Source organism: Brachionichthys hirsutus, chromosome 24, assembly GCF_040956055.1.
Source record: "Brachionichthys hirsutus isolate HB-005 chromosome 24, CSIRO-AGI_Bhir_v1, whole genome shotgun sequence".
Classification (NCBI taxonomy): domain Eukaryota; kingdom Metazoa; phylum Chordata; class Actinopteri; order Lophiiformes; family Brachionichthyidae; genus Brachionichthys; species Brachionichthys hirsutus.
This window is the reverse complement of record NC_090920.1, coordinates 2,572,088-2,633,035: the sequence shown is the minus strand read 5'-3', so window position 1 is coordinate 2,633,035 and position 60,948 is coordinate 2,572,088. Positions and strand designations below refer to the sequence as shown.

The 60,948-nt window shown below is 53.7% G+C and overlaps 10 protein-coding genes across 12 annotated transcripts; 4 read left to right on the top strand and 6 right to left on the bottom strand.

The window, feature by feature from the left end:
• Positions 1-914: 914 nt before the first annotated feature.
• Positions 915-6,376, bottom strand: rpgrb (retinitis pigmentosa GTPase regulator b). The gene is made up of 14 exons (XM_068756628.1): positions 6,346-6,376; positions 5,725-5,850; positions 5,517-5,609; positions 5,358-5,420; positions 5,131-5,289; positions 4,837-4,986; positions 4,605-4,763; positions 4,370-4,525; positions 4,168-4,292; positions 3,230-3,418; positions 3,024-3,144; positions 2,848-2,942; positions 2,706-2,765; positions 915-2,435 (listed from the first exon to the last, which is right to left on the bottom strand). The coding sequence occupies exons 1-14, from the start codon at positions 6,374-6,376 to the stop codon at positions 993-995; spliced, it is 2,970 nt and encodes a 989-aa protein (XP_068612729.1). The 3' UTR covers positions 915-992.
• A 331-nt stretch (positions 6,377-6,707) lies between these two features.
• nhej1 (nonhomologous end-joining factor 1) lies at positions 6,708-10,931 on the top strand. The gene is made up of 7 exons (XM_068756486.1): positions 6,708-7,181; positions 7,249-7,470; positions 7,547-7,685; positions 7,785-7,843; positions 10,418-10,523; positions 10,606-10,703; positions 10,773-10,931. The coding sequence occupies exons 1-7, from the start codon at positions 6,999-7,001 to the stop codon at positions 10,848-10,850; spliced, it is 885 nt and encodes a 294-aa protein (XP_068612587.1). The 5' UTR covers positions 6,708-6,998; the 3' UTR covers positions 10,851-10,931.
• A 514-nt stretch (positions 10,932-11,445) lies between these two features.
• LOC137911987 (indian hedgehog B protein-like) lies at positions 11,446-15,092 on the top strand. The gene is made up of 3 exons (XM_068756334.1): positions 11,446-11,745; positions 13,142-13,403; positions 14,398-15,092. Exons 1-3 carry the CDS (start codon positions 11,446-11,448, stop codon positions 15,090-15,092), a joined length of 1,257 nt encoding a protein of 418 aa, XP_068612435.1.
• Positions 15,093-15,706: 614 nt separating this feature from the next.
• bin1b (bridging integrator 1b) lies at positions 15,707-24,829 on the top strand. The gene is made up of 16 exons (XM_068756253.1): positions 15,707-16,006; positions 18,148-18,228; positions 18,943-18,997; positions 19,162-19,256; positions 19,804-19,899; positions 20,587-20,694; positions 21,381-21,466; positions 21,583-21,658; positions 21,740-21,795; positions 21,878-21,913; positions 22,916-22,958; positions 23,243-23,332; positions 23,508-23,528; positions 24,125-24,178; positions 24,256-24,357; positions 24,477-24,829. Exons 1-16 carry the CDS (start codon positions 15,926-15,928, stop codon positions 24,576-24,578), a joined length of 1,182 nt encoding a protein of 393 aa, XP_068612354.1. The 5' UTR covers positions 15,707-15,925; the 3' UTR covers positions 24,579-24,829.
• Positions 24,830-25,770: 941 nt separating this feature from the next.
• On the bottom strand, positions 25,771-35,655 carry ptprnb (protein tyrosine phosphatase receptor type Nb). The gene is made up of 22 exons (XM_068756364.1): positions 35,577-35,655; positions 34,424-34,474; positions 32,453-32,563; positions 32,254-32,359; positions 32,028-32,175; positions 31,532-31,946; positions 31,314-31,418; positions 31,059-31,090; positions 30,833-30,987; positions 30,147-30,226; positions 29,891-29,955; positions 29,578-29,799; positions 29,229-29,468; positions 29,010-29,157; positions 28,849-28,922; positions 28,664-28,741; positions 26,981-27,100; positions 26,737-26,903; positions 26,251-26,304; positions 26,117-26,181; positions 25,927-26,000; positions 25,771-25,842 (listed from the first exon to the last, which is right to left on the bottom strand). Exons 1-22 carry the CDS (start codon positions 35,653-35,655, stop codon positions 25,771-25,773), a joined length of 2,661 nt encoding a protein of 886 aa, XP_068612465.1.
• A 324-nt stretch (positions 35,656-35,979) lies between these two features.
• Positions 35,980-40,429, bottom strand: dnpep (aspartyl aminopeptidase). Of its 3 annotated transcripts, none has more exons than XM_068756312.1 (15): positions 40,356-40,429; positions 38,847-38,941; positions 38,381-38,469; positions 38,203-38,316; positions 37,986-38,111; positions 37,785-37,909; positions 37,606-37,690; positions 37,414-37,521; positions 37,227-37,304; positions 37,072-37,152; positions 36,830-36,990; positions 36,703-36,742; positions 36,515-36,616; positions 36,269-36,436; positions 35,980-36,180 (listed from the first exon to the last, which is right to left on the bottom strand). In XM_068756312.1, exons 2-15 carry the CDS (start codon positions 38,926-38,928, stop codon positions 36,130-36,132), a joined length of 1,410 nt encoding a protein of 469 aa, XP_068612413.1. In that variant the 5' UTR covers positions 38,929-38,941; positions 40,356-40,429; the 3' UTR covers positions 35,980-36,129. The 3 variants fall into 3 exon arrangements, with proteins under 3 accessions (XP_068612413.1, XP_068612415.1, XP_068612414.1); XM_068756314.1 differs by lacking the exon at positions 40,356-40,429 and adding an exon at positions 40,244-40,264; XM_068756313.1 differs by lacking the exon at positions 40,356-40,429 and adding an exon at positions 40,229-40,249.
• A 1,802-nt stretch (positions 40,430-42,231) lies between these two features.
• LOC137912278 (transmembrane protein 198-B-like) lies at positions 42,232-43,543 on the bottom strand. Its single transcript, XM_068756626.1, has 4 exons — positions 43,414-43,543; positions 42,745-43,326; positions 42,471-42,664; positions 42,232-42,384 (listed from the first exon to the last, which is right to left on the bottom strand). Exons 1-4 carry the CDS (start codon positions 43,541-43,543, stop codon positions 42,232-42,234), a joined length of 1,059 nt encoding a protein of 352 aa, XP_068612727.1.
• A 2,892-nt stretch (positions 43,544-46,435) lies between these two features.
• cyp27a2 (cytochrome P450 family 27 subfamily A member 2) lies at positions 46,436-50,664 on the bottom strand. The gene is made up of 9 exons (XM_068756347.1): positions 50,410-50,664; positions 49,393-49,583; positions 49,082-49,281; positions 48,801-48,998; positions 48,557-48,720; positions 47,959-48,125; positions 47,807-47,888; positions 47,517-47,732; positions 46,436-47,368 (listed from the first exon to the last, which is right to left on the bottom strand). The coding sequence occupies exons 1-9, from the start codon at positions 50,662-50,664 to the stop codon at positions 47,252-47,254; spliced, it is 1,590 nt and encodes a 529-aa protein (XP_068612448.1). The 3' UTR covers positions 46,436-47,251.
• A 2,344-nt stretch (positions 50,665-53,008) lies between these two features.
• map3k2 (mitogen-activated protein kinase kinase kinase 2) lies at positions 53,009-56,334 on the bottom strand. Its single transcript, XM_068756354.1, is given in 17 exon segments — positions 53,009-53,228; positions 53,318-53,495; positions 53,572-53,701; positions 53,787-53,918; positions 53,993-54,141; positions 54,231-54,470; positions 54,563-54,655; positions 54,734-54,798; positions 54,908-54,987; positions 55,073-55,203; positions 55,281-55,377; positions 55,596-55,709; positions 55,790-55,889; positions 55,964-56,004; positions 56,092-56,210; positions 56,288-56,316; positions 56,318-56,334. Coding segments are annotated over 17 exon segments (1,935 nt in total).
• A 2,232-nt stretch (positions 56,335-58,566) lies between these two features.
• On the top strand, positions 58,567-60,940 carry sumo1 (small ubiquitin like modifier 1). Its single transcript, XM_068756374.1, has 5 exons — positions 58,567-58,700; positions 59,035-59,109; positions 59,456-59,533; positions 59,732-59,803; positions 60,051-60,940. The coding sequence occupies exons 1-5, from the start codon at positions 58,689-58,691 to the stop codon at positions 60,117-60,119; spliced, it is 306 nt and encodes a 101-aa protein (XP_068612475.1). The 5' UTR covers positions 58,567-58,688; the 3' UTR covers positions 60,120-60,940.
• Positions 60,941-60,948: the final 8 nt, after the last annotated feature.

The window sequence follows — 60,948 nt, the reverse complement described above, 5'->3', positions numbered from 1 at the left end:
GTCGTCCCATTGGTCGGTTTGTCTTCACCTGCAGGGTCGAGCTGCTCCGTGATCTCAGCTGCGATTGATTAAAAACAGATTTATTCACAACGAGCTCATCGGCCTCATCCAACGTGAGGAAAGTGAGTTCCGGCGCCGCCGCCCTCTGACCTTCATCAGGTTCAGGCTCTTCTTCCTGCTCTGCAGGCTTCTGGAAAGATCAGACGTCAGCAGCAGGAGACAAAAATGATCAACCAATTCATCAGAAAGGAGCCGACAGGACTCACAGCATCCGCTGAGGACGGTCCCTCCTCCTCCTCCTCCTCCTCCTCCTCCTCTTCGTCCACGCTCTCCTCATCTCTGTCGGCTGCGTCTTTTTCCCACGTCGGATCAAATCGATTTGATAAATCCTGATTAAGACACGGAGACTCGGTCTGACATGTTTGACGTTCAACTTCCTGCTTTTGGATGTTAAGGATAAGAGAGGAGGAGGAGGAGGAGAGGAAGAAGGAGACATGGCGACAGGAAAGGGCTAGGGAGAGGACATGAGGCGAGGACATGAGGCGAGGAGGGACGAGCAGGGACAGATGGGAGGAAGGACACAGAGCCCACCTGATCCTGACGGCGGCCAATCAAACGCTCAAACCGGCTGGATGAGAGAAGAAGGAAACCACCTTGGTGGAACAGGTGCGTTGTCATGACAACGTTTAGATGTTATTATCCGAGATGTTCAGACAGGACATTTTGTGATTTTATACATTTGCTAAGAACTACTGGCTAAAACGTTGTTAGTTGAGCATTGATCCTTTAATTGATCGACAGCAATGAGGGGTCGGACACGCCCACAGGGCACGAAGACCATATTTGGCTTTGAAAGCCGTGATTGGAGGACAGGAAAGAGACAGAGTTGATCAGAAGAAAACTTTATTCTCATATTTCTTCGTCTTCATGTTTCCTGTTAGTTTCACTCGCTCAGCAGGATCAATCGATCGGGATCAATCAGCCGACGGGGGTCACTTCAGGTTCAGGTACTGCGGCAGCACGTCGTCCCAGAACTCCTCCGACTCGGCTGCTGCCTGACCTTTGACCCCGGACCCGGCTTTACTGGATTTAGCACTGTGCTTCTTCACATCAGGAGTTTTAACAACCTCCTCCTCCTCTTCTTCTTCTTCTTCTTCCTCCTCCTCTTCTTCTTCCTCCTCCCCCTCTTCTTCAGCCTCCGCCCCATCCTCGAATGAATCTTCCTCTTCCTCCTGTTCTTCATTTTCACTCTCCTCCTCTTCACATTCATCATCCTCTTCACTTTCCTCTTCTGTTTTACTATTCTCTTCTTCCTCCTCTGCAGTAGTCGTCTCTTCCTCTTCTCCATTCTCACTTTCACTGTCCTCTTCCTCTTCCTCAGCCTCCTCCTCCTCCTCCTCCTCAGATTCTGTGTCATGGCCTGACCCTTCCTCACTTCCTTCCTCTTCTACATCGCTCTCTTCACTCCCCTTCTCCTCTTCACTGTCATCCTTTCCCTCTCCGTCTGTTGTCCCACTTTCCTCTTCCTCCTCTTCCTCAGCATCACTCTCATCTTCCTCCGACTCACCTTCTGGTTGAAGCGTGTCGCTCTCTTTCTCTTCTTCTGTCACTTTCTCACTACTGGAACTGGCGTCCTCCTCTTCTTCCTCTTGGCTGCCTTCTCCACTCGTCCTTTGCCTTTCCTCCTCCTCCTCCTCCTCCTCCTCCTCCTCCTCCTCCTCCGTCTCAGAGTCTGTCTCTGTCTCACTGTCCTCCCGACTCTCTGGCGCGGCGATGACGTTGATGCTAACTGCAGACTTGTGGCTAATATCGGCGGCTGATTCCGATTGGTCGCTGTGTGACCTCCTCGTGCCGTGTTCCGGGTCCCTCTCGGAGGAGGAGGCGGAGCTCCTGGACATCACCTCCTGCATGCATAGCGACCCCGCTGCTAGCGACGCGGCTCCAGCCAGCAGGCTGAGACTCGGCTTCTCTTTCTGCGCTTCTTTTTCGGACTTTTCTTTGTTCGCCTCGTCCTTTTTAGATTTTCTCGTCCACTCCGTGTTTCCTGTAGACCTCGGTGTTGGTTCCGCCCCAGACTCCAGGGGGGGTCTCTTCCTGCTCCCTGCAGTCACAGCGTCCCTCAGATGTGAGTCTGTGGGACGGCCTGGTCCTACCGGCCTGTTTTTAGCTTCGGCTGCAGCAGATGCTCCTGAAACTGGTTTCCTCCTGCCAGCCTCTGACCGCTGGCTCCTCCTCTGACCTGTCCCGAGGCGCTGATTGGACGGCTCCTTCCTGATGTCCCTCCTCTGCAGCTCCTCCTCCTGATTGGTTGTTTTCTGTCTCCGATGGCTCGGCGAGACGCTGCCATGAGACGAAGAGGAGAAGCTGCCCTGTCGCGACGGCGTTTTGTGACTCCCTTTCTGACCGCTCCTCGTCTCACCGTTCTTACCCTTCCTCTGTCCCGGCAGCAGAAAGCAGGAAGTGGATGAAAGAAAGGCTCGAGTTAAAGCAGGAGAGAGACGTGCAGCCAAAAGAGAAAATCAGAGACAGAGAAATGGAAAATGAGCCTCCTCCTTCTCCATCACTGCGACACCTCCCTGCTGGAACAACCTGAACCCGGCGGAGGAGGCGCTGGAGGAGGAGCAGCGCTCTGTGTGAACGCTAGCGGTAGCGTGTCCTCCCTCAGACAGGAGACGAGGCAGAGGTGCGGTCTGGGTGCGAGGTACCTTCTGAACTGGAGACAGGGTGAGTGTTTCGTCCTGCGGGTCCATCGTCATCGCGTGTGTCTGAGAGCACGAGGAGGAGACGCGAGTCCACACGGGTCCAGAATGGGACGTCCTCGTCAACGAGGAGCCGCGGATCTCTTACCATGTTGAGGAGGTCTGTGGTTTCCCCGAGGCTCGTCACGCTGTCGGCATCGGGGAGCCTTCCCACGGCGGCGTCCGCCTTGTCCCCGGTCTGCTCTGTGGGAAGAAGACAGGACTTTGTCCGGCAGAGTCTTCTGAGAAAAACACGGAACGATGAAGATGAGGTGAGGTCGGTACCCTGGTGGATGGACCCTGTGCTCCTGTGTCGATGGACGCCATTTGAGTGGGACAGCTTGGGGACAGGCACCAGTGGCTGGAGGTGGCTGGACACGGAGCTGGACGGCTCCAGAGATCTCTCCTGTTGGGATGGGTCAGGGGGGGGGGGGGGGTGTCTGCATCAGGACTGATCCAGAGGAGGAAAGGGGCTTGGGAGCCACGCCCACCTTGTCCCTCCGGCGAACCCGAGCAGAGACGCTCCTCAGGGTGGGTGGGTCGGGCGTGTCCCCCAGCAGCTCCACGTACGGCTTCTCCAGGAAGTCCTCCGTCACGTCGTCGTCCTCCAGAGTCACCGGTACACAGCTCTGCTGCCTGGGCCGGGCCAGAACCACCATGTGGCAGCCGCCGCTCGACACCTGGGCAACCCGGAGTAGTACACACGTTCACGTAGTACTAGTGTCTGTACTACCGAGGAATACTGGGCAACCCAGAGTAGTACACATGTTCATGTAGTATTGGTGTCTGTAATACAGAGGAATACTGGGCAACCCAGAGTAGTACACACGCTCATGTAGTATTGGTGTCTGTAATACAGAGGAATACTGGGCAACCCGGAGTAGTACACACGTTCACGTAGTATTAGTGTCTGTAATACTGAGGAATACTGGGCAACCCGGAGTAGTACACACGTTCACGTAGTATTAGTGTCTGTAATACCGACGAATACTAGGCAACCCGGAGTAGTACACATGTTCATGTAGTATTGGTGTCTGTAATACAGAGGAATACTGGGCAACCCAGAGTAGTACACACGCTCATGTAGTATTGGTGTCTGTAATACAGAGGAATACTGGGCAACCCGGAGTAGTACACACGTTCACGTAGTATTAGTGTCTGTAATACTGAGGAATACTGGGCAACCCGGAGTAGTACACACGTTCACGTAGTATTAGTGTCTGTAATACCGACGAATACTAGGCAACCCGGAGTAGTACACACGTTCACGTAGTATTAGTGTCTGTAATACCGACGAATACTGGGCAACCCGGAGTAGTACACACGTTCATGTAGTATTAGCGTCTGTACTACCGAGGAATACTGGGTAACCCGGAGTAGTACACACGTTCATGTAGTATTAGCGTCTGTACTACCGAGGAATACCCACCCCCTGGACGCGGTACTGCAGGAAGCGTGGGCACAGGGTGGGCTTGAACCGGTTGGTGAAGTTCTCTTCTCCCAGGCCCAGTTTTCCGTGCCTGCCGTCTCCAAACGTGTAGAGCGCCCCCCCGTCTGGAACGCCAACAGGCCGGTCAAGCAGCTCCGACGGAACCCCCGGCAGCAGATCGACCGCGGGACGCAGCGCTCACCTGTGACGACGGCAGTGTGGTTTTCTCCACAGGCCACCTGACACGCCCGACCCTTTCTGAAGTGCTCCACGGGGCGGGGCAGCCGCGACTCAAAGATGAAGGTCCCCTGACCGAGCTGCCCGAACTGCCCGAGTCCAAAGGTGAACACGGCGCGCTCTGGAAGGGAGGACCGGCCTTAATGGCGGCGAGAAACGCCAGACGCATGGCGAGCGCCTCGGATCGGGGCAGCTCCTACCTGTGAGGGCCACGGTGTGGCCCCCCCCGCAGGCCACCTGCACCACCGGCTCCTTGATGCTCGTCACCAGCTGAGGGACTCGATGTCGAGGCAGCTGGTTGGTGTCGAGACCCAGTTTCCCGCTGTCACACTCGCCAAAGGTGTAGAGAGCGCCGTCCTCTGGGGCAGGAAGACACTGTTCACACCCCTTCCAGTGGGGGGGGGGGGGGGGCACATTCACCTCAATGCTCACCTGTCACGAAGGCAGAGTGGTAGTACCCACAGGACACCCATCTGATTGGTCGGCCCACGCCCACTTCCTGTGGCGAGGAGGCGTGGCTCTCCTTCCCCAAACCCAGCTGCCCCTCTGCGTTGTCGCCCCACATGAATAGTTTACCCCCCTCTGCGACGGCGGGAAACAAACGTCACTTAAAATGTATTTGAATTCATAAAGTTCGGAATCGTTTGTGGCGATAAAACCTTAAAACAGATCAAATCGATGAAACGTCCAAAATGAAAGGCGTTGACAAAAAACCAGCGTCTGAACCTGTGAGAAGGGCGGATGTGTTTGAGCCAGCGGCCAGCATTCTGATTGGTCCACGCAAATCCGAGCAGTGGATCCTGTGGAACGCCGTCCTCTCCTCGCAGTCCCCCAGCCCCAGCTGGCCCTCGCCGTTCCCCCCCGCAGCCAACACGCTTCCCCGAGCTGCACAGAGAAACGCTCCTGAGCCTCCGTCGCAGCTGAAGCCGTCAGCGGTGAGCAAAAAAACTGACCCGTGCAGACGAGCGTGTGGCTCCTCCCACAGGCCACGAGACAAACCTTCTCGGATTTCAGAGCTGAAATTGTGCAAAAGAAAGACGATCACTTAATATTCGGTCATCCTCCTGTGACATCACGCATCAGCATCCCAGCCCCTCCCTTCTGGGACCCACCTTTGACGCAGGTCGGCTTGCTCACTGTCACCTTTGACCCCAGACCCAGCTGGCCCCAGTTGTTGCTTCCGAACATGAAGAGTTTCCCATTTTCTATCGAGACAAAAGCACTCGTTCATTTCTGGGGCCGATGGAAAAAGCATTCGCCTTTAACTCGCTCAAAATACATCAAACGGTGAAACCAACACGGCACCTTTCTTCCTCTCACCTGTTATTAAGGCGGTATGCTCATCTCCACAGGCTATTTTTAGAGGGACGTCATTCTTAAGCCAGAATTTACTCGGGATATTGTCCGAAAATTTGCTCTTTCCAAAGGTGAAAACGGCTCCCGATTCTGACCGGCAAAGGAACGAGAGGGAACAGCGTATGAAGGGAAGGGAATCCACGAAAAAGGGGTTTTAAATCAAGAAAGGAAACACGTTCTACAAGAGTCTTCTGATATCTGGAGAAGAAAGAGTGTAGAAAACTGAAGTAAAAGCAGGAATATCTTCATTTGGTTAACTAATAAGAAAATGCAGATTTATTCCATAGACAAGTAAAGGCATCGAGTACTTCAGTACTCACGTACCTCATCGATGTATTTGACTTATATAATGTCAGTTCTGAAATAACTAGCGTCTCACAGGAGGGTTAATAAGATAAAAGAAAACAACCTTTTTCACAGTCAACAGAACACAAAACATTAAATTAACAAATTAAGTTAAACATGAGCACAACAAACGAAGATCAAACGAAGATCAAACGAAGTCCCGAGCTAACATTTTACATTTAAATGGTCGCTTTCAAACCGCTAGACGCGAACAAAGACGGAATACTGATGGTTATTCACCCGGCACGTCGTCCTCCGCCTCCCCGGCCATCTCCCGAAAGCCGCTTTGCCTGCTTGTCCGACAACCCGGAAGTAAACAAAGCTTCTCCTTGGCTACGACACTGACCACGTGACCGTTAAAGGGCCAGGACGCTTGCTTTGGAGAAATACACACATACTGACAGTTAATGATACGGAAAAATATTTACATAATGACAGCAATAGTAATAACAACAACAATAACAACAACAATAATAATAATAATAATTAATAATAATAATAATAATAATAATAATAAAGGTAAAGCGGAACCTTTGTAACGCGCCCTTGTTTGGCGTCGGTCTTGGACTCATCAGCTGTTTACAGGAAGCGGTGGAGGGAAAGACTCGTCGCTGAGGTTGGTCGTTTTAAAGTACTAATGATCCCGCTTATATAGTTTGTAACACCTCTGGGGGTGTTAATAATACTATTATTAATATCTGAGCGACATAAAATTATATTACAAACGAACTTCTGACTAAAGAGCAGCTCGTTCCAGACCAGCGGAGAGGAGAGGGACGGAAGCCCGCAAGGAGGCGGTGATTATGCGCTCTGCAGCCCGCCCTTAACGCGGTTTTACTGGAGAGGCTAATCACGTGGTTTTGGGTCGGGGTACCCAGAGACACTTCCTGTCCATGGAGCCCCCTGGTGGATCCGATCCGCTCCTCCAGCGCCCCTGGCTTCCGGTCAACATCGCCGGCTGCCAGCTGCTCGCCAAGAGCTGGTTCGGGGAGACGGCGTACCGCATCCTGCTGACGGACACGCACGGTGTTTGGGAGGAGCGCATGGAGGCCGCCGCCATCCAGGAGAGGGCGCAGGTGTGCGGCGACGAGGACCGATGAGGTGAGAGCACGAAGAGAGGAGTAACGTTCGCTGCCCCTCCAGGAGCTGAACCGACGTTTGCGAGCCCCCGTCCAGGCGTTCTTCTCCCACCTGCGTGACGTGGCGCAGCCGCGCCTGCTCGGGAGCGCCGGGAGCGCCGACGACGAGGCCCGGATCTCTCTGACGCGGCGGGAGGACGGCGGCGTCCGCCTGAAGCTGAAGAGCGAGCTGGCAGGGCTGCCGTTCTACTGGGAGTTTCGCTGCAGCCCCGCCCCCGTCGCCGCGGTAGGGCCCCCCCCCCCGGGCGGAGTCTTCGTCGCCGACGCCTCGTCGTCCATTGACGTCTCCCTCGTGTCCCCAGGTGTGCGTTCATCTGGTGCGTCCTCTGCTGACCATGAGTCGCCTCCTGCAGCGGCAGGTGCAGCAGCTGGGAGGCCTGCTGGCGAGGAAGGACGCAGAGATCCAGGACTACAGGGAGAACGGAGCCACGCCCAGCCGAGGTACACGCCCTCCCGTTGCTTAGCAACGCCGCCGAGTCCATCACCGTGCGAAGAGTCGCGTCGTCCTCTAAGGACGCCGCTGAATGTGTTTGACTCCAGAGCGGCTGCAGACGGACGTCTTCCAGGAGACGACCTACAGAGAGGACTTCACAGCGAAGGTGAGCGTCTCTCACACACACACACGCACACGCACACACACACACACACACGCACACACACACACACGAACCGGCGTGCCACGGTTTCAGCCAATCAGAGCGGGAGGAGGGGCTGACTCGGTTTACTGGACAGGTGTGGAACTTCTCATCTTGTCGACCTCTGACTCATCTTCGTTTGTATTCACACTTCCAGATGGCGTGTGAGTTTTAGTGGTTCCGTGTGGACGTGGTTCTTGCGGTTCCGTGTGGACGTGGTTCTTGTGGTTCCGTGTGGTTCCGGGTGGACGTGGTTCTTGTGGTTCCGCGTGTGGACGTGGTTCTTGCGGTTCCGTGCGGACGTGGTTCTTGCGGTTCCGTGCGGACGTGGTTCTTGCGGTTCCGTGCGGACGTGGTTCTTGCGGTTCCGTGCGGACGTGGTTCTTGCAGTTCCGGGTGGACGTGGTTCTTGCGGTTCCGCGTGGACGTGGTTCTTGCGGTTCCGCGTGGTTCCGGGTGGACGTGGTTCTACACGTTACCTGTGTAGAGTTCACCTGGTCCGAGTTGTCCTCGCTGCCGTCCTCGAGGAACCCGGTCCTTCTGTTCCTGAGGACAACCAGGACAGCGTTTGTCTTTGTGGAGCGGCGAACACAGAGAAGAAGAGCAGCGCGGCAGCGGATCAAAGACATCTCCGTCCTCGTGGTAAATTCCACCGGGGTGGGACGAGGCCCCCCCCAGACGGGCTGGGACGAGGCCCCCCCCCAGACAGGCTGGGACGAGGCCCCCCCCCCCAGACCAAAGTCCAAACTGAAATCAAACCGGAATGTCCCCGGGACGCGTTGAAGGGGGAACCGCTGTGTGTGTGTGTGTGAGAAGGCGTTAGCATGTGTGTGTTGTATTTATCCGTCAGGGTGGGGCCGTCCCGTGTCTGCACTGTCTGTGTTGATTTGTATCCCTGTCTGTGTCCATGGCAACAGTTGCTATGCAAGCCTTCAGGCCATCTCTGATTATTTATCCATCTTGATCATCGATCCGTCGACGGCGTCTCGTCGGACGCTGACGGGACGCTTCCTGCGATTCTGGTCTTTCTACGAAGCTAACGGAATAAATCCGACACCGATGTGGGAGGGGTCAATCAATCAATCAACCAATCAGGAAGCTGCTTTGATCAGCTCTGAGCAGCTTTAGCTCGCTCGTTGCTCCTTGAACTCTCAGGACAATGAGAAACGATCTCCGAGGAGAAACTCGAGGAGAATGAGCTCATTCCGCATCGCGGGTAGAAGTCAGCCGGGAGGACGAGAGGTGTCCTCGTCTCGGTCCGGGATCTTCATCACCCTCCTGAGGAATTCAGCGTCCGGCTGGGGAAGAAGGCGAGGCCGGAAGACGGAGCAAGCACAGGGACGGTGATCCGAGAGGGACGCCGGGAAAAGGACGTGACGCGCTCTGGACGGACTGGTTTCCAGACCGGAGCGTCCAACATGTCCCTCCTCCTCCTGAGCCCTCCTGCCAGTTGCACACAGTTTCCACGGGGTTGTCCCCGATCCGGGTCTGTAATCAGTCCTCTGCGGCGTCCCGTAAGGACACTCATGAGCAAGATGGGAGCTGAAACCTGAGGTCAGAGGTCAAACCCACAGCTCAATCGAGCCGAGCTGCTGCTCCAGAGAGACTCCGTCTCGCGTCCCTCCCCTTTGGTCCTCCAGTTCTTTTCCGAGGACATCGCCTCAATTCCTCGGGGGTGACCGCCGAGGTCACGCCGAGAGACGAGGAGGCGGGGAGGAGCGAGGAGCAACCTGAAAAACAATCAAGCGATGTGATTGGCTGTTGGGTCTAATCATCAAAGAGACTGGCCTAACGATTTAAATAGCCTGAGGTTTGGCAGCCGGCGGAGGGAGGGGGCAGAGACGGGGGGGTGGGGGGGCTTTCTGCTTCCTCCTGCCCCCCCGCCCCGCCCCCCCCCCACACACACACACATTGGTTCCTCTGTTCCCAAAGCGGAACCAAACCTCACAAGAACATTTATTTTTACGATATCTAAACAAACGACTAAAATAAATCAATGCAAGCCCCCCCCCCCCCCCCAAGCTGACCAGAGTGTGTCCAGGAGCGCCGGCGGCGAGCAGCGGACCACCGATTCATCCTGGTCAATATTTGAGCAGCCCCCCCCCCCCTCCATGGTGGGGGGGGGGGGGCGTTTAGTGAGCAGTGGGTGTTTTCCTGCGCGTCGGCCGTGCGTTTGCATAATGTCGCCGCCGTTTACACGCCCTCTTATCTGTCAGGCCTGTGTGTGTGTGTGTGTGTGTGTGTGCGTGTGTGTGCGTGTGCGTGTGTGTGTGTGTGTGTGCGTGTGTGTGCGTGTGTGTGCGTCACTGCTCCACCGGTGCCGATAACGCAGCTTTGATTAACTGTTTATCAGACACGCGACTGACGGGAGATCCGTAAAACAAACCGAGCCGAAGCGTCTCTGGGGGAGGAGCTTGTGAGAAGCCCCTCCCAGAAGAGGAGCCTAACGAGGCCGGCGGCGTTCTACTGATGACCAGGGCTCGTAGGGTTAAATGAAGGGAACCAGAGACTGACGTTCTCGGCTTCTCCTCGCCACAGACCCTTCCTCTGCTGCGCTCGGAACAGCACCACTCTCTGACCTTTGACCCCGACCTCCAGCACCTGTACGCTGCCGTCGTCGCCCACGGAAGCGTGTCGCCTGTCGGTTCGTGTGTCTCCATTGATTTAGTATCTTTTGTGCTTTTAAGCATGCTCTTATTTTGATAGGGTGTCACTTCCTCCTCCAGGTGAGTCTGTCAGCAGGGAAGCGGCCGAGGACAGAGAGCAGGACAAGCAGGCGAATCCACCTGGACCCAAGATGGCCGACAGGCCGGCGGTTCGGCAGGTAGGACACCCGAGAGACATTTCAACCAGCAGCAGAGACGACCTGTCCAACAGCCTCTGTCCTCTGCAGCGTCTTCCTGTCCCCTCCGACGCCGCTGAGCGACCCTCCAAACCAAAGAAGAAGAAAGTGGTGGGGCTGTTCCGATGAGCCCCCCCCCGCAGCGGGGCGCTCTTATTTTGGAGACTTTATGCTTTTAAAGATGTTTTTATTATTAAAGCGATTTGTAGAAATGGCCGTTTTCTTTTGGCGTCATTGACGTGTCAGAGGTGCGTGACGCGCGCACCTGCTCCCCCCCCCCCCCCCCCCCCCCCCCACCACCGATGGGAGGAGAGGAGCGCAGAGGGCAGGTCCAAGGCGCGGTCTTCTTCTCCCGCGGCACCTCATCCGTGCCGGAGTGGGATCGGTTCCATTCCAGCATCCCGCCGCGGGGACACCCTTTGACCGCCGTGCGCACCGCGCGCCTCCGCGCCTCCCGGCATCCTCTTCCTCGCCGCTTCCACACCGAGACGCAGCTTTGAACTTGTCTGCCAAGACAAACTCGCGTCTCCTTTTTAAGCCCTGCCTCGGGACGGGACAGTGTCTCAGAGGACGGGTCCGTCCAGCGGCGCACCGGCGACTTTTACGCGCCGGGAATGAGTAACGGCGCACCGTGACCGCCACTCGAGATTTATAAAAAGGGATCCCACGTTTTAAAAAAAAAAAAAGCCCGCCGGGGGGGGTTCCAAGCCGGCCCCGGGGCGGGATGCTGCTCCAGACGCTGGTGCCGTGCCTCGCCGGGTGCGCCTTCCTCCTGTCGCCGCTCAGCGAGGGCTGCGGGCCGGGCAGAGGCCACGGCAAGCGGCGGCCGCCGCGGAAGCTCCCGCCGCTCGGCTACAAGCAGTTCAGCCCCAACGTGGCCGAGAAGACGCTGGGAGCCAGCGGGAGGTACGAAGGGAAGATCAGCCGCCAGGCGGCGCGCTTCCGGGAGCTCAGCCCCAACTACAACCCCGACATCATCTTCAAGGATGAGGAGAACACAGGTGCAGACCGCGTCATGACTCAGGTGACTCCCGGCTTCCGTAGTGCCCTTGAGCTGCACTTTGCTCCGGTCTCTCCGCGCCGTTATCGTTTCCTTATTTCGTGTTGACTCGAGGCGCGTCGTGGGTTCAAAGTACGCAGGAAGAAAAAGTTACATTACTGATTACTCTGAACAGGGAGTGGAAGCTGGACCTGCCCGGGATGGCGGTTCCGTCCCCGGCTCCGGGCGGGCAACCACCCCATCCAAAGACGGATGAGCGGTCGCTGCTATTTACAACACTTCTGCCTTCTGTCGGATTTGATTGGCTGTCGGGTCACGCGTCCGGCCAGTCGCCGTTTGGACCCTCAAAGCGTTTTACGAGCCGCGCGTCATGGATGTGGCCCCTGGTGGAATTTATTTGACTCCCAGTTTCCCCGGGAATAAAGTATTTATATCTGGCTCGTTCAGACCGCGGGCTTCCTCTCCGAGCTTGCGGCTCTTATGTCCACAGACCCACGTGCGTGCGTGCGCGGGGAATGAATGCGCGCACTCCCGTCTGGAGCTGTCACCTCGCCGCGCGCACCGCGACAACCATCAGCAGCCTTTAAAGGCAAAATTAGCGAGCAGGAGGAATTAGAGTTCCTGCGTTATCGGATGAATTCAAGCCTGTGTTTCTGGACCCCCCCCCCCAAAAAAAAACACGCCTGATTCAAACCTCAATGCCGTTTCCTGCAGCGCGCACCCCGAGCCGCTGCGCGTCGCCGGCGCTGACCTGCGCGCAATTTATGGTCGCCAAGCCGCAGCAGAAAGACAGCCTCACGTTTGTCCTTTACTATTCCGCGTTTGTTTTCACAGCGCATGCGCACAAATAGCCGCCTCACTTGCGTGCGCTTCTTGATTCTGGCTATTTGTCCACGCAGCATTTATTCCGGTTCGGATCGATCGATCCAAACAGCAACTTCCTTCAGTTCGGTCATCAATCATTTCGTTGGATGCGGTGCGTAAAGACGCACAAACAATGGTCTTTGATCATGCATCATTGTAGAGTGGAGCCCTCCCGACTCCCAGACGCCACGTGACCCCACGCACCGAGGTGTGCCGGCGGGCCCAATGTTTGTGCAGCCAGCGGTTTAGTGCAGACCCCCCCCCCCCCCCCCCCCGTCGATCCGGATCCCCTGAAAGTAAAACCAACAGAACCCCTCGCCTGATTTATGAAGTCCAGCTCGTTGCTGCGACCGCGGAGAGAAAACACGCGAGTTCACGTCCACAGTGGACGCTGTGTGGAGGCGTCTGTGGCCAGCGGGCATCGAGCTATTCTTATCGCAGCCAACGTGGAAGGAGACGTTTATAGCGCGTAATCCCACTTTTCACCCGAGCTCCGCGTGGACGTGGTGAATGACGTTTCCACGCAGCCAATCAGCTGTCTCCGTCTGGGCTGCAGCGCTGCAAAGACAAGCTGAACTCTCTGGCCATCTCGGTGATGAACCTGTGGCCCGGGGTCCGCCTGCGGGTCACGGAGGGCTGGGACGAGGACGGCCACCACTCGGAGGAGTCGCTGCACTACGAGGGCCGGGCGGTGGACATCACCACGTCGGACCGGGACCGGAACAAGTACGCCATGCTGGCCCGGCTGGCGGTGGAGGCCGGCTTCGACTGGGTCTACTACGAGTCCAAGGCCCACGTCCACTGCAGCGTCAAGTCAGGTGGGCGGAGACTCACTCAAAGCTTTCTGATCGATCAGGGTCAATCGACATTCACCTCACCTTCTCGAATCAGGTAGCGGCAGGGTCACGTGCACACCTGGGGCCGTGCACCTTTCTTCCCTCATAACGTGATGGATCCGCTCCTCCATCCCCGATCATGCGCGAGCTTCCTGGTTTCCTCCTCTGTTTCCTGCTTCCCCTTCCTCTTCGCTCTTCCTCGTCTGCAGGCAGGTCCATCAGTTCTTTCTGAACGTGTCGCGGTCCCAGAACCACGGAGACCAGAACCCGGCGCGCTTCCGTTTGAATCAGCGACGTCACCGGTAGTTTGCATTTTGATTGGCTGCAGGGTCATTAGCATAAAGTTCAGAGGTCAGGAAAGGAAAGCCTCCGACCAGCATCGAGACAAAGGCTTATTTAAACGTAAAAACCTCACATGCCCATATAAGGAGCCCCTGTTCAGAGAGCATGACACAGGCGCGATGAAAGTCACACAGGCGCGTAGAAATGAGTCGACACCCCTCCGACACATTTCACACTGAGTGGTAACGTTTCCCTTTTCTCCCTCTGTCCCCTCCTCCTCTCTCCTTCCCTCCCAGATCGGGTTGCGAGGGCCCAGTCCTTGACTTGATCAGAAAGGCAACCAATCAATCAATCAATCAATCAAGTTGGTATTTTTCCTCCGTTTTTTTCTCCTCTTTCCCAGAAAACAGAAAAGAAACGCTCTTAATAATAACAAATGAAGGAACGAGCTGGAGTCAGAGGAGGTGCCCGCTAGGGGGCAGCAGAGCTCATAAATATGAGAGTAGGAGATTCAAACCCTTCAGGTGACATCACCTGGCCTGAACTTGCCGTCCCTCCCCAGATAGATTGGACGTGTCGTCTCGGCAGAGTCTTTGTTCCGGGAGGCCGACGGGACATTTTTGTCCTTTTGTCCCGCAGACAGAATAAAGACATGCCGTGTGACCGGCTGTCTCCTCCTCCTCTTCTTCAACAGACCACTCGGTGGCAGCTAAATCCGGAGGGTGTTTCCCCGGGGAGGCCCTGGTCACGTTGGAGGGCGGCAGCCAGAAGGCCGTCGGTGACCTTCGCCCCGGTGAGCGAGTCCTGGCCTCGGCGGCCAGCGATGGCAGCGGGGAACTGGTTTACAGCCAAGTCCTGACCTTCCTGGACCGGGACCCAGAGACCCGGAAGCTCTTCTACGCCCTGCAGACGGAAGCAGGAGCCCGCCTCTCGCTCACCGCCGCCCACCTGCTGTTTGTGACGGACGGGAACTGCTCAGAAGGGGCGGCGCCGGCCCCTGGCGCCCTCAGGGCTCTCTACGCCAGTGAGGCCCGGCTGGGACAATGTGTGCTGGTGTCATCTGGGTCAGGACGGAGACGCGGCGAGGGACGTCTGTCCAGAATCACCGGGATCAGAGTGAGGAGCAGCAGGGGGGCGTTTGCGCCGCTGACCCAGGAGGGGACGCTGGTGGTGGACGGGGTGGTGACGTCCTGCTACGCGGCGGTCCCGCATCACTCCATGGCCCACTGGGCCTTCTCCCCACTGCGGCTGATCCACAGGTGGACTGGGTCCACCGGGAGCCCCCGTGACGGGATCCACTGGTACGCACAGCTCTTACACTGGCTGGGGAGGACGCTGCTGGACCCGGGACGCTTCCACCCACTGGGCGTGGCTCAGGGCGACAGGTGAGGAAGGGGGACACAGGTGGAGCCCAGAGGTTCTGGTTCCTGCTGAGACCGGCCCGGATAGAAACGAACGGGCCCGACCCGTGAAACAGTCTAAAGCCCCGGATCAAAGGCATTCCGTTATTGATTACCCTTTAAAATATTGTCTGGGGACATCTTTAAAGGTGCACAGTCCCGGTCCAGACCAGTCCAGGTAATCCATTACTCTCTTAGTTACTTTAAGAGTATTCGTGGCATTCCCAGGGGAGTATTTATGGGATGTAGGTGAGTAGTCCGGAGACGTGACGTCACGTTCCTGTTTAATCAAAAATAGAAAGTATTTAAGCGTCATGAAATAAATCCAACAACGTTTATGGATTTAAGAGATATTATTAAAGATTTATTTTTGGAATTAAATTGTATAAATAAGCTGTGTGTCGTCTCGTTATTGTGTTACACGTGAACGCACCACCAGCCGGGCGGCGTGGTTAAGGGGGGGGGGGTCCCGGTGGAGCAGGAATAGATGTGTCCGTGCGTAAAGACGCATGGACGCAACAGATGTCGGCTAATAATAACAAGCTGCTGCGCCTTTAAGAGGATGACCGAGGAGGACACCTAATATGTCCCACATCGAGCTCAAGTCTTCATCAATTAACGGAGCGGCGCGCGCAGGGACGGACCGGACTTGGTGTCACCGTGCCCGGATCCAAGAAGCCGGCGGGACGCGCGGGCGACGCGCAACGAGCTCACACCAAGACAGCTCTGCTTCAGCGCGTTTCTCCTCCTCCTCCTCCTCCTCCTCCTCCTCGCCGGTCCTGTCTCAGCGTCTCCGCCGGGGACACCTCCACGCCGCGCGACATGGCCGAGACCGGGAAAGGGGTCACCGCAGGGAAGCTGGCCATTAACGTCCAGAAGAGGCTGACCAGGGCGCAGGAGAAGGTACAGGCTGGCGCGTCACCGGCACGCTTTCCTTTAAACGCCGCTCATTTACGCACCGGCGATGACGTCACAAGGCCTTGACGCTTTATGATCAGTGGGGTGTTGCATTTAAGTACCTACAGTAAACAGTTCAGCTCTGGGTTATTCCTGATCGCTCCTGTTGTTAAGCCTCTATTCACCTCCTCCTGCTCCTCCTCCTCTTCCTCCTCCTCCTCCTGTCAGTCAGCTTTCATTCTGGGTTCATTCCTCCCAGGTGGTCTTTCTGCTTTGAACCTAAAACAGACTGCAGGCTGCTGAAACCCTTAATTTAAAATGAACCTGCAGAGAGGGACAGGACGGCCTCCCACAGACAGGAGGCGATGTTTCAAACTGCTGCCCCTCCGGATGTTCTTCTGCAATCATAAACGATTAATATATATTTACCCCGTCAATATCAGGAAGTAGAGAACACAGATTAAGAGTTTAAATGTCTGGAGGAAATTATCCTGCGGCAGGTAGAGCGGCGAATCCAACTGTCGGACGGTCCTTGAAGGCAGCATTGAAGTCAGTGAACGTCTCACCGAGCCTCTGAGTGAAGAGGAAGGTCAGAGTATCATCTTCCTCCGGAGGTGGAGGAGGGGCGCGCCGGCTTCAGCTGTCCGATGTGCTGGCACGCCGCCCCCCCCCCCCATCCAACGCCACGTTCACTTCCTGTTGTTACTCCGGCATCTGTCCCGTCCAATCAGGACGCAGGAAGAGGTTCGGAATAATGACTCAATGTTCGTGTTTTGTCAAATCCAAACTTTACGTGATTGTTTTAATTGACGCAGTAATGATGTCATGATGTGGGAGATGATGATGATGATGATGAAGATGATGATGATGATGATGATGATGGAGGACATAAAGCGCTTTTATACTCAGGAGTGACTCACACTGTTGAACCGTGATATCAGATCAGCTGACAGAATGAACCTGAGCTTCTACTGGTGCCGCTGTTGTTGTCATGGTGACGTGATGTCACCCACTCAAAGCATGGCGGAGGAGGGGGGGCGGGGTGGCGATCAGGAGTGGAGCTGGGAGTCAAACAGGTGACATCAGCAGCACCTGAACCCCCCAAGAACAAACCAGGTTCAAATCCAGTCAGGAATGGTCGTAACATTATTATTACCTTATTATTACCAGTATAATCCGTCACATTCCACCGCTTCCAAAGTTACCAAAAGTCCTGTTCTGCACACCTGTCCGTCCTTCCCAGGACTCCCAGCATGCTTCACTGCTGTGGGCGGAGCTTTGTGTGTTGGCTGGGGGGGGGAGGGTTGTTCTATCTATAGCCCCACTCCTCATCGCCCTTAATACCCTCGACCGTGTGTGTGTGTCTGCTTACCATCGGTGTTTCATTTCAAACTGCAAAAATACACACACACACACACACACACACACACACACACACAGGTGACATTCTGGTGAGATCTTTCCAGACGTTTTGGGAATCACCTGAATGCACCGTGAGACATTTGAGCGCCACACGAGTTGGGACTGGAACGGATACAACAGTTGTGTAGTTCTAAATATACGCTGTCTCTGAATGGGTCTGATGAACGGAGTTGGGGTGTCCTACTGTACCTGAACTCAGCGTGAAATAAAATACATTTCACGGCCTGTCAGAGGAATGCTGCGACAGGGGGGGGGGTCATACCCTAACTGTGTATAAAGTACTAGCAGCATATATTGTGTTTATTAGTGTGTGTGTGTGTGTAGGGGAAGTCCCTCGTCGCCATGGTGATGAGGTTTGTGTGTCCGTCACAGGATTAAAGCAGCAGGTGTTGCTGCCCCAGGCCTGACCCCGCCCCCGTCAGACCAGATTAGACGATGACCTTGTCAGACGGACTACAACGACCACGTCTGGTAGTTGTAGTAGCGCCGTCCCCTCACAGCAAGAAGGTTCTGGGTTCGGTTTCGTTCAGTGTCTGGGTCATCAGCGTTTGACCTTTGACCTCACACCTGGCGGGCAGCAGAGATGCGTTCAGGCGTCTCATTTCTACAGAAAGAGTTTGAGCCTGGTTTCTGGAAACACTCGTCCGGTCTGAATCACTCGCAGATCAGATCAATAGATTGGCGGGTGGGTTTCTGATCGGGTGTGATTGGTGTCTCCTCTGCAGGTCCTGCAGAAGCTGGGTAAAGCAGACGAGACCCGGGACGCCGCCTTTGACGAGATGGGGGTTAACTTCAACAAGCAGATGGTCCGTGGAAGTTTCTCCTGTGTCTCTGGTTCTACCGTGTTCTATTGTGTCTCTGGTTCTACTGTGTCTCTGGTTCTACCACGGTCTATTGTGTCTATTGGTTCTACCACGGTCTATTGTGTCTCCTGGTTCTACCACGGTCTAGTGTGTCTCCTGGTTCTACCACGGTCTAGTGTGTCTACTGGTTCTACCACGGTCTATTGTGTCTCTGGTTCTACTGTGTCTGGTTCTACTGTGTCTCTGGTTCTACCACGTTCCATTGTGTCTACTGGTTCTACCACGGTCTAGTGCAGGCATAGGCAAACCCAGGCCCGGGGGCCATATGCGGCCCGTTGGTCTTTTTAATCCGGCCCGCCAAACTTGTCCAAATTATATAATTAAATAAAATTGTATTATGATTAAGCCTCATTAATTTGACCTTTTCCCTGTAATGCTACCTGTAAAAGGCCAAATCCTTTAATGCAATAGCTTTCATTTGTCATTTATATTCGCTCACACAAATACTCCATCCATCTGTTTCTGGCCCGGCCCATCTGTCAAATTTTAGAACCTATTGTGGCCCGCAAGTCAAAAAGTTTGCCCACCCCTGGTCTAGTGTGTCTACTGGTTCTACCACGGTCTATTGTGTCTCTGGTTCTACTGTGTCTATTGGTTCTACTGTGTCTCTGGTTCTACTTGTCTTTAATCCGTCCTCACACTCGTCTCTTGTCTCAGGCTGAAGGCGCCAAACTGCACAAAGACCTGAAGGCCTACCTGGCAGCGGTGAAAAGTGAGCGTCCACCTTTCATGTTCCCCTGAGGATCACCCACATTTAGGAAGCGCCAAATATTCAGCTAGAAAACAAAGAGACTGATTTTAGTGTATGTGTCGTGACTTCCTGTATGTGATGCCGTGACTTCCTGTATGTGATGTGTGACTTCCTGTGTCTCCCAGCGATGCATGACGCATCCCGGCGGCTGCAGGACTGTCTTGCTGACATGTATGAACTGGACTGGTTTGGTAAGGAGGACATGGACACGCTGGCGGAGGTGAGTCCAACAGGAAGTCACCGCTAACAATTTCCTTTCTGTCAAGGCAGTCTGTTGTTTTCTATTCTGTCTTAGTTGGTTTGTTCTGGTTCCTCCTCCTTGATCCTCCTCCTTTGACCCTTCTCCTTGTTCCTTCTTCTTGACCCTCCTCCTTGCTCCTCCTCCTTGTTCCTCCTCCTTCTAACACTCTCTCTCTTTCTTGACCACATGCATCTGTCCTCCTCCCTGAAGGAGATGATAGAAAAGGAGTTGGACAATATCCTGGAGGTAAAGCAGCGACTGGTGTCTCCCAATGGAGGTTCTTGAATATCAATCTGCCTCACAGTATAGGAGCGTATTGATCCCTGATTGACTTATTGATCGACTGGCTGCTTCAGAGAACAGACAGGGAGAGCAGGAAGTAATTCTGCTGGTTGGAGTCCAGGCTCTGATCAGTCTGACTCATGCATACGTGCAGGTGAAGGCAGGTGAAGGCAGGTGAACTCCTAACGGCTCAGTCGACCTCGTTAGCGTGGTTTGGACCGGATCTTGTCTTTGTGTGTTCCAGGACACGGACACGCTGTGGTTGGACTACCACCAGAACATGACGGATAAATCTCTGAGCACGGTGGAGGCGTACCTGGTTCAGTTCCCCGACATCAAGGTGTGTATGACGCTGTGCCTGAACACGCCTCCTATTCTTCCGTAGTTGAATTTGCTGATATTCAGAATGTATAAAGATGATTGTTTGAGTATTATGGGATGGAGCGTTGCCAGCAGGGCGACATCAAAGCGTCATACGTGTCAGCAGGGCGACATCAAAGTGTCATACGTGTCAGCAGGGCGACATCAAAGTGTCATACGTGTCAGCTGGGTGACATCAAAGCGTCATACGTGTTAGCAGGGTGACATCAAAGCGTCATACGTGTCAGCAGGGCGACATCAAAGCGTCATACGTGTCAGCAGGGCGACATCAAAGTGTCATACGTGTCAGCAGGGCGACATCAAAGCGTCATACGTGTCAGCAGGGTGACATCAAAGCGTCATACGTGTCAGCAGGGCGACATCAAAGTGTCATACGTGTCAGCAGGGCGACATCAAAGTGTCATACGTGTCAGCTGGGTGACATCAAAGCGTCATACGTGTTAGCAGGGTGACATCAAAGCGTCATACGTGTCAGCAGGGCGACATCAAAGCGTCATACGTGTCAGCAGGGCGACATCAAAGTGTCATACGTGTCAGCAGGGCGACATCAAAGCGTCATACGTGTCAGCAGGGTGACATCAAAGCGTCATACGTGTCAGCAGGGTGACATCAAAGCGTCATACGTGTCCTCGTTGACCTGCTGCAGGCCCGTATCGCCAAGCGGGACAGGAAGATGGTGGACTTCGACAGCGCCAGGCATCACTTCACCTCCTTACAGAAAGGGAAGAAGAAGGACGAGGCCAAGATCGCCAAGGTAATGACCAGCGTGTGTGTGTGAGTGTGTGTGAGTGTGTGTGAGTGTGTGTGTGTGTGTGAGTGTGTGTGAGTGTGTGTGAGTGTGTGTGAGTGTGTGTGAGTGTGTGCGTTTACTGAAGCTGCTCGTTACACTAACACGGATTATTAATTGATTAACAAATGAGTTTGCCATGAACTGTTTGCTTTGGTTCTCTTCTCTTTTCTTCCTCTCCTCCCTCTCCCTGTATCCTCTCTCTCGCCCTTCCTCTCTCTCCTGCATGGTGTGAGTGGTCAGCCAGCGGCCCTGTTGGAGATGGCGACGCCCAGCTGGGCTCAGGGTTTGATCTCAGCCCACCAGGTGGCTCAGACTCACCTGTCCTACAACCAGGTGACACTCTGGCCCATCACTGACCCCCCCCCCTTCTTCCTCCCCTTGGACCCCCCTCAGGCATTAGCATTAGCAGCATTAGCAGCAGCATTCAAACACATGGTCTGTCATGACGTCCCACAGCTGGTTGTAGTTTGAACTGGTTCTGATCACGAGTACAGAACCTGAGGAGCGTCCGGTCCCGCTCCAAAGTCCTGTCTGCTTCGTCTAACGTCACAGCTGTGTCCTGCCAATGTTCTCAGTGATCAGTGTTATTGAACAGATATATTAATAATGTGTGTGTGTGTGTGTGTGTGTGTGTGTGTGTGCGTGCGCAGGCAGAGGAGGACCTGGGTCGAGCTCAGAAGATCTACGAGGAGCTGAACGTGGAGCTCCAGGACGAGCTTCCAGTCCTGTGGGACAGGTGAGACATTTGGTCTCTTTTAGTCTGGGAGAAAGCAGTTTACCTGTTTAACCTGTGTGTGTGTGTGTGTGTGCGTGCGTGCGTGCGTGCGTGTGTGTGTGTGTGCACGCGAGCAGTCGTGTTGGCGTCTATGTTAACACATTCCAGAGTCTGGCAGGTCATCAGGAGAAGTTCCACAGAGAGATGAACAAGGTGAGTCCAGCTGATCCTGTGATTGGTCGAACCCACTGGACTGATCAGCTGATTGATTGATTGCTTGATGCATCTCTTCAGCTCAGCCAGAACATGAACGACATCATGACCAAGCTGGAGGAGCAGCGGGAGCTGAAGTAAGCACAATGCTAGCTTTAAGATTCTTCTCACTTAGTGAGGACAAATGGGAATGATGCCCCTTACTGCCCCCCACTGCAGAAAAGGTGCAACAGCAAAGAGAGGAGGAGCCAGCAGGTAAAGGTGCTGGTTTAAAGCATGATGCTCATTGGCTAACAGCTGCAGGCTAACCGCTAACCCTGACTGTAATCATCTAAGAAAGGGGTGTCAAACTCATTTCACACCGCGGGCCGCATACGGACGATGTCAGGGGGGCCGGACCATTAAAATTGTAGCATAAATAAATAGCAAAAATGTCTTTCCTTTGTTTTAGTATAAAGAAGTACAAAAACATGAGGAAAAACTTGATATTTAATGAACTATTCTTTGACAAAACATTTCATGAATTACCTCGGATTCCTTTAGAGAAACGTGCAATTTACTTTTATCATTCACATCAATGCATTGCAACTGATCCCATTGATTGTACGAAGGCACAAAACTTTATTGAAAAATATAGTAATGCACTTTAAGATTAAATGAGACTTATAAAGAAAGGGCTTTTTAAACCATTTACACATGTGCATATCAAATCTAAATGGAATCCCTGCCTACAGCTTACAACTAAAGAGAGTGCCCTTCAGATCCGCGTCACATTGCAAATCAATTATTTCTAGCGGGATGTCGACACATCAGAAGCTTTAACTGTGAAAACAGAAAGTTCTGTTTCAGGTTCACCAAATACCTGAACGCGTCTCTCAAACTTGTCTTTGTACCGTTTCACGTGCGCATTCGGTCTCGTCACACGCACGTCTCCCAGACAGGGGAAACGAGCAGGAGCGCCGCTTGCCCGTATGCTGTTTGGTCTGTCTCAGCGATGCAGCGTGTCTTCGACTCTGACCAACACAGTGCGCCCCCTAGCGGATTATTCTTGAAAAGCATTTAATAGAAAAAAAAAAAACGTTTTTGTTTTTTCAAAATGCATCCTGCGGGCCTGACAGAACCTCCTTGCATGTTTGACACCCATGATCTAAGCGTTCAGTCGCCCTCCTGTGGCCGCAGCTGAGAACTGCACGTGGGATGAGTTTGCTTTTTTCCTCCCTTCCTTCTCTTCATTTTCTCCTCCTCCTCTTTTCTCAGTGATGAAGCCGACCACAGCGAATCGGCCGGCTCTCCACCGCAGGTAACGGAAGCACAGCTGCTGCTGTTGTTGTTGTTGTTGTTGTTATCCAACGACGGCCGTCAATGACCCCAAACAATATTGATTGATTGATTGATTGATTTTCTACCTGATGGGTTCAGTGAAGATGAGCTGGCTCTTATAAAAGTGTGAAAAAGGAGGCCAGAATGAGAGAAAGAGGACGGATGAAGGACGGAAGGCCTCTGAAACGTCCCCCCCCGCTAACATTTCTCCCTCGCTGCGTTTGCATGTGTGTGGTTCTTGGTTTGACCCGCGTCCCGTCCCAGAGGCCCGGTCCTCCTCCCAGCCGGCCTCCGGCCCAGCTGGCTTCGTCTCTGGACCGGGGACAGCAGGACGAGGACCCTGGACCAGAGCAGGTCAGACCGATGCACCGATGGTGTGAAATGTAGAACCTGCTTTTAATAAAGCAAACTCAGGCGTGCACCGACGCTGTCGCCATGACAACCCGATCGATCAAAGAAGGAGCAGAACTTTCCCTTTTACGTCTTCCTCACTTTCATTTCACTCGTTCTGTCTCTTCCTCCACGGAAGGCGCCGTCCTGGGACTCGTGGGTAAGCATGGCTTCCCGTCTTCTCATTGGACAGCTGGACTTCCTGTCTCTTATTTTCCTGAGTGGGTTGAATATTTACGAACTGTTCCGTCATCCAAACGCCCCCCCCCCCCCCACGCCCATCCTCACTGCTCCTCTTCCTCCTGCCCGACCTCAACCCCACACGACGCTCCCCCCCGCCCGGAACCCTTTGCAGCGAGAGACAGACCAGCAGTCTGAAGACCAGTACCGGGAGGACGCCCCAGGGGGCGGGGAGTACGACGAGAGCACCACCCACTCCGGGTGGGAGGATGCCGGACCAGTCGGGGGTCAGGAGGGCTGGACGGAAGGCGGAGACCACGGCGCTCGTTCGTACCCCGAACCCAGCTGGGAGGACGATGGCGTCCCAGTGGGACAGGGTGGCTGGGGGGACGGTGGACAGGCCCAGGTAGTCGGATAGGGGGCGGGAGCAGCGTCGGCGAGACGCCGTCAAACATGTTGAACCAGGACAGGAACCTTTTTAGCTCCTTTCCTCCGACTCGTCTGACCAATGGCTTTAACCCTTTGTTGGACTGCACCAAATGAAACACCAGGACTTCCTGTCTGTCTCTGATGCAGGCTGCGGCGACCAGCGGCGCCGAGGGGGACGTCCCGCCAGGGTTCCTCTACAAGGTCAGACATCTGAGGCATCATCCTCCGTCCCGTTCGGCGTTCCTGTCCAATGAAACGCTCCCGTTTGTCTCCCGCAGGTCAAAGCCGTTCACGATTACGCCGCCACTGACAGCGACGAGTTGGAGCTGAAGACAGGAGACATGGTTCTGGCTCTGGCCTTCGACAGCCCAGACGAGCAGGTGGGTCTGCCCTACATGTGACTGGCCTCTGTAACATGCACCCATGTCGGGGTTTCGTGCACCTGAAGACCCGGGCTCTGCCCCCCCCCCCCCCCCCGGCTGGGTTTGTGTGTCTGCAGGACGATGGCTGGCTGCTCGGGGTCAAGGAGTCTCACTGGCTGCAGAACAAAGATATTTCAGCTAAAGGCGTTTTCCCTGAGAACTTTACCCAGAAGCTTTGAGCTCGCTGCCTCTGAGAGTTGCTGCCTTGCTACGGTGGCCTGGAAGCGCCTCGCCTGGAGAAGACGCCGTTAGAGGCCGATCGGGACGCGATTGGAATGTGTGCAGAAATAAAACCAAATGAAACGGCCGAGTTCAGATCGAATCCGGCTGTGCTTTCATCCCTGAATGTTTAGATTTGTGCTGAGAAATGACGGGTTGGATTCAAGAGGGACAAATAAATACCAATAAATAAACAATGAGGCGGAGTAAACATGTTCGATGCTTCCTTCTTGCACCGAGCGTTTGTCTGTGCGGCGCCAGGAACCCGACCCGACCTCAAGGTGTTTCACGTACATAAAATAGTTCTCTACCTTTGGACATCCCGCGTAGATCTGGAGAAGAGTTAATAAATAATCAATATGTTAGCGTTCGTCGAAAAACCACCTGACAAGGAAAGTTCCTGAAATAAATCCAAGATTATATGGATAATTAAACGTTATTAAGAACTTTGAAGGAAGGTGAAACTGAATACAGACCTGATTCTTACCATTCCTTCCAGCAGCTGAGGGTCAGCTCTCCCTCTTCATCATCCTCATCTTCATACATGAGAACAATCAGAAAGGCTTCCATTTATCTTGCAGATCTTTAAAACGCCGCCGTCTCCTGGTGCTGGTGGCTAACTACGCTAGCATTAGCTAGCACCACCTTCCGCTCTGGAGGGAAACCGACCTGAACTGTTTTACCGTCGAGACGTCGAGTCACAAAGTCCCAAACTCACGAGCAATTGCAGCACTTCAAGACGAAACTATTTATTGACGCTCTCACAGATACAAAATAGAGTTTTTCCTTTCAATAGAATAGCATTTAATGTTGTTTTTTTAACTTTTTTATTCATTTTCTGATTTGCGTGGGGTACGGGTTAGCAGCACATCCAGCGATTTAAATGACATGAAGGCACATCTTCAGGTCATCTTCATTTACATTTAGACATTACATTTCACTTTTGAAGGTCCCTGAACGCATCCCACCAGAATCGCTATACTTCCTGTCCTTAAAGCAAAAGAAGATATTTTTGACATCATCATAATGTCTCTCAGAACACAACAGGCACGTGTCTTTCTTCATCATAATCATCATCATCATTGCAGCGAGAAAAAGCCAAGGTATGATTGGAGGGTGAGGAGCTGGAGGCCGGCCTGGGTCCCACTGGTTTCACTGGGGGAGCGCTTTGAGGATGGCGTTGACCTCCTCAGCAACGGCCGTCAGGGCAAACTCAAACTGGTCCTGGAAGGAAGGAGAGGCTCCCATGAGTCCACAACCCGATTCGGTACCCGGACGCATTGTCTGGTTGCCGTGACGACCACTGACCTTGGTGCGAACCATCCCAGGCCTCTGGTCTCGAACGTGCTCCAGCGAGGCGGCGATGTCGATCTCCTTCACGCCTGTAGGGGGACACACATCCTGCCTCCTGAATATGTGGTTCGGATCTTTGTTTACCGGACCAGAACCACATTCTTTTGATGTGGATGATTTTCATGTACCTAGATATAAACCTCACCTTTAGCCATACGATTGAGAACCATGTCAATCAGGATGTAGGTCCCGGTGCGGCCTGTTCCGTCGCTATGGAAACAACACAAAGCGATTTTAGCCAATGCAGTCTGATTAAAGACTATGATCCGTTTGCTTCACCTGCAGTGGACGATGATGGGGCAGGATCGTCCGCGGTAACACTTATTCACCTTCCTGTGGAGACAACAGACAAAACGATGAAGACAGGCTCTGATGATGATGAAGATAAACGAGCAAAGCTTTTACTCATGATGAATTAAAGCATCAGCTGATAGACAAAGACAGAGAGAGAGGGAGGCAGTGGACAGACGGGCAGACAGACAGGCAGACAGACCTCCCGCTGCAGCCACATCAGTCCATGATCATTTTTGTGACTATGCAACTGGACCAGACTACTAGCTGCAAACCACAAGAACGACACAGACAGACATGTTGACAACAAACCTGCTGTCCTCCGTCGCAGGACGGGAGGACAGGAAGACAGGGGGACAGACTGACGTTTAATTTCGTCTCAAATATCTTTTCTGTTGCTTTATATAAGATCGAGTCACGGGATCCAGTTTTATCTTTTGTGCGTCTGCATGGGGAGGAGGGGTTCTACAGTACCTGCGGAAGTCCAGTAGGGGGCGCGTGGAGGTGGGGATGCCCTGAGCCGGCCAGCTGAGGAAGTGGAACTGAGTGAGGGTCCGGGTCTCCTGCGTTTGCACGTTCTTCAGGTAGAAGCTGCGCACCAGGAAGTCATTACACCAGATGTGCTCCGACACCAGGTTCACCTGGACGGAATGAAGTACACCTGTTGGAGGGTTCTGAGTGGTCAGTGAGCGCCCTCAGACGTCCAGCGTGTCCTCACCTCGTAGATGTGGTAGAGGGACGAGCCCTCATCGGGCCAGTAGCGGTCGCACTGCTTTTCTCCGTCCTCCACCAGAGCCGTCATCATCACTATCACCGTGCAGCCATTCTCCCACACCGTCTAAACCAGAGCAAGCGTTCACCGTCTAATCCAGAGCAAACGTTCACCGTCTAATCCAGAGCAAACGTTCACCGTCTAAACCAGAGCAAACGTTCACCGTCTAATCCAGAGCAAACGTTCACCGTCTAAACCAGAGCAAACGTTCACCGTCTAATCCAGAGCAAGCGTTCACCGTCTAAACCAGAGCAAGCGTTCACCGTCTAAACCAGAGCAAGCGTTCACCGTCTAATCAAGAGCAAACGTTCACCGTCTAATCCAGAGCAAACGTTCACCGTCTAATCCAGAGCAAACGTTCACCGTCTCATCCAGAGCAAACGTTCACCGTCTAAACCAGAGCAAGCGTTCACCGTCTAAACCAGAGCAAACGTTCACCGTCTAAACCAGAGCAAACGTTCACCGTCTAATCCAGAGCAAACGTTCGCCGTCTAAACCAGAGCAAACGTTCGCCGTCTAATCCAGAGCAAACGTTCGCCGTCTAAACCAGAGCAAACGTTCGCCGTCTAATCCAGAGCAAACGTTCGCCGTCTAATCCAGAGCAAACGTTCGCCGTCTAATCCAGAGCAAACGTTCACCGTCTAATCCAGAGCAAACGTTCACCGTCTAATCCAGAGCAAACGTTCACCATCTAATCCAGAGCAAACGTTCACCGTCTAATCCAGAGCAAACGTTCGCCGTCTAAAGCAGAGCAAACGTTCGCCGTCTAAAGCAGAGCAAACGTTCACCGTCTAATCCACAGCAAACGTTCGCCGTCTAATCCAGAGCAAACGTTCACCGTCTAATCCACAGCAAACGTTCCCCGTCTAAACCAGAGCAAACGTTCACCGTCTAATCCAGAGCAAACGTTCCCCGTCTAATCCAGAGCAAACGTTCACCGTCTAATCCAGAGCAAACGTTCACCGTCTAATCCAGAGCAAACGTTCGCCGTCTAAAGCAGAGCAAACGTTCACCGTCTAATCCACAGCAAACGTTCGCCGTCTAATCCAGAGCAAACGTTCACCATCTAATCCAGAGCAAACCTTCACCGTCTAATCCAGAGCAAACGTTCACCGTCTAATCCAGAGCAAACGTTCACCGTCTAATCCAGAGCAAACGTTCACCGTCTAATCCAGAGCAAACGTTCACCGTCTAAACCAGAGCAAGCGTTCACCGTCTAATCCAGAGCAAACGTTCACCGTCTAAACCAGAGCAAGCATTCACCGTCTAAACCAGAGCAAACGTTCACCGTCTAATCCAGAGCAAACGTTCCCCGTCTAATCCAGAGCAAACGTTCACCGTCTAAACCAGAGCAAGCGTTCACCGTCTAAACCAGAGCAAACGTTCACCGTCTAATCCAGAGCAAACGTTCACCGTCTAATCCAGAGCAAACGTTCGCCGTCTAAAGCAGAGCAAACGTTCACCGTCTAATCCACAGCAAACGTTCACCGTCTAATCCAGAGCAAACGTTCACCGTCTAATCCAGAGCAAACGTTCACCGTCTAATCCACAGCAAACGTTCACCGTCTAATCCAGAGCAAACGTTCACCGTCTAATATTTGCTTTAGTATATCTTTCTGTCTCGCCAACCTGCCAGAACTCAGCGATGGTGTGTGACAGCGGGCCCTGGGTGGCGATGTAGGCCGGCATCCGGGGGTCATGCTCGATCTGAAGGGGGGGCGGGACAAAAGGACAAAGGTCATCCAAGGAAGTCTGTCTCCCGGTCGAACCACCGTCCCACGGATCCATTTGAGTCAAACAGGAATGACGCTCACGATGGTGCTGGCGTTGACGTAGTCGGAGCGTGACGGGTTATTCTCCACCTTCAGCTTCACCCGGGCGTGGTCGTCTGAAAAAGAACCGCATCACCGCGACCCTTGAGCAGGGCGTCGTTTTGTCTGCTGGTTCACCCTGACGGAACACCGCTGGGACTCACAGGGCACGGCGTCGGGGCAGCGGTTCTTCTTGACGTTGGCGTCGCTCTGCGCCACGGAAACGGCGCTGGGTTCGGCCTGGTAGGAGCACAGCGCCTCCCACTCCTTCATCAGACGGTCCTTGTTCCTCAGGTGGTCCTCCATGTAGGCCTGAGGCGTGAAACGGGGCAATTAGGACGGAGGTTCCCCCGCTTCATCCCGACCGCAGAACCGGGACTCACCAGGATCATGTGACCCGTGGAGATGTCCATGTTGGCCTGGGCCGGCTCCTCGCACCATGACGGCGTGCTGCTGTGGGAACCGGGACTGGGCTGAGCTCCTTCGCTGAACTGGGAGGACACGCTGCTCACCCTGGAGTCGGCCCCGCCCCCTCCCGCCGCTCCTCCTCGGCTCGCACCGAGGGCGGCGGCCTCCAGGCGTCCGAAGGCGCCTCTGGAGGCCATGTGCTGGCGACACAGGTCCTGATGAGTTTCCCCACACTGCTGTATTAGTCTTTGAGGCCTGAAACGCTTTGATCTGATTGGTCCACAGAGACCATTTAAACGTGATGTCACTGATCATGCTGTTCACCTGGTACTCCTGCTGGCTGGACCCGCCCCCCTCCGGGCCCAGGCCCAGCTTTTGAGCCGCCAGCCGGTGGGCGTGGTGACGCAGGCAGGCGACGGTCATGGCCGTCACCAGGACGCTGCCGATGGACGCCATGGCCACCAGCGTGGCGAACACCCAGCGGGAGCCGGGCTGCACGCGGGGCTGCACGCGGGCCAGCAGGGGCGCCGCCCTCCCATCATTCCTCTGTGGAGGAGGGGGGGGGGGCAGATTGGTTGACTAGCATCTTCGTTTTTATCCACCTGCTGCGCGCCTTCTTCTCTGAGGCTCCACCCACCTCTCCGACTCCGCCCTGCAGCACCGTCAGGCCGGTCTCTGAGTCCATCAGGTGCTTGTCTGCTGCTGCAGGGATGAAAGGAAGGGTGAGAACATCCCTGAAGAAGAACGGCGCAACATGCCCCGCTGCCCCGCCGCCCCATTACCCCACTGCCCCACTACCCCGCTGCGCCGCTGCCCCACTACCCCGCTGCCCCATTACCCCGCTGCCCCATTACCCCGCTGCCCCGCTGCCCCGCTACCCCGCTGCTCTTTACCGGCTTTTTCTGCCACGTCTCCGGCCGTCAGGTTGTCGGCGTTCGGTCGGATCCGGAAGGTGATCGCAGGTCCGACCACACTGCAGAGGAAGAACACAAGAACACGCCCACCGGGACTTAGAATATAACGGAGTACATTTACTCTGTATTTGGGACAGTAACCGAGTACATTTACTCTGTACTTGGGACACTAACCGAGTACATTTACTCTGTACTTGGGACAGTAACCAAGTACATTTACTCTGTATTTGGGACAGTAACCGAGTACATTTACTCTGTGCTTGGGACAGTAACCGAGTACTCATTTACTCTGTACTTGGGATACTAACCGAGTACATTTACTCTGTACTTGGGACACTAACCGAGTACATTTACTCTGTACTTGGGACAGTAACCAAGTACATTTACTCTGTGCTTGGGACAGTAACCGAGTACATTTACTCTGTGCAGCTCGGAGGCCGGCTGCTTCAGCGTATTTTGTGTACATGTATATATCTTGTGTATTTGGATTTAACTTTCATGACGTCCGTGTTGGAGCCGATCCAGAGGTCAAGGACCTGACCCTGCCCTACGTGACGTTGGAGACGGAGGAGGCTGCAGGCCGCGCGCACACACACGCACGCACTTCTTCCATTCATTCATTCCTGTGAAGTGATTCCGATTGGTTGACAGAGGTGACACGCCACCTCTGATTGGTGACGATGAATCCGTACTCCTCCGTCTGCGGCGCCGCTTCGTTCTTCATCTTTTCTTTCGGCTTAGCCGCTCCTGAAACTTTCTGGACTTCTGGTTGGACGGTCTTGGAGGTGGTGGGCGGAGCTACGGGGGCTGCCATCCAACCCTAAAGGTGTTTCGATAGCCTCGTTAGCGGTGCGTAATCCAGAGCGATGGCGTTTATGGCCGTAAACTCACCTTCTTTCCCGCTGCAGCGTTTCCATATTTATCTGAACAGCAAGAAGAACACAATCATCAATAACGCAAGACAGAAGTCGTCCATTTGTATCTGGACATAAACGGCAGCCGATCGGGTCAACATTATTTAAGAAGAAGAGTTAGACACCGGATGAGGAGGACATCCTCTTTATATAACGTGAGACAGGCGTGCAGCAAGGACTCGATCACACTCTGGGGGGGACAGACGGTGCGCTGGGACAGCCTTAAACCGACCTTTGACCCGTCTGTGGGTGACGGAGTCGTCCAGCTGGGCGTCGTCGTCCTTCAAGTCGACGCTGTAGTGATCGAGCAGCAGGGCCAGCCGCTGCAGGGAGCGCTCTGAAAGCAGAGAGACGTCTTCTAATGTCTTTCTTTCAAAATAAAAGCATCCTCCAAACTACTTCCCCCTGCCTCAGTGGACCGATCGAACATGTCTTTCTGTCGTCTCTCACCGTCCAGCCCTGACAGAGCATCGAACTTGTCCTGCGCTTTCTTCCCCAGCTTGTCCTGCTGCTGCTGCTGCTTGCTGAGCTGGGCCACCTGGGAAATGTAGTCCTCATCGAAGTCCACTGGGAAGTCCAGCTCCGGGAAGAAGGAGGAGGACGAGGAAGGGGGCAAAGAGGGAAATCCTGCAGCTGCTGCTGCATGGCGGGAGAGGGACTGCACAGGGGAGGAGGAGGAGGAGGAGGAGGAGGAAGGGGAGGTGAGGTAGAAGGACACCAGATCCTGGAGGAGCTGCCGGTCTCTGTCCAGAGGGCTTCCTCTGGATCTGGATCGAGAGGCGGAGCTGAGGAGTGGGAAGGCCGGATTATCATCCAGAGAGTTGAGGGAGCGCTCGTCTTCATCACGGTAGCCGAACCGCTGCTGCTGCAACACAGAAGCAGCGCACCTCAGTGGACAGCGGGACATAAAGGACACGCCCGTCCGGTACCCGTCTACCAGACCCACCTGGCGGTAGGTGTACGGGTCCAGCAGGGGGGTCTGCATGTGGATGGAGGACCTGGACGGGTCCAGGACCACGAGGTCCATGTACTGCCGTATCACGTCGCCGTCGTCCGGCTCCTCCTGAACCCGCCGTGGACCGCGGTCTGGCAGTCTGGGAAAGACGTCCTTGAATTTCCTCGTCCCGTATTCTGTCCATCTTGCACCAAGACAGTCGAGGGAACATTCTTACTGTTCGAACCGCCTTTCGTGGAGTTTGGAGGAGGAGCCAACGGTGGGGACACGACTCAACTCCTGGCTGATGATGTCCTGGGTGAGGTCGTCCCTCCAGGTCAGACCTGCAGGACCACAGAGAGACGCACGCGTCTTTCACGCGTCCCGACTTCAGGGGGCTTGAAAGCTTTTTGAGTTCATCTGTACTAGAGACCCACCTTGCACCATCAGGTCCTTGAGGACTTCCTGGAGCTTGTGCAGGACCGGGACAGACACCTGGTACTGGACGGGCTTCCGGTGAGGAGACTGGCATTGTCCAAACAGACCGTCTGCAAAAAGAAAAAGCAGCAGGACACAGGACAGGAGCTTCATGCTGGGACGTCCACCCACAGCCAGCCCTCCTTCAGTGGGTTCTGTTACCGTGCCGACAGTTGGTCCACCGAAGAGACAAATGAAATCAATAGAATCCCGGAGGACGGTTTGATGGATAAAATTAAATCGCGACGAAGTATGTTTACTTCAAGGAAATATTTGGATGAAGTATAACGACCATAATAAACCTTAAACACGCACAAGACATTTATAGGGACATGATGCGTGTGTGTGTGTGCGTGTGCGTGTGTGTGTGGGTGCGTGTGTGCGCGTGTGTGTGTGTGTGTGTGTGTGTGCGTGTGTGTGTGTGTGTGAGGGCAGTGGTGAGTCATCACCTCCCCCCATGTTCCATTAAAATACAAACACACACGAGGGAGATACGGTCGTCAGGCAACGGATGTGACCGTTGCCATAGAGACGGCCAGGAGGAGCGCTGATTGGCAGAGCGGCTGAAGGAGGGAGCGCTTATTTATGTCAGACTCTTTCTGAATCTCATAATGAAACCAATCATTTCTCTCTCTCTCTCTCTCTCTCTCACACACACACGCACACACACACACACAGACACACACGCACACACACACACACACAAACACACACACACAGACACACACACACACACACACACACACACAGACACACACAGACACACACGCACACACACACACACACAAACACACACACACACACACACACACACGCACAGACACACACGCACACACACACACACGCACACACACAGACACACACAGACACACACGCACACACACACACACACACACAAACACACACGCACACACACAGACACACACGCACAGTGATGACTCACACACACAAACAGACACACACACCTACACACAGACACAGACACACACACACACACACACACACACAGACACACACACACACACACAGACATACACACACACAGACACACACACACACAGTGATGACTCACACACACACACACACAGACATACACACACACAGACACACACACACACAGTGATGACTCACACACACACACACACCGACATCCGCTAAAGTGAAATGAAAATTAGTTTATTCATTGAAGTCTGGAGACATTTTCAACATTGAATCACTGGACCTGGGATGGAACCGGCTACAGGGGGTTCTGTCAGGATGGAACCGGCTACAGGGGGTTCTGTGAGGAGGGAACCGGCTACAGGGGGTTCTGTGAGGACGGAACCGGCTACAGGAGAGTTACATTCTAAGAACATTCTGCGTGCAGTGTCGGGCGGCCCGACCCGCCTCAGTGACCTTTGCCCCTTTGACCAGGAGTCATGTGACTGATTCTCCTCCTCCTCCTCCCATGCAAATGTTGATCCCTTGACATGATCTCGTCTCCGCAGAGACAGACCACCTTCAATAACCCTGCTACACGTGCACGCTGGCTCACGTGCACGCTCCTGTAACGACGCGCTAACGATGTTTGCGCCGGCAGGAAGAGAACAGAAACCCACTGAGGGATGACGGACCGACAACGCGTCGCAGCTTCCTGAACATCGGCCCGGCGGGACCCTCGGCTCTGGTTCTGGTCCCGCTGCGTTCAGGTACCGTAAATATCAGCGCCGTACTGGGAAAGAGGGGCCCAGCCTCTGGGGAGGGAATACCCGGGAAGCTTTAAGGTCACCGAAATCAGAGCACGACTGAAATCCAAACTAAACTCGCGTCTGCAGAACGTTTCTGACCCGGTTCTGCTGAGCTCGGATGATCCCGGGACGGTGAACAAAGTCCAGGCAGGACACACGGAATCCTGAATCACCCTCAAGTGTAACGAGTAAACGCGTCCTCACCATCGCCGCACGGCTGGTCTCCGGGACAGAGCTGCCTCTCAAACAAACAACCTGCAGACACACAGGAAGACGCAGGAATCAGCGCTCACGCAGCCCGAACCGGGGGGGACACGCGTCCTAAACCAGAGACAGACGGACAACACGGGGACGCTGGTCACACAACGCCCTCGTCATCCGCCTGAACGACGATCGCCGACACCATCTTCTCTTCCGCGGCCGAGCTTGAAGCGATTCTTTCCTTTGTAATCAATAAAACAGTCAGATAATCGTCTCCATGGCGACGCAATCAAACTTCCTGTGCAGCCGCCGTCATGGGGGGGGGGGGCGCTGAGCTGAACGTCCATGATGACTAATCTCTGTCCTCTCCTCTGCCCACGCAGCCGTCCCTCCGTCCTGATGGCGTGCTCTTCTTCCAGTCCGTCCCTCCGTCCCGCTCTTCTTCCTCCTGACCGGGGATCCGGATCTGGCGGGTCTGGTCGGGTACCGGCCCCGATGTGGGCTCGGGTTCCACTGATCCTGGATGTCTTCCCATCTGAGCCGAGGTGAGAGCTGCCGACGGGATCAGACCCCTCCCTTGGGTTCTTATTGATTAGCTGGAGCAGACCGAGGCATTGTGAGGCCCCAGGGCCCCAGACGGCCCTTTGGATGACTCGGACCGGCCCGTTTCTAAATGTTACCTCTTCAGGATGCTGAGAACCTTCACACAACTTTCTAACCCACATGGAAACAATAACTGCCCACAGCTGATCGGCTTTCTAGCCTGATCATGTATTGATCGACAGGCCCACAGCGACTCTCCTCCTTGTTGTTGTAGTTCTAGAATGAACTACATCATGAGTCATCCGCGCTGCTCAGACGCAGACGTCACTGCGACCAGGAGGAGGAACGCGCAACAGATACGAGATGACGGCGGCATCTTTTTTACGCACAGAAAACTGATCGGAAAGAAAAGTCATCCTGCAGAGAAATACGACCGAGAGTCAATAAAATAAAAGTGCAATGACTCATCAATGATCCGCGAGCACGAACTCCGAACACGCGGACACGCTCGTCTTCGGGACTTGCGCGCCGCCGCCGCCGCCGCCGCCTGGATGCTACGAGTTCATCAACGGGGAAGCGCGTCCTCGTCTCTCGGTCCTGGGTCGGACCTTACCGTGTCGGGTGGCCGCGCAGAGCCGGCAGGAGGCGGTGAGGAGGAGGCACAAAGCCGCCAGGAGCTGCGGAGACCTCATGGTACATCCAGGAGCGAGGAGGAGACAGCGGCCGCTTCTACCAGCCGCCCATGCCCGAGGAAGGGAGAGGCGAGGCTGCTGCTGCTCAGGGCTGATGGAGAGGGGGGGGGGGGGGGGGCGAGAGAGATAGAGAAAGAGCGCGACCGGCCCGCAGGGGGCGCTACACCGCAAAATGGCTCCTCCTCGCCGCCTCCTGCCTCCGACACAGTTTTAACAGATTCTGTATTTTGTTTGATGTTCTTCTGTCGGCCTTCACACAATTCCGTTATGTTAGCATAACGACAATAAAGAATCTTGAAAGAAAGAAAGAAAGGAGACTCCAGAAAATTCTCGTTTTATTCTTCCCTAAACTAGAGACAGGTCATGTGACTCGTCTGTGACGCTCGACAGCATCCTCACGAGGAATCGGTGTCGGACTGTCGGAGGTTCTCGATCGGTGTTCTGCAGCCGGTCAACGCTCCTCCATCGGCCGCTCTAGTCGACGACCAGCGAGCTCCTCACCGCGGGGAACGACTCAAAGAAACCCTGGAAGAGAAGAAGAGAAGAGGAACGGCCTGCGACGAGAGACGGGAACACAGACACAAGATCAAAGCAGATCAAAGCTCGGGCCTACCTTGAAGAGCGTGGTGCTCTGGAGGACGCTGGAGGTGCAGCACATCTCCCTGATGGAGTGCATGGACAGCTGCGGAGCGCCGACGTCCGCCACGGGGACGCCGAGGCGGGCGGCCAGGATGGGCCCGATGGTGCTGCCACACGGCCGGTCGTTACGGACCATCACGTCCTGCGGGACGGGTCGGAAACGGAAACCACGGAGAGTGAACCGACGTCCACGCGATCCGATCACGCGAGCCGGCCGTACCTGCAGAGGCACGCCCACTTTGCCGGCCAGCACCCGGATGACGGCGGCGGTGACGGCCGTCGTGGCGTAGCGCTGGTTGCTGTTGAACTTGATCACGGGTCCCTGGAAGGAAAAAGGATTTCGATTTCCCCCGAACTCGAGAAGAACCGCCGCCTCGTCGTTTCTCGCTCGAGCGGAGGAACGCTCACCTTGTGGAAACGGGGTCGATGGTTCTCCTCGTGCTTCTCCCTCGGAAACAAAACGAAACAACCGGCGGGTTCGAGTCACGGCCGACCGAGAGGAAGCCGACCGATAACGGCGACGCCCGATACTCACTGGTAGTTGGGGTGCACGGCGTGCGCCATGTCGGCGCTGATCATGAAGGACAGCGGCACGGCCTGCTGGAAGGCGGTGAGGTTGGAGGCGGAGGCGGCGAGGCGGCTGAGCACCAGCTCCGTCAGGTTGGAGCTGGCTCCCTGAGCGCTCGCCGATCCCACCTGGGGGGGGCGACACGGAACCGCTGAAGCCCGAAGGAACGGAGCCCCGCCCCCCCCCCCCCCCCCCCCACCAGCTCTCACCTCCTCGTTGTCGTACAGCGTGATCATGCGGACGTTGGGATCGCTGTCCAGAGAGTCTCCGGCGCAGGACGCCACCAGAGCCTGCGGAGTCCAGCAGGGAGGAGTTAAACCCGAACGGGCGGCGGCGCCCCGACGACCCGGGACTTCCTGCTCACCTGCAGGGCGCAGCAGCAGCTGTGGAGGTTGTCCAGGCGAGGGGAGTAGATGAACTCTTCGTACACGCCCCCCAGCGCCTGCACGGAGACCGGCGTGCGTGAGGAACGGCGCTCACGCGTGTGTGTGTGTGTGTGTGTGTGTGTGTGCGCGTGTGTGCGCGTGCGTGTGTGTGTGTGCGTCGCTCACCGCGGGTTGTGTGTCGGTCAGACAGAGCTCAAAGTCCAGCAGCGCTTCGGGGGCGACGCCCAGCTCCGAGGACAGCAGGTTCACCAGGAGGGGGTGGTGCTTGTCGGCCTGGAGGAGGAAGAGGCATCATCATCATCGTCATCATCGTCGTCGTCGTCGCGGTTGTAATCCACTCCCACACAAGCGTCTCACCACGCCGTCGGCGCAGCCGGCCTCTCCGGAGGGGGCGTGGCCCGCCTCCAGCTTCTCCTGGACCACGGTGGCGAGGATGGGCACCCTGGGACAAACGCACAAGCGACGTCACGGGACAGACCCCCCCCCCCCCCTCGCGGCGTCCCCACGGCGACCCCGCCGGCGTGGCCGCTACTCACAGGTGGTCCTCTTTGTTCGGGCCGAAGGACTCGTTGACGTCCCTCTGCAGGTGGATGGCCAGGTGAGGGATCCTGAGCAGAGGCCGGGACACGTGGACCAGGCGCTGGACCAGCCCGCCGGCGCCCTGCAGGGGACCAGAGGACACGTTGGGGAGCCACGGCGGTAAGAGGCCGTCCGGCAGCAGGCGGCGCTCCCGGTACCTTGACCACAACGCGGCCGGCGACCGTCAGGTCACGGTCGAACCAGGTGCTCCAGATGCCGCCGCCGTAGCACTCTACCCCCACCTGCAGGCAGCCCTGCTTGGTCCGCTTGGACCTGGGCTTCACCTGAAACACACGCCGGCGGGTCACGTTCGACCGTCGGCGACAGACCCAGAGAGGAAGAACAGGTCAAAGGTCGGAGCGGGCGGGCCCTCACTCTGAGGCAGGGGCTGTCTGTGTGGGCCCCGACCATAGAGAATCCGTTTCCTGGTCGGTAGACTCCGCCCACAGCGAAGGCGATGATGGTGGAGAAGTTCCTGGTCACAAAGTACTGGAGAGAGCAGAGAAGCATCATCTCAACCGCTCAGTTATCATCTCCTCTCACTTATTCTGACCTTCTTGGAGGGCTGGACTTCCCAATGCTCCGCCTCCTTCAGCTCGACGAATCCCGCGCCCAACAGGCGCCGGCGACATTCTTCAACCACTGCGTCGATAAAAACAAGAATACGGACGAAGAAAAATAGGTTTCCCTGATTTAATGAGATAAATCATTTCTTTCTGTTTTTAGAGTGAATTTATTATTAATATTTTTCGTTTTTTTCTTGAACTTATCTCATAAATTCAGGAAAACCGTTTTTTTTTTTTTCTTCAGTGAATGCAATAAGCTTCCGTATCAAGAATCTAAGCCTTCACGCTCGTACTTTACGGCGTGTCAAAGGTCACAGTGCAAAGTTAGGACTCTCTCTTATCTCAGGCTCAAAGTCATCCGACCACGACTCGACACCTTGGAAACGCTGACAGACGCAGATCCCTCGCTGCTCGCTCGGGTTCCGGATAAACCGCGAACGGGCGCGACTTTACCGTGAAACGGAGACACCCCTCTGTTGACGAACGGGAGGAACTCTTTGGCTGCTGCCTGGACGGCCTCCTTGGAGCTCTTCATGACGCAATAGTGCCTGAAAACAGGAATAAAACACAGGAATAAAACACCAGGAATAAAACACCAGGAATAAAACACAGCAATAAAACACCAGGAATAAAACACCAGGAATAAAACACAGCAATAAAACACCAGGAAAAAAGCACCAGGAATAAAACACCAGGAACAAAACACCAGGAATAAAACACCAGGAACAAAACACAGGAATAAAGCACAGGAATAAAACACAGGAATAAAACACAGGAATAAAACACAGGAATAAAACACCAGGAATAAAACACCAGGAACAAAACACAGGAATAAAACACAGGAATAAAACACAGGAATAAAACACAGGAATAAAACACAGGAATAAAACACCAGGAATAAAACACCAGGAATAAAACACAGCAATAAACCAGGAAAAAAACACAGGAATAAAACACCAGAAAAAAAGCACCAGGAATAAAACCCAGGAATAAAACACCAGGAATAAAACACCAGGAACAAAACACAGGAATAAAGCACAGGAACAAAACACAGGAATAAAGCACAGGAATAAAACACAGGAATAAAACCCAGGAATAAAACACAGGAACAAAACCCAGGAATAAAACACAGGAATAAAACACCAGGAATAAAACACCAGGAATAAAACACAGCAATAAACCAGGAAAAAAACACAGGAATAAAACACCAGAAAAAAAGCACCAGGAATAAAACCCAGGAATAAAACACCAGGAATAAAACACCAGGAACAAAACACAGGAATAAAGCACAGGAACAAAACACAGGAATAAAGCACAGGAAAAAAAACCAGGAATAAAACACCAGGAAAAAAGCACCAGGAATAAAACCCAGGAATAAAACACCAGGAATAAAACACCAGGAATAAAACACAGGAATAAAGCACAGGAATAAAGCACAGGAATAAAACACCAGGAATAAAACACAGGAATAAAACACCAGGAATAAAACAACAGGAATAAAGCACCAGGAATAAAGCACAGGAATAAAACACCAGGAATAAATCACAGGAATAAAACACAGGAATAAAGCACAGGAATAAAACACAGGAATAAAACACAGGAATAAAACACAGGAATAAAACACAGGAATAAAACACAGGAATAAAGCACAGGAATAAAACACCAGGCTGCCGAGCAGCCACCGGAAACTACATTTGTCAAACTCGCACAAAAAAAAGAATAAAGTTTTTTCTGTTGTTTGACACTCCAGATATGCAATAACTCAGCACTACGTTTAACGCCGTAAGATTAATAAACCGAACTCCAACTCCATTTTAGATATTTACAGGACGCACCGGTGCGCAGCTAACCTGGAAGGAAAGCGCTTTTAATTCTGCTGCTTCTTCTTCTTCACTCTTCCTCCTGTGCTGGTCAAGGTCAAAGAACGCACCGCACCCAAAATAATCACTTTATGATACGCACCTGGATCAATAACAGCTCGAATCCCTCAGGAAGACGAAGCCATACTCCAGGAAGCAAGTCAACCGGAAGTCGCCGTTCCCTCGGTCCAGGCTGCAGCGACACCTGGCGGCCAGGCGGAGGAATTACATCATTTTAGATTTTTCAGAGGAATATTTCTTTACACTTTTTGTTTAAATCAGTATTTTTTATATTAATGTCCTTAATATTTCGTATACGTATTTTATAATGTTTATTTTAATGAGAAGTAATGATATTGTGCTTATTTAAGGGAATTAACTAGACACAGAGTTTTCTTCCCATCCCTGCCGGGTTTGTTCTGCAGGTCGTCAGCGAGTCGACGGATCACCAGCAGGACATGATGTAGAACACGCAGCTTCTGTGCTGTTCCTGAAGACCAGGCTCGCTTTGGGTCCCATCAGCTGCATCAATGAGCAGGAGGCGAACAGAATGTTGGTGCTGATCAATCCCGGGGAGGACGGGAGGAGGAGCGAGAGATACGAGGTAGAAGATAGAAAGGGAGAGAGAAGGAGAGGCTATTTGCTAATAAAGGGAAGTGAATCTCGCGTTGCGTCATGCCTCTGAAATCGATGGATCACGCGTGGACTGGATCAGAACCACAGGAGCACATGCTTTAATAGTCAGTCGAGTTTAAAAGAAGCATGGAGGGACGGGGCCTACAGTGATGACGTGAACAAATCAATAAATCAGTAAACACATCCCACCCCCCCAAAAAAAATGCTTCAGATAAAGCAGAAAACACGAAGCACACCGTGTGTTTCATGTACAAGTTTCAGGGCGATGCACACGAAGAAGTGGGGGTAACGAAGGAGCCCCCTGGGGCAGGTCAGGATGGGGGGGGTGGGATCATGCAATCCATAGATAAAGAGGAACAGACCCCCCCCAGGCCCACCCAGCTCCAAGCTTGAGCTGTAAAAAGGTAAAAGATTTTCACTGACCGATGAGGATGGATGGACGGATGGATGGACGGATGGACGGACGGACGGGTGGATGGACGGATGGACGGAGGGATGGATGAGCCCTTTTTCGAGAGATAGAGCCAAAGCACCAAAACAGATGTGTGTGTGTTTCTATATTCTCAGTAGAGTAAATAATGTAAGTAGCATGTAAGTAACATGTAAGTAACATGTAAGTAACATGTAAGTAACAATAACAAAGGGCGTTAAATGACGGCGTTCCGGTGCTAAAGCAGTTCTGATTTAAATCCAATAATCAATAATCATCCCGGCTTTGCTTCCTCCAGCTCTTTAACAGATCTTCTCTCCCAGCAAACAGAGCTGAAGCAGGACTCCAGGTACCTGCCCAGGTACAGCTGTGGTTTAGGCTCCTCCCCCATCCTCCAGAGCCTGCTGTAGCTCCTCGGCTACTCCTTAGAAGTCCGCCAGGAACCCCCCTCCTGTTGCTGAATGGTACGGTCCACGGAGGCCGACGATAAGTATCTGTAGTTCCACTGGCTCACAAAGCACAGCGAGATGGACCCGAACCGGGTTCCACTGCAGGATCAGATGGGGACAGCAGCCGAACAAACGGGACGGCGTGACTTTTCAGACGAGCCTGCGTTTGGACCTGAGGCGGGTTTTGTGATCCCTGATTGTTTGGCTGAAGGCGGTGGCGCCCGGGGCGGCGCCGGTTGCTTCGGGCTTTGACCCATGGGACCGTAGCTGCTGTGAATTTGAACTGAAAGAGTGACATGAGGTCAAACCTCGGCACCAACGTTGGGTGCTCCAACGGGTCACGGCGAAGAGGGCGGAGCTTCACGATTGAAGGTTAACTCAGTAAAGTGTTAAATATATTTTCTATTTTGGGTTAATATGTTCCTCCCCCTCATAAATCCAACGTCCTCCTGGCTGGAAGACGCTCAGGCCTGAGGGGGCGGGCCTGCAGCTCCGGTGAGCGGCGTCGTGGATTCACAGTCGTAGCCCACGTTCACCGCGGCGTGAGTCCCGCCCACCAGCTGGCCTGGGAAAGGCCGCGCCTGCACCTGCCGCTCCCGGAAACTCTGGATGTAGCTCTGGACGGGACGGGGACAAAAACCACTCGAGATCAAACGGGTTTAGAAATACTACAAACACAAACGACCAATCGCGGAAGCCTCACCGGCGACAGGACGTCGGTGTCGTAGCGGCGGATGGGGTTGGGCTTGCGGCGGTAGGCGGGCTCGGGGTGGAGCTGCTTGGCCTGGTGATGGCGGTAGGCGGAGCCGTGCTGCTGCTTCTTCTTCCTGCGATGTCGGTCGTCCCGCTGCCGGATCCGCATCACCTGCATCCTCCTCTGCTGCCGGCTGATGATGACTACGAAGAGCAGAGAGGGGGCGGAGAAAGGTCACGTGACCGTCCCGCCGTCGCGTCATTCGCTGGCTCTCGTCTTTTACCCTTTGTGTGCGAGTATCCCTCGGCGGTCACCTTCCACTGGATCACGACCCCCAGCAGGGTGAGGGCGGGCCACACCCCCAGCACCACCCACGTCAGCCAGCACACGGGCTTAGCCGGCGCCGCTTTCACCCGCTCATACATGTACGACACCAGCGCGAAGAGCTCCACGAAGTAGTCCAGCACCACGGTGATGGCGGCGGCGCCGAACACGGCGGTGGACAGCGTGGTGAAGAGGCGCTGCCACTGCAGGGTGAGCACGGCGAACAGCATGCCCAGGCCGAGCAGCACGCCCAGCGGCACCCAGACGGAGCGCGGCGGGCTGCCGGACAGCTCCTCCATGCCCACCAGGGCGGCGACGGCCACCAGCAGGCCCAGCAGCAGGCCCACCATGAAGAGGCCCACGCTGCGGACCAGCATGGTGACCAGGCCGCACAGCGTGCCGACGCCCAGGCCGACGCCCACCGAGGCCTCCACGCTGAGCTGGGTGTCCAGAACCCGCTCCTTGTAGCAGAGCATGAAGATGACGACGGAGCCGAACATCAGGCCGGTCAGGAACATGACGGCCTTGAAGCAGCGGTAGCCTGAAACACGAGGAGGGGGCGTCAACATGGCGGCAGCGCTCCCTGGATCAAACGGGCGACACCCGACACCCGACACCCGACACCCACCAAAGAAGCAGAAGATGATGCCGAAGAGGCAGCACATGGAGCAAACCACGCAAGGAACCACCCGGTACCGGCCGCTCGCCACCTCGCAGCCCTCCGCCCGCCCGGGGCTCAGCTCCAAAGCGGGCGTCATGGTGATCAGGCGCGTAGGAGGAGGAGGAGGAGGAGGAGGAGGAGGAGGGGAGGAATGGAGAGATGAGCAGAGGTGATCAAGTGGGAGGGGAACAGGGGAGGCTAGGGAGCAGCGCCCAGCCACACGGCCTCATCTGTGGACGAGAAGAGAAGAAGAAGCATTCACCTGGCGTGTGTGCACATGTGTGTGCACGTGTGTGTGTGCGTGTGCGTGCGTGTGCATGTTAGCAGACTGATCCTCCTCTGATAAATAACTGAGGAGTTTCTCCTCCTCTCTGCGTCTGTGGTGGAAACGACAGCAACAGGGTTCTCCCCCTCTGACCCGGCTTCCTGTCTGTTGTCATGACGACGGAGGGATGCTGCCAGCCGGGGGCAGTTGGGCCGCTTCTGAAGTCTGACCAATGGAAGAGCTCCTTCAACTCCCATAGCAACAAGCGTGAGAGCCAATCAGTGGCCTCAATGGATCCCTCTGAATGAGTTCATATACAGCAGCATAGAACACACACACACACACACACACGCACGTGCATAAACAGATCAAGACAGCAGATCTGATGATGATGATGATGATGATGATGATGGTCTCCAGTTCTTACACCTGATCCTGATCCAGCCAGACACAGCAATCAACCAATCAATCAATCAATCAATCAATCAATCAATGCCTGCCTGAAACAGCTGAACATGCTGGATGATCAATCGATCAGAAGCAGATGACATCATCGACTGAAGGCCGTCCGTGTGTCTCTTAATGCACGGACTGGGATCCGGGCCGAAGCGGGTCGGCATCCATGTTGTGTAACTCCGATGCTGCTCTGCCTTCGCTCTTCATCACCGATGAACACTCCGGGTTCTGTGTAGGCGGCGCCGACCTGCCTTTATTTAGAATCGGCTCACGCCTCTCACCCACAAACACCCGGCACACCCCAGGAGGGCAGGCCGCTGGCGCCTCCTCGCCTCCTCGCCTCCTCGCCTCCTTGCCTCCTCCTCAGACTCCCTGAACCGGGCTGAGGGAACTGAGCTGCTCCTCTGATAGGAGCTGCTGATGGGGGGGAGCAGCAGCAGGAGGAGGAGGAGGAGGAGGACACTCGGGACTTTGTCCATGATTTCACCCTGACAGGCGGCGCAGAGGGCAGCGCTGTGCCCAACCCCTCCGGACGAAAGTAATCAAACATCACAAGACGACAACCCGAAGAGCCAATCAGAGGAGCTCTCGGTTCCTGATCGTCCCGCCTGTCATCCCACCTGCAGCACGCAACAAAGCCATCGTCTTCATCATCCGTTTCCCCATCCTCACCGCCCTGAGGGACAGAAGACGGAGGAGGACAGAGGAGGACGGAGGACAGAGGAGGAGGATGGAAGAGGACGGAGGGGGAGGAGGAGGACAGATGCGAGACAGCTGCAGCGCGGCGCCGCCTGACTACGCTGATGACGTCACAGGAAGGCCACAGACTTGTCTGTCAAAGCGCTCCGGTTGGCAGCGGCCTACGTTTCCCAGAATGCTTTGCGGTGACTCCTCCGGTGTGACTCCTTCATCCCTTAATCGCTGCTTCTCGTTGGGTTCTGGATTCAGTGTTTATTATTCCACGCTGCTGCTCGGCGTGTTTGTGTGTTTGTGTGTTTGTTTGTGTGTTTGTGTGTTTGTGTGTTTGTTTAATGCCATTCTTCAGGATAGACGCTGCACAAACAAACAAACAATCAATATTCGGTAATAAACTCCGAACCAGAGAATGTCCTGATGGACCTCGTGTTCGGATGAGGCGGATCTGATCCTACCGGACCGGCCCAGACCCTGATGCAGCGATCCGGATCCGTTACACGGAGCTGACCTCGATAGAAGCCCCCCCCCCCCCCTTTCACACACACACACACGCGCGCACGCACACCATCATGTATCCACAGGTGTGTGCGCGTGTCTGAGACTAAAGAGACGCGTAAATCCGTCACTCACCATCATCGCCGTTGGCACCGCGGCAGGTGGAGCCCGACGCACCGACGCACCGACGCACCGACCGCCCCCCCCCCGGACTGGACAGCTCCGTCTGTTCCCGGCAGCCCGCGGGGCGGTGCGTTCCGATCTGACAGCTACTCCATCGGGAGAAACGCGCCGGGTTAAAAAGCACAAACGGATGTGGATGCGGTGCTGGAGCATCCGGGATCGGGTCTGGATGGATCCCGGATCGGGTCTGGATCGATCCGGGATCGGGAGGCTCGCAGCGCGCTGGTCGATGGAGGCGGCCTCCGCTGCAAAAAATGACGGGAGTTAAAGCTCCAGTCACATTTAAACTGATGGAAAAGACACCCAGGAAAATCCGCAGCGGCTCCTGGAGGCGGAGAAAACAAACACACCCCAGCCGGAAGAGGAACGAGCTGTCTAATAATAATAATTATAAACATAATTACTGTATTATTATTAGACCAGTAATAATTATTATTAGACACCTGTGACCTTTTTATTGCAGCTATTTAAAATGTAACTTATTATTCGTTATGTTTTTGTCCATCCATCCTTCATCCATCCTTCATCCATCCTTCATCCATCCATCCCTCGTTGGCGTTTTGCCCTCCTTGACTGAAAACTGAAGTTACCTGAACTTGAAATATTTTGCAGCGCACCTGGCCGTGACGTCATCAGACATCACCTGGTGACGTCAAGCTCCGTGAAATCAGCACCGCAGGAAGCGGTTTACTCACCCTTCAAAATAAATAACACTTTTGGCCAATCAGCTGGAGCCAGCGGTGATGACGTAGTAGACAAACGGGTTAGGTTAGGTGGTCCTTCAGCGCTCTGCCATCAATCATTACTGGAATTAATCAATAGATACATTTTATAAAAAGGTAAATATAAAAACAAGACCAACACAATAAAATCATATGAAACAATAACAGTCTTTATTTCTTGTTCAAAGGGGACGATAAGTTTGACATTTCTTAAATGTTACCTTTTGTGTCAAACTTGATCATCCATCTATTGATCAGATATAGATTCTGGATGGGAGAAAGTAATGACATGTCCAGAAGTATTTATTGTTGATGTGCAGAGCAGATACAGATTAAAACAATAAGAGCTCACAATGAAACACCAATAAGAGCTCACAGTGAAACACCAATAAGAGCTCACAGTGAAACACCAATAAGAGTTCACAGTGAAACACCAATAAGAGCTCACAGTGAAACACGAAATAGAGCTCACGGTGAAACGGCAATAAGAGCTCACGGTGAAACCGTGGAACGCGTCAGGGCTGTCCACTCAGCCCTCTCCTTTTTGTGCTAGCTATCGAGCCCTTGGCGATAGCTATAAGAAATAATCAATCTATTCATGGCATCTCACGTTTTGGTATTGAACATAAACTCGATATGCCGATGATCTGCTGTTGTTTGTATCGAGGGCGGAGGTAACAATTCTCTCCATTCTGAAACTTTTAAATACATTTAACCTACACAAAAGAAAAGTGAATTATTGTCTTTAAATATGGGCTAGCACGTAGCCCGTTATTATGCCCGTTATTATTTTTGCTTGGGGCTGATACTGAGGGCTTGGCACTACCAGCAGGGGGTCAGAAACAAAGAGCCTTTTCTACATTGTTGGTACGACGTCGAATACTTCTGAAATGAAAGGATGCGGCTCCACCCACAGTGTCAGAGTGGATAAGAGATGTCAGCCTTTATTTTTCTGCCGTTCTTAAACCGACCCTCTGCGGCGCCCCCTTCAGGCTCGTTGCAGGAAGCGCAGGTTGATGGGCTGGGAAGGGATGAGGAGGATTCGGGTTTTGGGCGCCACGACCGGAGCGCCGTCCTCAACCTGGACCTGGTAGTTCTGCATCAGCTGCAAGACGACAAACACGGCAGTGTTTTTAAGTTCTGGAGAAATTCCTCATTCGTCATGTCTTTAATGTGAGAACAGGAAGTCAGACGAGACTTGGTGAAGACATGCTGGACTTGCTGTTTGTCCCGAGTCATTCCTGGTCACCCACCCTGCACAGAGCAAAATACATCTCCATCTCGGCCAGCCTCTTCCCCACACAGGCCCTGACCCCCACCCCAAAGGGGACGAAGCTGTAAGGGTGGTGCTGGTAGTGGCCGGGGCCGGGGCCCGCGGCGCGGAGCCACCGCTCCGGGATGAAGAGCTCCGCGTCCACAAACTCCTCCTCATCGTGACAGGCTGCGTAATGACACAGATGGAACTGAGTCTGGAAGACAAAGACAAATCATCCACCTCTGAGCCGAGCTGCCGCTCAGCGAGACTAGAGTTCGGCTTCCACACCTTCCTCGGGAACCAGTAGTCGCCCACGACGACGTCGCTGTCCGAAACGAAGCGTCCGTTTCCCGGCACCACAGGGTAGAGGCTGACGGGGACAACGAGACGGTCAGAGACACGTTGTCCATCGTTGTTTATCAGAAACATCAGCTGCTCACCGTAACGTCTCCTTAATGATGGCCTTCAGGTACGGCATGCGGCTCAGGTCGTCCGTGGTCGGCTCCCGGCGGCCCGGACACACGGCGTTCGCCTCCTCGTACAGGAGGTCCTGAACCCGGCGGTCCCTCGCTAAATGGTACAGGGCCCAGGACAGCGTGTTGGACGTCTGACATCAGAGAGGACAAGGACTTGATGGGTGTGGCTCACGTGCTAACACGCTAGCAGCAGACACGCATGCAGATTAGCATGCTAACACACAAATCAGTCGCGAATCAGGCTAATGAACTCGTGTTAATTCAATGCAGCAATGAGCTGGACGAGGTCGGACAAATCTGTCTTGTTGCCAAGACAACAGCGGCGAGCCTGAACCGCTGCTGGAATGCAGTCCGACCGGCCGAGGACAAACGCAGGAAGCCGAGGCCCGGAGCGTCGGAGCCAAAGGGAAACTTCCTGACAGCAGCAGTTCAGGAAGCTTCCCTTCCGTCTGACTCGAGACGGTTTTAAAGTGTCCCCCTTCAGACGGCGCGGGGGCCGGGACAGAACACTGAACCAGAACGCTGATTCGGTTCAGATTCACGAGGGCGTGGCCCGTCTCACTGTGTCGACTCCTCCCAGCAGGAGCTCCGTCACGCTGATGTAGACCTCGGCTCGGCTCAGCCTGCCAGAGGACAGCAGGTGGGTCAGGTACAGCCCCTCCACCGACGCTCCGCTGCACACCTGACCCTCAATCTGGGCGACTCTCGCGTCTATGAGCTTCTGGGCTGAAACAGAAAACCCCAAACGTGACGCTGCGGCCTCCGGAAGCGGATCCGATGCCGACCTTTCCCCTCTGCTTGCGTACCGACGTCGTAGAGGTCGTCCCAGGCCTCGACGAAGCGCCTCCAGAACGGGAGGATCCCGCGGCTCCAGCGAGGAAACACAACCACAATCTCAGACAGCGTCATCATCCGTCCAACGGCGCCGATGAAGCGGAGAGTGTCCTCGGGAATCTCTTCCTGCAGGCAGCCCAGCCGGGTCTCAAACAGGATGGAGGAGATACCTACAGGGGGGGGGGGGGGGGGGGGGGGCAATCAAAACCCGCTCCATCGCTTCCAACCCGAGGAGTTGACGACGGAACCGCACCTTCAAAGCCAAACTTGTAGAGCTCGGCAGTGATATCTGAAACGGTGGCCTGGTCCGGGCCGCGCTTCCGGAGAAGCTGGACGCGACTCAGCAGGTCTCCGACCACCTGGTTGATGACCGGAGCGAAGACCGAAACCTCCCGCAGCTTCAGCATCTTGGGGTTCAGAGCGCTCCGGATTCTGTACCAGTCTGTTCCCGTGCTGTAAAAACCCAAGCGCATCAGCGGCGCTAGCTAGCGTGAACCGGAGGAGCACAGGTAGGGTGCCCAGCGGTACTCCGCTCAGTAAAGGGGCCACTGGAATGGGACTGACCTCACGTGCAGCCCGTAGGCGCGTCTCCTCAGGTCGAGGTAGTCCTTCCAGTGAGCCAGCTCCGCTCTCACCGGGTAGCGGCCCTCCTGCTGGATCACCTGGGATATGAACTCGGGCGACGCCACGTTGACCAGGTCGTAGGGGCCGATCCGCGAGCGCCAGATGGGCCCGTAGAACCCCCTCTGGAGCCCCTACAACAGGGGCGTCAAACTCATTTTCTCCGAGGGCCACATCAGCATTATGGGTGCCCTCAAAGGGCCAGTTGTCACGGTAACGCAGTGTAAATGTAACTAAATGCAATGTAATGTAAATAAAATGTAACTACTCCTTAACATGCTGCTAAATAACTGTATTTACTACTACATACTTAATTAAATTATAAATATTACATATGCAATTGCGTAGTTCTAAAAATATATCGATATAAAAATATCCGCCGAGGTTATGTAATCGCCGGCGTCTGCCTGTAATTTGTTCCTCAATATCTCCATTGATTATCGACCGATGTTTATGGAATTTAACACAGCCATGTAGGGTGGGGGGGGGGGCTCTATCTCACCACTGAATATCATCTGGGTCGGATCCAGAATGGAATCAGCAACAAATATTTAATTTTAACATTAAAACCTCATTTACAGATTAAAAATCTGTTACAAATACACATCAACTCTGATTCACTTTTACTTTTCAGCATTTTACAAACACAAATGTCTGCACAAAGCTCGCGCGGGCCACAAAAAATGACCTGGCGGGCCACATTTGGCCCCCGGGCCTTGAGTTTGACACTACAACATAATGACATCTATTTTACATATTAACACGGCTATTAACATATAAAGTTGACTTTGGATAAAGAGAAATTTAACTTTTAAGAATCCAAATCATTTAAACACAAACTTTAATACAAGTCTATTAAAGTCTGCGTGGCGACGCGTCCGGGGTCAGCTGGGACAGGGTCCAGCAACACGTGACCCCTGTCCTCGGACACGCACGGGGGGGTGGCGCGTTTGGACAGACCTGCAGGAGGTGACTTTTGTCCGCGTATCCTTTCATGAACAACCAGTACAGGGTTCTGGACGAACTGGGCCCCGGCAGGTCGTCGATGGTCTTCAGCTTCCTCGCCTGAGTTGCTGCCTGGACGTTCATGCTTCTGATCGGCCCGGCGGCGGAGACCCGGTAACGGGGATTCAGGCCGGACAGGCCCGCTGAAAGTGTCCGTCCGAAGAGCACCGCGAGCCGCGGAGACCTGGAAGCAGCCGCCGGAGGGGCCATGGCGGGATGTTTACCTGAGATGGTGTGGAGGCGTGTTGTTCAAAGAGGTGTTTGAGTTTCTCCAAACGGCAGCTCCCTGCCGGGGAACGTCGGTACTGCAGGAGCTGTTTGACAGACAAAAGTACGAGTTCAGTAAAATGTTTTTTTTTTTTTTTACAACCGAATATACACTTTATTTTCACAAATAAAATCATGTCGAAATAATTTCCAAAGCTTCCTCCACACCCGCTCAGCGTCTCAGCCCACACAGGAAGTTAGAGGACAAAACGCCTGGTTTATTATATTATAATTTTATCATTATAAATATCTTAATTATTGTCTGAGACTTGGTGCAGTTTTCTTCTTCTCACCTTCAAGGCATCCATCGATCCATCAGTTTCTTTTCTGTGCAGTATGTGGAACTGAACGCATGTAATTCGGCATAATGACCACAGGAGGGCAGTATAGATAATTAAAGCACTAGTTTAGATTTTTAAAGCAATTCAACGTATTGTAACATTTGGAATCCTGAACAAAAAGCCTTTCATATTATCTTAAACTCAGTTACACACAAAACCAAAACATCCAAATGTGAAATAAATATTTTTATTGTTTCAATATAAGTATGAACACAGAGCCGTCGCTATACTCCAGTACTTTTATCCCCAAACCAGGAACCATTCCACGGCAGCGCTGCGTCTCTCAGGACCCAACCATGCATAAAGCCCCCCCCCCCCCCCCCCATTTAAAAAAAGTCAAATAAAAAATATACATTAAAAAATTATGCGTACCACTGATGTACAGATCTGATATAAACAGGAGTATTGGTCACAAACCAATTAGAATTATAAACATGGCTTCTTCAACGAGACACAGAGACCAAACACGGGATATAAGTCGACTTAAAAAAAAGTACAATTTAACTTTATACATTTGTACATCATTTTTATTATTTTATTGTTCCCACGCAGTAAACGCACATTAAAACACACACATACACGCACACACACACACACACACACACACAGCGGGAGCTAGAAGTGTATCTCGGTGTTTGCAGACGTTAAATACGGTACCTAAAGGGTTAATTCACGGCGGTGAGCGAGGCCATCCGACGGTTCAAACAAAACACGTTACATTCATGTCATCCTTAAAATGTGCAAAGGAAAGGTGGCCGGACCGATGGCGACGCATCGCCATGGCGACCGGCGGCGCAGAACAACCGCAACGATTTCACGGGACGAGACCGACCGGAACCGACGTTCCGTCGTTTTCAGCAACGCAGAAAAGGGACCCGGGTCGCCCCGGCAACGGGAGCGTCACGCTGCTCTGGGGGCTGCGATCCCAAACGGAAGTCAACGAAGGGACTAAAACACAGAACCCCCCCCCCCCCCCCCCCAGACAGGAAGGCATCATCCTGTCTCGCCGGCTAAAAATTGTTCCTTTAAGTCGGTGTCACTACAGTTGATGACCGTACCGTAAGCGTCCTGATAAAACGGATGTCTCCATGGCAACAGTCCCAGCCTGCGTCCGTGTTGTCCAGCGTCTGAGACAGGAGCCGCGGACCGTCCCAGCCTTCGTCAATCCGGGTTCCAGAGCGGAACGGAACCGGTTCACCGTCCACCGGGTACAGCCGGTTTATAGACGGACCATCAGGACGCCGCGTGCGGGTTTGTCTCGGCGTGTCCTCCGGCCTCCGACCCAAGCGCCGACTGTCGGACAGGAGTAAATCTGGAGACCCAGAACCAATCAGAGCAGCGAGACCCGTCCCGGGATCCCGGTCCAAGTACCACTTGATGTCCTGAGACGACACTCCGTTAATGTCTCATCAGCGCCAGACGTCCCGCGGACCAAACGAGGACAGAAGAATCTGATCGGAAACATCATCTGGACTGAAGCAGGACGCCCAAACCTGTCTGAGAACCGACAGGCGGACAGAGACAACCGACCAATGGAATGAGCCGACGTGGCAGAAAGGCAGAGGTGGACGTCCCAGCGAGCGAGAAGACAGACCCACAACAAGACCTGGACGGTTGGACAACAGGAAAGGCACGCAGCGCAGGACAGGTGAGGACGAGGCGGGGACAGAAGCTGATCCCGTCTTCATCCGAAGCACACGAGGAGACTACATTCTGGGTGAGACGTCCCCTCCGGCAGGTCCCGACACCGTCCCCCTCCAGAAGGCTTGAAAGGACAAACCGTACAAAGTCTTGGACCCCCCCCCGTGAGAAGTTAAGGTGCAACGTGTGTAAAATAGATCCAAATGTCTCATATGGCGGTCTCATACAAACAGAGACAGAGGGGACAGGTAGGCCCCTCCCCTCGGCCGGGGGGCGGGGCCCCGCTCGGCGGTCCAGGTGTCCCCTTAATGCACGAAGATGTGTCTCAGCAGCTCGTCGGCAGACGGCCGCTGCTTCGTCTCGACAAAGATCCGTTTGAGGAATTCCCTGCAGTGATCCGACACGTGGGGGGGGAGCACGGGGTTGGTGGGCTGGGTGGCGATCTTAAAGATGGCCGCCATGGCCTCAAACTCCGCCCACGGCGGTCGCTGCGTCAGCATCTCCACCACGGTGCAGCCGACGCTCCTGAGGAGTCAAAGCCAGGAAGCGTGACATCATCATCATCTCCAGCCAATCAGGACGCCCCCCCCCGCCCCGTGCGGCGCGGCTCTTACCAGACGTCGGCCTTCCGGCCGTACCCCTCGCCGCTGATCACCTCCGGACTCATCCAGTAGGGGGTGCCGGTCACGGACATGATGCCCGTCCCGGAGAGGCAGATGGTCTGGAGGCGCCGGCTCGCCCCGAAGTCGCCCAGCTTCACGTTCCCCACCGAGTCGCGGAGGATGTTGGCGCCTGCGCCGGGAGCAGAAGCTGCTAGCGTCCCGGAAGCGTGACCCGAGGACGCGAGGACGGCGGAAGTCTGCCTCACCTTTGATGTCTCTGTGGACGATCATGTTGCCGTGCAGGTAGGACACGCCCTCCAGGATCTGGCGGGTGTAGCGGCGCGTCACGTTCTCCGTCAGCGCCCCGTACGACTTCAGCTGGTCCTTGATGGATCCCTGAGAGACACGGAACCCAAAGCGTCAGCCCGTCCGGGCCGCAACCCGGACGCGGACCCGGGGTGAGACCCGGCTCAGGACTCACTCCGGGCATGTACTCCATGAAGATGGACAGCGTCCGCTCCAGCGCGTCCCGCAGGCAGCCGTAGTACTGCACGATGCGCTCGTTGCACAAGTTCTTCAGCAGCTGGATTTCACATTCCAACTCGCTCACCTCCTGAGAGACAAAGACGGACCGTCATCTCTAACGGGGGGGGGTGGGGGACACAGCAAGTCCAGCAGGACTCTCACCTTGCTGGTCTCCGGGCTCTCCGGGTCGAACTGGACCTGCTTGACTGCCAGTTCCCGGCCGGTGTCCGCATCATAGCAAAGGAAAACCCGCCCGAAGGCCCCCTGGCCCAGGAGCTTCCCGAGCCTCCAGTTGGTCGGGGCTCGTGGAGCTGGGGGGACAAACGTGAGACAAAATCACTTGGTGGGAAAAGACACAGGACCCCCCAGAGACACAGGACAAGACGTCTGTCTGGCTCACAGCGGCTGGGGGGGCTGATGTCCATCACGGACAGGGTTGGACCGGCAGTCGGGTTGGGATTGGGCTCGATGTCGCTGCCCCTCCGCGTCCTCCTGGGGGGCCCCGGGGCCTCGTCCAGGTCGGGGGTGAAGACACTGCTGCCGCTGCTGGTGCTGGGGGACTGCTCGGTGGGACTGAAGCTCACCGGGGACCGCAAGCCGTGGACCTGTGTCCGCCGGGCCCGGGGGAACGTCTTCCTCCCTGCTGAACAGAACACAAACAGAGACCGTCAACGCAGGAACCGTCCACCCAGACCTTTGTCCCCGTCCCCCCACTGAGGTCCATAAAACCACCATCGCTGCAGTCCTGAAAGCCAAAGGGAATGCCGTAGCGCCGCGGGTACGTCCCACCTTTCCCTGACTTCTCAAAGATCGGAATGTCATACTCTGGACAGGAAGAACGAGAAAGACATCGATTAGAAACAGGAAGACCGTCTCTGTCCTCACCTGTGTCCAAACACTAACCTGGAAAGTCCTGGTGGTTGTCCGGGTAGCTTTGGGCTCGCGGCATCCTGGACTTTGGGTAGTCGCTGCAACGCAAGAAGAACTTTACTCTGCGTCCCGTCAGCGAAGACGCGTCTCCCCCCGTTGAACATCTGGACATCATTTCTATCATCACGTGTGACACCGCGTCCTCACCTGTCCAGCGGGCTGTCTAAAGACGGACAACTTCCAGAGGCGGAGTTTTCGGGGCTGCTCATGGACAGGGGGTCCAGCATCTGAAGGACAGACACAAGCTATGTCCACAAGGCGTCCAAACAGCAGACACAGGACCATCGGTCCCTCCGCTCACGGGTCCGCTACCTGGTCCATGCTCTCAGGGATGAACTCCCCCTCGCTGTTGATGCTCGTGAAGGAGCCGTTCCGCGCCACCTGCTGGAGAGCATCGGGAATGTACCCCGGAGGAGGGGAGCTGCGGTCCGTGGAATAGGAGCCTGACAGGCAGGAAGGACAATGTCTCACATTCCACATCAAAGGCACGTTTTTGTCCTGACTGAGAGACATTCCTCACCGATTAATGACAACATGCTCTTCTTGTCAGACACTTTGAATCCCGTGTTGTCCAGCTCCTCGTGGGACGGCAACAGGTCCATGTTGGAGGACGAGTTCTGGGAGACACAAAAAAGACTTTAAATGGTCAATGGTTGTACCTGTGAACGTGTGAGCGATTGTACCTGTGAACGGTTGTACCTGTGAACGTGTGAACGGTTGTACCTGTGAACGTGTGAACCTGTGAACGGTTGTACCTGTGTACGTTTGAGCGGTTGTACCTGTGAGCGGTTGTACCTGGGAACGTGTGAACGGTTGTACCTGTGAGCGGTTGTACCTGTGAGAAGCTCTGAAGCACCAGCAGGATCTTCAGGCTCTTCATGTGGACGCTGCGGTCCAGAAGCTCCACCCCCTTGTCCAGGTCCTCCTGGGTCTTCAGCGGGATCACCAGCTGCACCAGGAGGACAACTCCAGGGTGAACACACGAGTGTCTAAACGTCCTCCGCTGCTCAAGCTCCTCCTACTTCCCACCTCGTTGTTTGTGTAGTGAAGCTCCATCGGCTGACCGAAAGCCACTTTAGCTTTGGTCCTCAGATCCTCCAGCTTGATGGGTCGAGGGAACTGCAGGATTCTACAGGGCAGAGGGGTCAGAGGTCAAGGACAGGTCGGAGACGGCAGCGCTGCGGAAGCTGTCCGATGCCTCACCTCTTCTCCCCTTTGAACTCAAACTTCACTCGGACATCGTTCTGTGGGAGAGACATCAGAGAGGAGATTTGGAGCATCGGTTCTCGACCCGCCGCTTCTGTCCAGCTCATCCTCTCGTTCTCCGTTACCTGGTTCTTGGGGGAGGCGGCTTTAGGCTTGCCCAGGTCCGACAGGAACATGGCGGGGCGGCTGGAGAGGTGCAGTTCGGTCAAGTCCTGCAGGATCGAGTTCAGCGCCTCCTGCTCATCTACAAGATTCGGAAATCAACTGTGAAACTCGAGTCCGTCCAGCTTGGGTCGCAGGTCAGGAGTCAAAAGGTCATACCCATCGTCCCGGCACGGCAGTCGACCCAGGAAAGAGGATTCTCCCATCAAAGGGATCCCTTTCTCCTGCAACAGCGAAAGAACAACATGAATCCTGACATCCAGCGGACGGGGAAAGCGCGTTTGACCCAGAAGCTCTCAGCTGGGGTGTCCAACACAGCGTGAGGACATGGACAAAGGTCCTCTCTCTGCGGGACAGAGGGAACGAGACAAACCAGACCACAACAGAGAGGATTACCGCCGTAATCAATGCTCGTGGAGATCAAAGTGAAACGTGGTTTCCTCAAGCAGCGTGTCCGTGGGAACACAAGATGGCCTCTACCGATGAGGAACAGGTCGATCACTTCCAATAGCCCTGATCAGCACTGATCGATCACCGAGTCTGCGGGTGACGTGAGATCGGTCACGCCGTTGCGTTGACTTTTTGGGGATTCCGCAGTCACGAGCTGCATCTCCTGAAGTAAACAAGCATCCTGCAGTAATTCATTAGCTGCAGGTTCATTTTGCTAGTTGGCCAACAACTGTTGCTACCCAATACGTCAGGAGTTACCCTGTACCAATACGTGATCGATTAACGATGCGGCGTACTGGAATACTATCAATAAGCACATTAGCTTTGGGTGACAAGACAGGCTAAATGGCTAATGCTAACCAAGCTGTCAGTCCAGGGAAGTTATCTAGCTAAGCTACCGCTAAAGTTAGCTAGCCGCATAGCTTAGCTTTGGGTGACAAGACAGGCTAAACGGCTAATGCTAACCAAGCTGTCAGTCCAGGGATGTTATCTAGCTAAGATACTGCTAAAGTTAGCTAGCCGCATAGCTTAGCTTTGGGTGACAAGACAGGCGAAACGGCTAATGCTAACCAAGCTGTCAGTCCAGGGAAGTTATCTAGCTAAGCTACTGCTAAAGTTAGCTAGCCGCATAGCTTAGCTTTGGGTGACAAGACAGGCTAAATGGCTAATGCTAACCAAGCTGTCAGTCCAGGGAAGTTATCTAGCTAAGCTACATTAGCTAGCCGCATAGCTACGTAGAGCGCCACACGCTTCCAGGACTCTACGAAGCTACCACCGAAATGAAAGCGGCAGGTTTGAGCCGCACACCTTCCTCCGTCTGGGCTCACCTGGGGGGGGGGGGTCGCTCTGTCTGCCTTCACTTCCTCATCCACAAGGGCCGGCGACAGAAGCCCCGGGCCTCGCGGAGAGCCGCTTGAGGAAGCAGAAGTTTGGCAGTCCGTTCCCAACTTCACTCGAGTCCTGCTGGGCCACGACGAAGAGGCCCCGCGCCCCCGTTCGGCCCGGCAAACCTCCCCAGGGAGAAACCGGCGACGGCGATAGTCTATTCGCGAAGTTATCTCCACGTATAGGCAGTATGAAGAAGACTAATTAGCCCGCAGCCTTCATTTTGCTGCACTTTGGATGACGGTGGCTCCGGTCGCTGTTGCTCCTCAGTTGCGTCAAGATAGCGGAAATCAAAACGTTTCACTTTCAAAATAAAAGCATTAAACGCGTTATCTGGGGGGGGAAACTCTCAGCAACACACTTCGTGCTTTATTTTGACAGCTCCTTAACAGATATGTCGTTTTGATTTGGGATACTTGACTAATTTTAACCCCTTAATTCCGTCAGAGAAACAACCTGTGTCAGAGGAGTGTTTTGGTGTCCTGAATCACCTGCCAAATAAACAGATTTGGTTAATTTTAGATTATTTGCGAGCACAGGGGACATGCATTCCAATTCCAAAATTCCCATCGTAAATAATAATTTGGCCAGTGACAGTTATTGCTGTGCAAAACAAATACGTATAGAATTAAAAGGTTTGCAGGATAATATTGGACGTATAAGTACATGGAAATGAGATTCTCGCTTTCATGGTGGTGCTTATAGGTGTTGTATATTTATTTAAAATAAAATAATAAATACACAACCTTGAGAGCATGTCCAACAGCATTTCACTGCCGTCCTGCATGTGCATGTGAGAAAAAACCCCAACTTGATTTGAATTTAACATAAAGGAAGATGAACATGATGGGTGAGGATGAAGCATAGCTTTGAGGAAGCATAACAACTTTAAAATATTGATTGAAGGGAAATGTAAAGAATTTCGATATTAATCTTAAAATGAGTACAATTTTAGAAGTATTAGCAACAATCCAAGCAAGATGGAAATAATGACAAAATGTTCTGACAACAGAAGAAACATTTAATGAAATCAGAAGTTATTAACTGTTCATGTAATAGCCGGAGTCACATGCCAGACCACAAGGTGGCGGTAATGCGCGTGAAACGTATCTGTCAGGCTCCAGCGAAGAGGAAGGCAGCGCACTCACAACATCAAGCTAGTGCTGCGCCTAAAGCTAGCGCACGTCTATTGTCTGTGTAATTTTAACCACGCGTAAAGGGAAACATGTCAGACACGGTAAGATGCGAACTCCGAGCTGTCCTTATTGATTCTACTCAGACTGAAACAGGAAATGGCTCAGATTCGTGTTTTCGCGGCTCTTAACGCGTTTCTGCTCATTTAACATGCTAACGCTAACTGCTAGCTCCCGGAGCTTCGGACGCAGAACTGTTGATGTAGCTTTCCAGCTTCGCTTTCGGTTCGTTCACAGTGATCAGCTGTTAAAAAACAAAAACAATCTGCCTTTTGGAAGCTAAACGCGCAGATACTCGAGCACCAGTCTGGGAGAGTCTGAGAAGCGAAGCCCACCGGGCCTCCGGGTGATGTTCAGAATATATGTTGTGTTTTATAGGAGACAAAACCATCCAGCCAAGACGGCGGAGACAAGAAGGATGGAGAGTACATCAAATTAAAAGTGATCGGTCAGGTGTGTATGCCTGTAGAGCTGAACATGAGAAAAGCATCTTAACCTTTTACAGCCAAGCAGTAAAAGTATGTTTGTTTCTTTATTATTGTGTGTTAAATATACATTTGTTCGGTGTTATAATACTGAGAAACACATTTGTGTTTAAGCACAAGGATATTTATCTCATGCTAAACAAGCCGGAGGTAGCTAGCTAAATGTATTCACGCGTGTATTCTGTCTTCACGTGTGAAAAGTATACATGAATCATTTCCTTTTATTTATATGTATATATATTTTGAGCGCCACGACGCTTTTCTCCTTGTTGAGCTGTGTAACGCCGGACGCCGCTCCGTCCTTCCGCCCGCAGGACAACAGCGAAATCCATTTTAAGGTGAAAATGACAACGCATCTCAAGAAGCTGAAGGAGTCTTACAGCCAGAGACAGGTACAAACAGAAATCCGCTGTTTTTGTTGAGCCAACGTACCGATACTTCTACTCGCAGCGTGTGAACTGATGATTGCTCGTTCACACACACACACACACACACACACACACGCCCGTAACGTCAGCGGCATCGACGTGTCGTGGTAGCTGGTCTTTGATGTTCGGCAGCACCAGAGTCTCTTTTCTGATTGGTTGCAGGGTGTTGCTGCAAGCACGCTACGGTTTCTGTTTGAAGGACAAAGAATCTCAGACAACCAAACTCCGAAAGAGGTAAACTTGTTATCCTGGAACTTTCCTGGAAATGTTAACGATACAATTACAGATTGTTCTCTCATTTTCCAAAGTTTTTTTTTTTTTTTTACGGCACTTAAGAATGAACCACCTAAAATCTTAAGGTTCTAATGTTACCGAAGGGGTTTAACCCTTGAATTGAATCCCGTTTTACACATCAGTAATATCAGCAGTTAAAGAAACGGAAGCGCTGACTGTCTCTAACGTCTCTTCTGATGTTCGTCAGCTGGGGATGGAGGACGAGGACGTCATCGAGGTTTATCAAGAACAGACTGGTGGACTTTGGAACGATTAAACCTCCTGAATTCCTACAACTTTTGCTTTTCAGTTCTTACTTTGTACTTTATTTGAATTTGTATGTGCGTATTTTTGTTGTTTCAAACCATCTGGATCAAACTCGCCGATCAGGGCTTCCACGTTCGCTGGCAGGAAGAGCTGATGGGGAATACTGGGACAGATTTAACGAGGAACAATCGTCAGGAAAAGGAATAGTTCACCCAGGAAGGAAAAATATTCATCTCGGCGCTTATTGTTGAAAGAGAACCTTTGAATATCTTCGACAGTAATGTGTAAATTTTTCATCTTCTGCATTTAAACTGATGTTTCTCCTCCTTGCGACAGAAGCACATGCCGACATTCATTTTCAGTAATCATGCTTTTCTTGTATGTTGCATTCGATACGTTTACCTCCAGCGTCGTCTGTTCATGTTTGAGGGATTCCTTCTGTGATGATGGATCTAGAAATCTTAAGGAAAATCCACGGTATTTTAAATCCGGATGTTTGTTTGTTTTCTTCTGGCCGTTTTGTTGACGCTCTTCAGCTTTTTCTTTTTACGCTCCACCAGCCCCAAAGGAAAGGAATAAAAATCCTTTGTAGCTGAAGGTGGGTCGCCGTGGCTCCCCCCTCCCTGTACAATCTGACAGCTGTCCCAAAATGAAACGCTTGAATTGGCTTCCTTTGTGGGTCAAGGATCCGGTGCTCTCCATCAACCCCCCCCACACCGACACCGAGGTGGGATCTGAGCCATAAGGAATCCTGGTCGGGGGGGGGTGGGGGGTCGATACAAATGGTTTGAAATTGTCTATGATTCTTTGGCTTTTTTTGAATAAAATATTTAAGAAAA

What these genes read in the sequence shown, in the direction of transcription:
- nhej1 (XM_068756486.1), top strand. Translation starts at nt 6,999, where the DNA reads ATGGAGCCCCCTGGTGGATCCGATCCGCTCCTCCAGCGCCCCTGGCTT. An exon ending in GAGAGGACTTCACAGCGAAG is followed by an intron (nt 7,844 to 10,417) that starts GTGAGCGTCTCT and finishes TCCTCGCCACAG; the next exon opens with ACCCTTCCTCTGCTGCGCTC. An exon ending in ACAGGCCGGCGGTTCGGCAG is followed by an intron (nt 10,704 to 10,772) that starts GTAGGACACCCG and finishes TGTCCTCTGCAG; the next exon opens with CGTCTTCCTGTCCCCTCCGA.
- LOC137911987 (XM_068756334.1), top strand. Translation starts at nt 11,446, where the DNA reads ATGCTGCTCCAGACGCTGGTGCCGTGCCTCGCCGGGTGCGCCTTCCTC. An exon ending in CAGACCGCGTCATGACTCAG is followed by an intron (nt 11,746 to 13,141) that starts GTGACTCCCGGC and finishes TCTGGGCTGCAG; the next exon opens with CGCTGCAAAGACAAGCTGAA. An exon ending in CCACTGCAGCGTCAAGTCAG is followed by an intron (nt 13,404 to 14,397) that starts GTGGGCGGAGAC and finishes CTTCTTCAACAG; the next exon opens with ACCACTCGGTGGCAGCTAAA.
- rpgrb (XM_068756628.1), bottom strand. Translation starts at nt 6,376, where the DNA reads ATGGCCGGGGAGGCGGAGGACGACGTGCCGG. An exon ending in CCACACGCTCGTCTGCACGG is followed by an intron (nt 5,290 to 5,357) that starts GTCAGTTTTTTT and finishes TTCTCTGTGCAG; the next exon opens with CTCGGGGAAGCGTGTTGGCT. An exon ending in CACAGGGTCCATCCACCAGG is followed by an intron (nt 2,943 to 3,023) that starts GTACCGACCTCA and finishes TTCTTCCCACAG; the next exon opens with AGCAGACCGGGGACAAGGCG.
- cyp27a2 (XM_068756347.1), bottom strand. Translation starts at nt 50,664, where the DNA reads ATGGCCCCTCCGGCGGCTGCTTCCAGGTCTCCGCGGCTCGCGGTGCTC. An exon ending in ACAAAAGTCACCTCCTGCAG is followed by an intron (nt 49,584 to 50,409) that starts GTCTGTCCAAAC and finishes CCCCTGTTGTAG; the next exon opens with GGGCTCCAGAGGGGGTTCTA. An exon ending in GGACGACCTCTACGACGTCG is followed by an intron (nt 48,721 to 48,800) that starts GTACGCAAGCAG and finishes TTTCTGTTTCAG; the next exon opens with CCCAGAAGCTCATAGACGCG.
- sumo1 (XM_068756374.1), top strand. An exon ending in AATTAAAAGTGATCGGTCAG is followed by an intron (nt 59,110 to 59,455) that starts GTGTGTATGCCT and finishes TTCCGCCCGCAG; the next exon opens with GACAACAGCGAAATCCATTT. An exon ending in ACAACCAAACTCCGAAAGAG is followed by an intron (nt 59,804 to 60,050) that starts GTAAACTTGTTA and finishes GATGTTCGTCAG; the next exon opens with CTGGGGATGGAGGACGAGGA.
- bin1b (XM_068756253.1), top strand. Translation starts at nt 15,926, where the DNA reads ATGGCCGAGACCGGGAAAGGGGTCACCGCAGGGAAGCTGGCCATTAAC. An exon ending in CGCCGTCCTGGGACTCGTGG is followed by an intron (nt 23,529 to 24,124) that starts GTAAGCATGGCT and finishes TCTCTGATGCAG; the next exon opens with GCTGCGGCGACCAGCGGCGC. An exon ending in TCGACAGCCCAGACGAGCAG is followed by an intron (nt 24,358 to 24,476) that starts GTGGGTCTGCCC and finishes GTGTGTCTGCAG; the next exon opens with GACGATGGCTGGCTGCTCGG.
- dnpep (XM_068756312.1), bottom strand. Translation starts at nt 38,928, where the DNA reads ATGAAGAGCTCCAAGGAGGCCGTCCAGGCAGCAGCCAAAGAGTTCCTC. An exon ending in CAGACAGCCCCTGCCTCAGA is followed by an intron (nt 38,112 to 38,202) that starts GTGAGGGCCCGC and finishes CGTGTGTTTCAG; the next exon opens with GTGAAGCCCAGGTCCAAGCG. An exon ending in TGACCGACACACAACCCGCG is followed by an intron (nt 37,305 to 37,413) that starts GTGAGCGACGCA and finishes GTCTCCGTGCAG; the next exon opens with GCGCTGGGGGGCGTGTACGA.
- ptprnb (XM_068756364.1), bottom strand. Translation starts at nt 35,655, where the DNA reads ATGAGGTCTCCGCAGCTCCTGGCGGCTTTGTGCCTCCTCCTCACCGCC. An exon ending in ACGCTGCAGCGGGAAAGAAG is followed by an intron (nt 30,988 to 31,058) that starts GTGAGTTTACGG and finishes AAACACCTTTAG; the next exon opens with GGTTGGATGGCAGCCCCCGT. An exon ending in CCATCGCTGAGTTCTGGCAG is followed by an intron (nt 27,101 to 28,663) that starts GTTGGCGAGACA and finishes GCTCTGGTTTAG; the next exon opens with ACGGTGTGGGAGAATGGCTG.
- LOC137912278 (XM_068756626.1), bottom strand. Translation starts at nt 43,543, where the DNA reads ATGACGCCCGCTTTGGAGCTGAGCCCCGGGCGGGCGGAGGGCTGCGAG. An exon ending in GGGATACTCGCACACAAAGG is followed by an intron (nt 42,665 to 42,744) that starts GTAAAAGACGAG and finishes TGCTCTTCGTAG; the next exon opens with TCATCATCAGCCGGCAGCAG. An exon ending in ACACCGACGTCCTGTCGCCG is followed by an intron (nt 42,385 to 42,470) that starts GTGAGGCTTCCG and finishes CGTCCCGTCCAG; the next exon opens with AGCTACATCCAGAGTTTCCG.